Source organism: Cupressus sempervirens, chromosome 9, assembly GCF_028749045.1.
Source record: "Cupressus sempervirens isolate cs-2001-9-10 chromosome 9, ASM2874904v1, whole genome shotgun sequence".
NCBI classification, from domain to species: domain Eukaryota; kingdom Viridiplantae; phylum Streptophyta; class Pinopsida; order Cupressales; family Cupressaceae; genus Cupressus; species Cupressus sempervirens.
The window spans coordinates 393767339-393833989 of record NC_143126.1 but is presented as its reverse complement, the minus strand read 5'-3'; the positions used below and the strand labels follow the sequence as shown (position 1 = coordinate 393833989).

Sequence of the window (66651 nt, the reverse complement as noted above, 5' to 3'; positions counted from 1 at the left end):
TAAGTCTGGATTCTCTTTGCAGGAAGTGTCCACTTCATTGCCATTTAATTTATTGATGGAAGAAAACACTTATGCAAATTCTTGAATCATTGATTTATTTTACTTTGTTTCTGAATACTAAGATATGATTGTTATTTTTAGTAATTAGCATTGAACCAAATTAAGCCACCATTCATGCTTCAAAGTTCTAATAATTCTGCAAGCTATTCGCCACCTCTGAAAAAGTGCAGATTTCTTACATTGTCTGGTGAGAGGCTGATTGTTTTATTACTTGGTAACATTCTCTCTCGTTCCTCAGGAGAGGAGAAATCTGCCCTCCTTTTGCAGCCAGAACTGAACAGAGAAATCTATTCATGAGCAAGATTTTCTTTATGCGCCGATATATTAAATGCTTCATAACAGATGGTCAAGTTAATCCTATTAGTCATTCAACAGAGTTTTCATGGGATTAGTTTTACCTATTTATTTGGTTCTGTAGGGACTGAAAGTCAACCACTTGCCCAGGTGCTTCTATAACACAATGCATGACTTCCAACAGAGAAAATGACTGCAAACCTTCACTTTTTTTAACTCTGAAACGAATGCCACATGCAAAGAAAACATTTAGCCTGATAGCCATAATCATGAATGTTAGACCAAAATCATTATTGATGTGTATGAGGTCTATTAATCATTGGGTACTGATTACATTTAGTGTCAATCATTGGGATGTGTGTGCAAGTTACTCCTGTGACACTAGAGCCAAACTCAGAAACTGAAGAGATAAAGTGTTGCCGTAGTTTCAATGAATAGTTAAGGTTAGAAAATGAAATCGTTGAATGCATAGGAGGGTAAGAGAGTGAGTAACAAATTATCAAGAAAGCTTAATTATAAAGCTAATAAATGATATCTTTTCTATTACTAGTTTCTAGACTAAAATAAAATGTCTTAATATCACCCATTGATTTCTCTGTCATTGTACTTTTACAATATGAGTACACATGAATCAAAATTATTGCTACTTTAGTAAATATTGTATCAACTTAAATGATCATACATGGAATCATTAAAAATTTATTTCTCAAGTTGATGAAAGTCTCAACACACAGAGTTTTTGTTAATTTAATTATTTTTTGCTCCTGAAACATATCCTATGTTGGCTCAATGATACTTTGTTTGATGAACAACTCTGTAAATTTTGTTTTATTTTATAGCTTTATACTCAAATGTCATTGTTGCTGCCCACTTTGGTTTTCCTTGAGGCTTCTTTATAAGAGGGATCAGTCACTCTACTAGTAATAAAAGTAGGGCTGTCACAAGCATAGAATGCGAGTCTTTGACTTATTGATACTTTTCTACAGTTCAAAACATTGTTGAAAATGCATAAAAACACCATACGCTGGTATTTTTGTTAGTGCAATCTGCTTGGCAAGTCCTTTGTACATATTCCGAAAAGATTTGATCGAATTCTAAATCCGTTTCATTGCCAATTTGCCCAGGAGGTGAATGAGCATTTGAATCTTGATCAAGTCTATACCCTACTAGTGACAAACCCTTTAGCTACAAGCCCTAGCTATATATTTTACTGAAAAACCATAGGTCTGAACTTTGTTGTATAAACCATTTGCAGCCACTTTCCTTTTTACTGCAATCAAATCAACAAGTAATAATTTTGTTTAAGGCATTATAATAAATTGTCATGGGGACTGCCTCCTCTGGTTTTCCTTGAGGCTTCTTTATAAGAAGGATCAGTCTCTTAACTAGTAATAAACTGAAGCCTGTCACTTGCATAGAATGTGAGTTTTTGCGTAATTATTACTTTTCTACAGTTTAAAACATTCTTTAAAATGTATAAACTACCATACAGAGGTGATTGAACATTTGAATGTTGATATTAATCCATATTAGGTAAACATTTGGGGAAAAATCAGAAAAGCAAAAGTGTAAGTCTGTTTTTGGGAAAAATGGGGGAAAAACTAGATTTGAAAATAAAATGTAAAAAGTTAATAGAAAAATAGGCTAAAACTACTCTCTCTTTTAAAAATTCAAGGGCATTTCCATATCATAGAAAATAAATTAGAGAGTTTAACCCATGAATTGTTGAAAATAGATTCTTGTTGTTCATATTCATATTGCCAATCTCATTGCATTTCGTAATTTCTACTTCATAGTGTATATATAATAACTAGATTATGACAATGTACAGAGTATATTTCATTGTGCTGATCATATTCATATTCATATTTTCCTTTTTGAATTCCCTACATGGTTGTCTTCGTAGCCTATAAATGGTTGTGAAAGATGGAAGTACTGCTTTGGACTTTTAGATTTTGCTTCATATTATTCTTTTGATGATTGCATAAGGAATCATACTTTGGCAAAATTACCTTAAACAGAATTTTGTTGGCAGCAGTGAAATTTTGTTGTTTGACATTTTTGATCTGAACATGAACTTTTGGAGGTATGATTTCATTTTACTAATATTTTGTAAGAATGCCAAATCATTATTTTCTTATCTTTTCTACTCATCAAATTAAAAGATGAATAGTTATATAAAATACGAAAAGTTACAATTATATTCAATTTTTTTTTCCTATGACATGATCAACTTCGACATGCTATGTTTATATATCAAACTTCATTGCTATTTTTTACTCAACAAAGCATAGCTTTTGCAGTCCAGTAGAAAGTGAAGAATAAATAAATAAATGTCATGCCCCAGATAGAGTTATAATGCAAATTGCAGGAATATAATGCAGTAATAAGGGACAATGATTAATATTAAACAGATGATTAGTGGTTTAAGGAGGAGCATTGATGAACAAAATCAATGACTTAAATCAAGATGATATGGTCGACCTCATTGGTAAGCAAAATATATTAAATTTAATAACGATACATCAATTCGATGAGGCTGGCATGAAAAGTTAATGGCTCTTTGTATAGTTACCTCTCTTGAGCATGATATAAGATGAAACAAGATGTGGAATGAGAATGTTGCGTTGTACTAGGATGAAGTATTCTATGATATAATAGCAGATAAGCAGAGAGAAAAATTAAAAGCAGTTAAATCATTCTAGACTCTTAATTTATCGCTTATTCTCCCAAGGCAATGATCATGAGTGGGTGAAGAATGGGGTCTCATTGGGACCTTTTCACACATCGTTCCTTAGCAAATGGGGACCCCCTACATTTCTGCTCACTTGGTTGTTTTCTTTTGTGTCCCTGGTAGTTTTGGCTCATTTCCTCGAAGTTCGTTGTGTCTTGAATGAGCATTTAACAATTCATGTTAAGTCTAGAATGGAATATCATCAGCCTTTGGTATTGCAAAGAGTAGTTTTGCGAGAAACAATGAATTTGGGCAAGCATGAAAAAGGATATGACAACTAAAGTATTGAAGCAAACTCGACAACTTTGGTAATATATGGCGGGAGCAATGTTGCTGTTATCCTTGGAAGTTTGGTGTTCGGGTTCAGTGCAGAGGTGGGAACACTTGCCATACTAATTGGTAGATTTGTTCGAAAAAAATGTTTACAGACAAGGGATATTGGAAAAAAGGCAAGAGCTGTTTGTCGTGGAGAAGAGGTGCAACGCACCAAATCATTGATTTTCAGGTATATGAAGTATAAATAGTCTCAAGAAAATTATAAAGAGATTATACAATGTTTTGAATTTATGGAGAGAAAGGAAAAATAGAGTTGCCCTAGGAATTAATATTCAGAAGATTGTGATGCCAGTGAAAATATACGACAATCTGTCAAGAAAGAATGTCAAGAAAGAATGTCTTTCTGGAAGTTACGGGGTTCAGGTAGAGGTGGGAATACTTGCCATACTAATTGGTAGATTTGTTCAAAAAAAAGTTTACAGACAAGGAATGTTGGAAAAAGGCAAGAGCTGTTTGTCGTGGAGAAGAGGCACAACGCACCAAATCATTGAATTTCAGGTATACAAAGTATTAATAGTCTCAAGAAAATTATAAAGAGATGATACAATGTTTTGAATTGATGGAGAGAAAGGAAAAATAGAGTTGTCCTAGGAATTAAATATTAAAAAAATTATCGTGCCAGTGAAAATATATGTAATTGACCATTCAATTCTTATTGGGCCATATTAAATTAGTTGCAAAGTTTGAATTCAAGTGTGAAATCTTCAGCTACAATGCACATGGTGTCTCGAATGCATGGAGACATTGGAGAGCCGTTAGAAGGAATTGATGTTAAGTCTTCAATCCTAGGAGAGAATTGGATGTAGTTCTTTGAATTTTGGAATTAACCAAGGAGGCACATCAAACTCCCTTTCCTAAATAGAGTATTCACAACAGCAGAAATATTGTTTTTCTTTTTAAGGATCGCTGGTAATGAATGCAGAATTAAACTTCCATAGAATGTGTCTAGTAAATGTATTAAACGGGGGAATCTAATTTGCAACGTGTTATGTAAGCATTCCACTAGGCTATACGCTTTTAATTGTGATTGCTCAATGTGAAGCCAAATCGTGTATTAAGTAATTTTATAGAGGTTTGTCGCAAGTGTTTCATCCTCTTGTTAATATTGCCATGGATGTTAGAAGGGTCAGGATTCAAATTATTGTCTTACGAAAATTGTGGCTGGGCATTTATTCTCGGATTGACTTCATCAACATATTTAGCTGTACAAATTGAATTGGCAACGAATAACAGTTTCGCTAAAGTGCTTTATGAAACAGGTAGCAAGTTGGAGTTCGAATCACAAACAAGGGAAAATACTCTCATCATTTTGATTAAATTGGAAGGGTGTTTAAGTATGGTCGAATAGTCACCCTTTGATTTGCTACAAATCGCTCTTGTTCCTATAGTAACAACATTGAATCAACACAAGTGGCTGAAACATTCAAATGGTGAGGTTAAACTATTGGTCACTTCTTGTTTGATGGAGGTTACAAGAATTTTAGCACTTTGAGAACCTTAGAAAGAAGATATAATGAAGGAGGTACTTAAATTAACTGTGGATAGTTTTCAAAATCTTGGGGACTTCAGCTGTTGACATTTCTCAATATGAGTTGTCATACTAATAACATTTGCAGAAATCAGATTGTGTAATCTTATTCTTGATATGATTGAATGGCTTAATACACACCACGTTTCAATATTTTTTGGTCACAATCATGGAAGGACACGATGAAGATGTTATTGCAGCCATGATGACCATTATGGTTATGTCAATTAATGAGAGCGATGTTCATTTTCAGCTTCTTGTGCACAAGGTGGCAATTTCAAGAAAAGAACAAGATTCTTCTAAAGCTGCTTATAAGCTGGTCACCAAAGTGCTCAAACATTGAGAACAGAAAATTGAGGAGTTCGAGAAACAATGGGCTGAAAAAGAAATAATTTCATAAAAAATACAGGTTACAAAGTCTCCGTTAAAGAGTAAGAATCAAATGAGGAAAGAGCAGAGTTGTTTTCTGTTAAAGGAGGCTTGAACACCTAGCCATCATTACAGAGTCTATAAGGAGGAAAATCTATTGCGGCCAAACAATGATAATGAGAAAACTATAGATGTAAATGTAGCCTTGATTCATGAGGAACCTGAAACAAACACATCTGATTTTGAGTATGCTGCAATCAAACAAACTGACAATTTTCAGCCAACCAAGGGCAATAGGATGGAGGAAGAATCAGTTGCTACAGATGAAAGATATAGTAAACTCTTTCTTAGTAATTTAGAGATTACTATTGGCAAATCTAGCAAAGAGGAGAACTCCTTTGTTGGATCCATAAATGATCAATGATGATAGTTCATCAGTATTCCATGAAGAGTGTGTGAAATCCTCTATAGGAACAATTAAGTGTGATAGTGATCTAAGTCACAAGGTTCGAGTTCGAGTTCGGCAACTATGAAATTCGGATGAAGTTTGATAAGGATAAAAATTTGATATTAAATTTGCCTGATATAAAAAAATAAAAAATATAATAGTATATCCAATACTTTATTTTCATTTTCTTCTATTGACTCTTACAAATTAAAATAATACTATATTTTATTTATAAAACATTAAACTTTAAAAACAAAATAAAATCACCAATTATATTAACTAAAACATAAAATAGAAATACATTAGTATTTTATTTTAACTTTACAAAACAAACTGAAGAATATTAAAAATAGTAAAGTTTTAAATTTGTTGACACATCAATATAATAAATACTAACTATTAATATCATCATCAAAATTAATAAAGATAAATGGTATAATAATAAATAAACTTAAGCCTTTTAATATTAAATGTATCTTAAAAATCTAAAAATGAAATGAAAACCTAATATTCTTCGCATGGTGACAGAAAAGCTCGATTAGGCGAGAGAAAACTGTGTTTGCGGCCAGATGAAAGTGATCACGCAGCTGCCCCATGCACTATAGTCTTTCCCCATTGTATAGATGACAACGATGGCAACAGAAGTCTAGGCAGAGAAGAGACGGAAACAAGCGACAACAGCTCGGGCAGAGAATAAACGACAACAATGGCAATGGAGCCCAAGCGGAGAAGCAAAATGGATCTGTATTCCTATGAACTGAGGCCAAGCCAGAAGTTTTTTTTTCCTGCTGGACGAACTCAACCTGAATTTAAACCATTTTAAAATTTTTTTTCTAGGTTCGCCGAATTTCGAAATTGAAGCTGAAAATTCGGCGAACCTTGTGACTTAGATAGTGATAATGCTCTCACAATTGAGAACGAATTAGTAAACTTAATGTGTGACAGCCCATATACTCTAGATGAATTTTGGTAAAGACCCTTAGCATTGCAAGATTTAATGGACATATTATTGGTGCAAAGGAGATGGTTGTACAAGTATTAACAAGGGCAAATGAGTCTCACAAGTACATTGAAGACCTTGTGTGGAAAACTCAAACTAATGAGAGACAAAAGGGAAAAATTCATGTGGAATCAGTAGTACTCAATTGTACATAAACAAAACAAAGAAGCCTTGGAAAGGGTGAAATCAGATTATTTGTAGCTGTTTTGGGATAAGGATATTGCTACCAAGTTTGCAGAAGATAAGGAAAAGGAGGTAGATGAGCTTTGCCTTTGATTGAGTATGACACACTAGTCCTTGTATCATGCTGAAAATCAGATCTCTATAACAGCTGCTCCCATAGAAAATGGACTTGATTCTAAAGCTAAGGAAGTCATACAAGTTGCAGGAGGGATTCATACACATGAAAATGAAGGTGAAAATAGTATTGTCACTTCACCTTATCCATATGAAACACATTATGCCAAAGAAGACCTTAAGGACCGACAAGAAGTCAACTAGGAGAATTCTGATTTTTATATCTGCACATATACACCTTCACAGTATCATGTGGACAAAGACAAACAAAGTGATACTACTACCGAAACTACGCGTGATGGAAATCACTTCATTGATGGAAATTTAGATTTGATGGATAATACTTGTGGTGAATTAGAAGTAGAGTTGTCTTCATTGCATATCGATGGTTCCGACAGTCCAACTAGAGATTTGACATCGAGTCCTTATGACATGGTGCCTATCTATTTGGTGATTGGTGATACTATTGTTATGCATACCCCAGTTAATAGTGGCTTCCTTGCTTGGTCTACTATTATATTTTCAATTTTGCCTCAATCTTTAGGAGATAGTGAGTTGCAGATTGATCTCATCTTGAGGTACATACCTTATGAAATGATTTTCCCTCTGGTACAAGGGCACAATGACAACACAATTATCATTCTTATTCCTGATTCAGATTATAGCTGTAGCTGGTGGTGGTCTTATGAGTTGGACTTCATACATATTGGAGATGTTTTTGGTTTTGGTGGGGTCTTTTTGTTCAGTTGGCTGATTCAAGATGATGATAGGTTGATATACACCTATTCTACACCCATGATTGTGCTAATAGGTTGATTTGGGATTTAGGAGTTGACAAGATAGCCTTTTTGCATTATGTGGACTATGATGAGCTGCTTCACTATTTGAGACTTGAGATAATTGTGTTCAGAGCAACACACCAGGCATGTGCAGCAGTATTTCTTAGGTTGACTTGGTATCCGAGATTGATAGAAGAGTTGCATTTGGACACCTTGCTTCACATTATGGCAAAACATGTTTTTAGATTGGGCTATGGAGCTACATGTAGATTGATATGGGATCTTGGTATTTACAGATTCATGATTGCTTGAGGGAAAGCAATCTCAAGGAGGGAGGACTATAATGTCCTCTTTTTTGGGACATTTGAGAATTGATAGGCTAACCTACAAATATATTAATATTGATTTATGGAGGACTCAATCTAGAATTATTAAAGTCAATTTAATATTATAAAAGGGGTTAATAGGAAACAAATTGACAAAAGGACAAGGACGGGAATAGGGAAGCTGAAGAGTCATAGGGTGGGTCCTTAAGAGGAGGAGTTCATTTTGGTTATGCTTGTATTTGGATACTGTTTTCAGATTTCGCATTGAGAAAGGGGAAGCTTTGGCTTTCAGTTTTCAGAACTTGAGGAGGCAAATCCTTCAGGCTTCCTAGGTTGATTGGATGTAGCTCCTGATTCATCAGCTGTGGTAATTTCATATCAGAATTCACATCTAGAATTGCAGGTGCATTTTATAGTTCTTTCATTCTGATTGCTGTATTAAGATTGGGTAATTGATGCTTGTTATTGCATTGCTAATGCATAATACAATAACGTATTGTGAAGTATTTATATGAGCTCTTTTGCTGGTTAATATTGCTGGTCATTATTGCATAATTTTTCTGTTATATGTCTGAAAATTATTTGTGAATAAATTGGGAAAAATATCCAGTACGATATTACACAATATGATTAAATAAACGCCTAGTTATTGTTCAGAATTTGATTTAAAATCATAGAATGCACAAAATGGTCATATGAAGGTTTTGACTTTCAATGTTAATTTGAAAGGAACCAAGGTTTATGGCAACTTCGAGAATAATTTATTGATTGAATAATGTCTGAATATGAATACAAATTAAATTATAAGTATAAAAGAATAAAATTAAAAATAATATAACTAAAATTAAGTTAAGCTTATTGAATGGTCAAAAAGCATGCAATGAAAAGTTGTGACTCCCTCAAATAGGAGATTGGAAAGGGGGAGGGGAAGGAAGAGAAAAAGGAAGGTGTGAATCAAGGAAGAATTCATAGAGAAGAAAGAAAGGTTGTGACTCTTTCATAGGGTTGTAATTCTCAAAGGTTTTGACTCCCTTAAAAGGCAGGATTGATGAAGGTTAGTGACTTTATTGAAGGGTGGTAATTGTGAAAGGTTGTGACTCTTTCCAAGGGGTAGACATGATGAAGAGGTGTGGCTCTTCCCTCACATTGGAAGATATAATGGGGAGAAGTTTACATTTGTTGAGGATGGAAAGGAGATCAATTTTGGGGAATCATATATTATTCTCAAAGGCAACAATGAAAATTGGTGACTAAATTATCATGAAAGGTGGTGACCTTTTACAAATAAAGTACAATGGCTGTATCATTCCAATCTTTCAAGGGACATATCTATCATCATTCACGAATACATCAAGGCAGTACCTGCTCTGTCATCATTCAACACTCTGAAATCCCAGTTATTCAATCATCATTCGATAATATATCAAATTAGATGAAATCTTTCAATCATTCATCAAACATCAATTGGGAATCAAGCAGACAGTCCAACTCAATTCTTCTGTCAATTCAATCAGTCTATTTTAATCATTTAAACATGGAAGAAGAGAATCAACATCAATCTAACATAAATTACAGCCTTAGAAAATTTAAATTTTAATCAGTAGCTTATGTGTATCTAATATTTTGATATGAAATATAATACATAATGTTTTAGCTGAATTCATTGTCTTTCATTTGTTAGGAAGTAGGATGTCACACATTGCCACTATATATATTCTACTTATGCATAATAGATTAGAAATAACAATTCCCTTAAGATTCTCCTCTAGTTGGCCTTCCCATTTTGGAGGGGAGGTAATGTATATGAGGAATGCAACTAGCTAGGAAACTATTTCAGTAAATACATCCCAAGTGGGGCTAGGAGGCTAAGGAAAGCTGTCTTTTCATGTTCATGGGCTGGATGGAATGGTTCGAGGTGTCTTTTATAATTTTCCAATTGGTGTTCCATAATGATGATGGATTATTTGGTAGAACTTTAATGGAAACCCTTATGTACACTCTTTAACATTATAATAGCAAATTACAATTCTATTTGTAGCATTGATTGGACTATTTTTATTTATTTATCTTTTGAATCTAACCTGGTTGTTGCTTTAATGAGGGAAATAAGTGGACAATACATTTTCCAACATCATCCATACCTCAGATAGGAATTCTAGGACAAATTGAGCTAAAGTGCCTGTAGGGGACATTATGTGTTGGGAAGGCAAGAGGTAGGATTACAGATGTTAAATGCCTAGTTAATAATGAGACATAGCATGATAATAACCTCTAGATATGACTCCTTGGATTAAGGAAAACGAACATAACACCTAAGTAAAACTTAACATAAGAAAAGGTTCATACTAATAACTATATAGGTAATAAGCTCATTCATAGTAACATGATTCAACCAAACTATAATAGGGATATGCCCCACGATTGCTTCTTCACACAAAAGGATTGAATATTTAGATAACTTAGTTTGGAGAGGGAGGAATGGAAAGTTTTGAGCAGAAGGATTTCAAAATCTGTCAGCACAAATACTTTGCAGATCTCTATTGCTACAAAACCAATTCTTTAAATGCAATCACCAATCAATAAGATCACATAATAAAAATGTTCATCTGATTCTCACCGCCTGAATTGGGTCCTGAATCAGGTACAAACTACATCTGATCTGACAGATTACAGACTAGACCTGATCTGACAGATTGATCATATTTTTGATTTGAGCTTTGATGTCTGCATCTGACTTTGTAAGACATCTATAAGACTGTATTGTGAAAGTGTATGTGGTTATCATACAAAAGTACTTTCTTTATGCAATAGTAATCTGGTTTATTTGTGTTCTGTGAAAGTGTATTCTTGTTGGATGTCTATATCTTGATTTGGAAAATTATCTTTGAAGCTGTAATTAAGGTGCGGTCAGCTATTGACATACAATGTACTGCGTCTTTTTAGGTTGCACCATTGCAGCAAGAAGTTAACAAAAAATGCGAGTCAATCAGTTTGAATAGTATATCACAACACTATAGAATTTGGATTGAACCACAACATTTATTTGTAGCCAGTAGTTGTAATTTCCTCTTTTTGGGAGGATGCTGAATCTTGCTTTAGACTCACAAGTGCGATAAAGAATGTTATATTTTTAAAATCACGTCTTATCAAAAAAACTTTTTTCTGAAAATAGCATGGTTGAGATAACACAATCATGTTAGATAATTCTTGAATTATAAATCATAAGATCAAAGTATTCCCATTAGGATTAACAGCATATGGGTACAAATATGTATAATCATCATAATTCATTAGATAAGTCATGTCACATTGATATTCATCATGATTGTTTTCCAAGGATGGAGCACAATAGGTCAGCCCAATGCAATCCTCACACTAAGCCCAAGAGCTGACACTCACCATCTTGGCCCCTAGTTGCAAGCACATTAGACATCATTGGGTGGTCTACTTAGATGGTAATCTTAATTAGTCTCCCCTTTCTTGCATTCCCTTGTCTTCTCCCCATGATTGTGTTCTAGTTATAGAGTAAACAGGCCTTGAGGTTGAGTTCCAACAACAATAAATCTTGAATGAAGTTTGACAAGGGTAAAATGTTAAAAAAAAATTGACATTAAATTTGCTTTATACAAATTGAATTTTTCAATATATAATAATAAATTGATTAAATTATCAAAATAATTTAACATTGTTAGATGAAAGTGAAATAAAATAATTAATTTTATTAATAATTAAAAATAGTACTTTAAATTTGAAACTTAATATATATTTCTCAATTGATAAGGTAAAATTATAGAAAACATATCAATATTACGTTAAGTTTTGACTTTATAATAATTTTAAAAATTGTTATATTGTAAATATATTTTAAATTTTAATTGTTTATTTAATTAATATATATATTAGAAAAATGCTATTTATTGTATATGAAATAATAATAAATATTATAAGCTTGCTATGGAAGCGAAATTATTTCTGTTGCTAGCTTATGATATGTTTATTATTATTTAATATACATTTGTGCATTAATTTGCCGGTCTTAAAAATTCCTTTGTTGGCTATGTTATCAAGTTGTCGATATTTTTGACTACTTCCCATGTTCAAGGACTCTGCTTTTTCGCTCGTGTGTTCATACTAGAAAAGGATTTGCATTGCGGGGAACAATCCGATTCCCAGTAGACACAATCTCTCCCATGCCACGTGGCAAAAGAAATACCCTTTTCTTTTTGACACGCTTTCCTTGGCTTGCAACATGGGTGTTTCTTGCATCGATAGGGTTTGCTCTTTTCTATTGTAGATTATTTCATTGTTAGGTGACTTTATTCCACTCAAGAATGTGTTTCAGACAACCGGATCTATTTCACCTACAATAGCCCTAACCTTGTTCTATACAAATTTTGGGGTAGACTACAATCAAAGTAACGAGAATTGGAATTGGGAAGGCTAAATCGAATCGTGAATCGGTCTTGAATTGGAATCGAATCAGCTATGAATTGGCAAATTAAAAAAAACCCTTGAAATTTAGAGATTTTAACAATTTAAAACTTATTTGATGCACCCTTTATTGAATATAACTCCAACACACTTAACATCATCAAATACAATCTGACATACATAAACAAGGAACATAAATGATAAATCTATCACATATGTAAAATATAAATTTTAGCTTATGTAAATAGAAATCATAGGACCATAATGAGTCACGACATAGATATATAGAACTATAAATGTTGTCAAATCATAAATACATGTGAGATGAAGATCCATAAAGCCAATGACATCAAATCATAAATGTATGTAAGATGAAAATCCATGAGACATGTGTCTATCTGTAAACAATATGAAAAGACAAGTCTATCTGCTCTAGCTCTAGCTCAAGTCTATCTCTCAGGTTTCCTCTCTTTTTGTCATACTCAACAAATAGAAGTTCTTTTAGAGTTATAGGAAAGAGAAATGTGAAAAAAAAATCATTAAAAAAGTTGTATTTTTTGATGTTTTTAAGTTACTGCCTGATTTTTCCACCCGAGGGATGGTGATTCATGCCAATAAATCGTCAATTCAATTCACCGATTCACAAAAATCGCTGCGATTCTCGTTACTATGACTAGAACGGATTCTATAGGTTTTATTGGAATTTGCTGAATTTTGAATTTCACACAAGAAATGTGGCAAACCCTATGACACAGCTTATAGATAGCTTAATGATTTAGAATATGGATTTCACTTTATCCCACAACAATTATCATTCCACCACTATACTGATAGAATATAATAATATCACAGATTATGCATTTTCAGTCTGCTGTTATAATTTGGACAGTTTCAATTTATTGCTGTTATCCTCTTTGAATGCTGAACACTGCTCTCTTGGATGAGTGCATTTTCTGAATGGTTTGATCTGATTTGATTGTTGAAGATTCTTTGCTCCCCTCTGAGCATTGATGGTAATTGTATTAATTTCCTTGATGGATTGATATCTTTAAACTTCTCTGCTCTTTATGAGCAACCCTGATAATTGAATTGCCTTCCCTGATTTTCAAAGAAAAGATACCACTATATACTTGCTGTTCTATTCTGCTGTAAGTCTGCTTTTGACCTATTTTTATTTATACTGCCCCCTTCAATGCTCGGAATGAATTCTCTTTTATACCCTATTGGTGAAGGGTCACCATCTTTCATAATAATTGAGTCACCACTTTTCATTCTTTTGTTTGAGGATAATTTATTATTCTCCAAATTGATCTTGCTTTTTTAAATTCCTCCACCTTCTCCCCTTTATATCTTCAAATGCAAGGGGCATTCACACATCTTCATAATGGTCACAACCTTTCTCAATGACCACCCTTTGCAGAGGTCATGAGCCTTTGTCATTGCTGCCCCTTTGAAAGAGTCCCTTCCTTGTCTTCTTCCCATTCCTTTTGTCTTCCATTAATGCTTCCTATATTTCCTTCTCCATTCTTCCTTCCTTTGTATAGTCCCTTTTGAATGAAGTTCCCTTCTCTTCCTTCCATGTCTCATGTTTGAGGAGTCACAAATTTTCATTTCATTCCTTTTGATAATTCATTAACTTAACTAAATGTTAATTATGTTATATTCTAATTTTATTTGTTTATTTCTTTAACTTAAGTTTTATTTTTTTTCTTTTATATTTTAATCATATTCATATTGTTTATTATTAAGTACTTTTTCAAAAAGTGGTCATTACAGTTAAATTAAATTAGTTATAAATACATTGGAGATAATTTGAATTGAATTGGAATTTGAGGGAGCTCAAATTCTTTAGCACTTACCTGCTCGAGTAATCTTGTCATCAATGATTGGAAGAACAATTATTGATTTCATAATATGTTTCATGGAAGGGGATCTAATCACATGGTTAAATGTAAGAATGTACTCCGCTATTATAGAACTAAGATGATGAGTTCCTCATCAATTCTTTTGCATTCTGAGTATATAAATCCATTCTTGTACTTAACTCACTTGTTTATTGCAGGATTTGGCATTTGACTTATCTCTTGCTGCTCTGCTTGGGGATAATATATACAACTTTGGAGAATTATTGGCCCATCCAATTGTAAGATATAACATTTCTTTCAACTGTTACATTCTATTTCCTATATTTGTGTTTATGTTTGGAGTTTTACTAATTAAGCTCTCTAGCACACTTAGTACAATGTTGTTGCATAGATAAAACTAGGGCACTTTGATTAGTCTTTTAGTGCTAGGACAGATTACATTAGGCTGCTTACCTAAATATTTCTTACAATGTAAAAATGTGTTTGAATTTTCTTATATGAAAATGTTGTCATAGCTTCAGATACGTTTTGCTGTAGCCAACCTTGTACTTATCGTTTTTTGTACTCCTTTCACTAACGATCAACTTGTTTTATTCTTGTTAAGAGTCCATTAGAGACATTAGGAAGTACTTGTAGCAGATCCCATGCTTTGATAACTTTGATTGGTATAGCAACTTTGAGTTTCATTATGAGAGGTCAGCTAGTGTAGGATGTTGTGCTCTACTCAGCAGTGTGTACCGTGTAAACAATGCTTTTAATAGATCTTTATACCATGAAAACAGTGTCTCTTCAAGGGACTCATCCTTTTATGAGAAATCCAGTATACATTTGATTTATTAGTAATTTGATTGAAATTGTGGATACTATCTGCTGCCAGTCGACCACGAAACATGCAAAATGAAAGAGAAGTGCTGCTTGAAGATTTTGTCAGTAGTTTATATCAGTAAAGTTATGTTTCAGTTTTTTTTTGCAACTAACATCTTTTATTAATTACCATTTTTCTAATGTGGTAGTTTTAAAATTTTTTCTCCATTGATAATATGTATTTTTGTTTTCTGCAATAGTGGTATTTGATTATGTATTCATTTATATGGAAATTGATAGGTGAAAAGTCTTCTGGGAACAAGTGTTGAATGGCTTTATTACATTTTGCAAGCTTTCAATGCTGGCGATCTTCTCCGATATCAAGAACTTTGCCATACTCATATGGCAGCGCTTAATGCACAACCAGGTCTTGTTGAGAACGAGAAAAAAATGCTGGAAAAGATTAATATCTTGTGTTTGATGGAGATCATATTCAGGTAAAATAATATGCTTTCTTAAAATTGGGATTTTAACTAAATTGGAAATACATTGCAATAATCTATTAATAAAATGCCACAAGTTTTTTTTCTACTTCCTGCAACATTATGTCTTTTGCCATATGTTGAGTCAGCAATCTTTTTTTTCTTTGGCAGTCGACCTTCTGAAGATCGAACAATCCCTTTGAGGGTCATTGCCGATCGTACCAAATTATCAGTAGAAGATGTTGAATATCTTCTTATGAAAAGTCTATCTGTAAGTTGTGACCTTTTGGGCCTTGATGCTGGTTGTGTTAGCTGGACTGATTTGTTTAGTTTTGTCATGGTTTTGATTGGATGCTAGTGGTGATATTATGTATGGTTGTGTGATTTTAACTAAAAATTCAGATAACTGCCCTTATCTTCTAATTCGGGAAATATGTTTTATGCATGTGACCAAGCTAGTGTATCATGTTGTATGTATGGCTTAATGATGAAATTAATATCCTATTGATTTGAAACATAGATATGGTGGTGTATTTTTCTATGTTGCTTTACTATTAGCATAGTGGTGTATGAACTTGCTGCTGCATACACACACTCACATCCACACACACACAAGCACCCACACACATGTGTGCACCACACAAATTAAAAAATATGTTTTTGTACGGACAAACCCAAAGCAAACTTGAGCCCTTCCCAAAAAATTCTTGAACAAATTTCGAATCCAAACTTCGAACCCAACTCTGAACTTGAATCCAAACAAGCAGCTTTGAGTTAGATTATAGGCTGAAAGATTTGCCCAATAACTTTGTGCAGAACTCTTGTGAAAACATGCAACATTTTTTCCTCGTAATTCCCTAAAATATTGACAAAATGTTGCAATTTCCTATCCCGCTCAAATGAATTGAACCTTGCTTTTACCCTAAAATAAAAACTTAATTTGATTTTTATCTTTGCATTTCATGGAAGAAACACTTTGGCGAGTATCGGATTGTTGATTGGTAGATCTGTAGTTGGAAACCTCAGACTCATAAAAAACTTGCATGACCACAAAAAAAAAAAAGATCCTCATAGATTCGTGACAGTTGATAGCGATAGACAATAGATTAGTAAACGCAACATTTTACATATCCTTTTCTCTGATTTGAAAAAACTAGGGAAGTGGTAGAATTAGAGGGTTTAGTCTTTGAATTCTGATTTGGCTCCTTCCTCAGCATGAAAGGCAGTGGCTTGACCTCCATCCTGGTAGTAGATGTCCATAGCCATGACTCAGCATTATCAATGCCACTCAATCCTAGATCTCTTGTTTCAACCGTGTCCTCCCATTCTTGCCTCACAAATTTTAAAGTCTCGTCTTTAATAATTATGAAGGCTTACTCTTCTAATTCTGTCCAATGATTGTAAGAATATATCATTTCCAAGGTAATGGGATTATTTGATTTGTCCTATGCCTTTGTGCGCTATTGAAGGTTGTATTGCACAAAGACAAGGTCATTAGGGCATTTTAAAGCTAATTTGTTCCTTTTCTTTTGTGTGGATGATCTCAAACAAGCTATAATTATGCTCTCACTTGGATGTGTTACTAGATTTTCACAAAATGTAGAGGGTAAAATTTTGGAGTTTTGTGGTATTTGTATGCTAGTTTGTCCACCAAGACTACAAAATAAAATATTGAACAGTTAGAAAGCAAAACCAAAACAATTTTATCAAATTATCAATCATCATAACATTGAAATTTGTTACTTGTATGATACATATGAAAGACCACAAATTTTATACCTGGGGTTTGAATGGTTCTTCTTTGGTCGGCTAGCTCCGAAGAAGAGCTAACCATTCCTTTCCTGCAACTGCAATTCTTGGACAATGAGATCTTTCACCTCAACTTGGGGTGTCATTCTCTAAGTTAATGTTGTGAGGCCTTCCATATCCTCTCCATGAGGAGTTGAGAAGTTTATTGTTAAAGTCGTAGCTTTAGTCAAATTAATTCTATCTGAGATACATTGTTGTTATTGGTAAATCATCAATTTCTATGTATACTAATTCATGTTATATAAATATATGTTATTACATAGATATATATAATATTATTTATATAATACATACATATATATATATATATATATATATATATATATATTATACAAATTATTATTTTTAATATATTAATTAAATGGTGATTGAACCTTAGGGACATGTCTCTTCATGCGACATGTCTCCTCTCATATTTATATCAGATCCAAATCTGCATTTGAAACACATCAATTACAATGGCCATGTTAGTACATTTGCAGAAATCGATCCATGTTACTTAACATGGTATCAGAGTCAAACTGTGAATGTATCAGATAATATAATTCATTCAATAATTGTCATAAAATTCTGTGTAATAACCAGTATCAATCATTCATAAATTAAGTTATAATTGGGAACACTACACAAACTCAAGAAACGATACTCAATTATTGACTGATTGAACAACGATTCTGCAATCTCTTTAAACAAATAGAACCCTTGGCAAATCCTTTTACCGTCAGCAATTCAATATTACTACTGATTACATATCCATGTATATCTACTGACATATTATGGAGTTTCGGGATTTGTACGGGCCCAGATTATGTATTTCCTTAGAGTGCTGAAAAATGTCATCATTGCAACTTGTGATCGAGTTGAACCAGTTGGATATTCTTTCATGTTAAAAATATAATTTGTCCACTTCTCACTCCTTAAGTGTTAGTGACATATTTAACACCCATTTCCATATATCTAATTTCCAACTAGAAAGAGATAAATATTGAAAGATTGAAAGTCACAATTGGAGTATGAATGAGAAGGAAGAGGATAGTATCAACAGTCAACAACGAGGATCATAAAAAAAAGGCATCATAAAGAAAAAGCTCAAGTTTTGTGATTGTGAAAATGTCGCTTGTAATCAGGGTGTTAATGGTAGTGTATGTATATAAGTATATAATTTATTAATTTGAGTATTGCCAGTAATATCTAAAGAGACAGAATTGGTATTATAGGAGGAATCATTTAAAACATGGAGGGCATACAAAGAAAAATAATCCATCGGACAACAGAAAGGACATTGGGAGAGGTATCTACGCAAGCTGGAATATATCCTTAGCATTGAACATAAAGAAGACAGAGACATGTATTATTTATATTAAAGATCATACGATACTTAAGAATTGCAGTCGATGCCTTATCGGTTAAGCATGAATTCCTAGGGAAGATTATTAATGATGAAAATGAGATGATCAGGAGATTTGAGAAGAAAATAGAATAAAAAGAAAAAGATTTTTCAGCTATCCAAACTACCCTATGGGAGTAATATAGTTATAATGATATAAACAATGTTTATAAATAAAATTTGGTCATTGGTATAGTGGAAGGAGGAATTACACAATTAACAGATGATGACAGATAAATATTTAGACCCATACAAGTATGGCTAAAGTGTTTGCTACAATTATCAATTAAGGGAAAAATATTATCCAAACAACTAATTACTATTTGAAGAGGCACGATATGAAGCTAGTGAATAGAGGACAACACCAATCACATATGAACGGGTGTGATTAGCATTTGAAAGAATTCAACTATTAATAAACACGACTTTCCATTCTTATCCACAATTCATATGAAGGCGTTTGAGAACATTTCAGTTCAGAGGAGATTGGTGGATTGATACTCAAAGCAATATTAGTACTGTCTTGGAAATCCACGAGCCACACTAAGCATCATATAACAATTATCTTGCATCATAATGTCAAACATATTTCTAGATATCTTTTACCACTGATAAAAAATAAATGATGTTTGGATGGACAGGTGTTAAATCCCTTACTGCAATATATTCATACCAAAGGTGACGTGGAGTGGAAGATATTCAATTCATCCGTCCACTACATGAGAGAGAGATAACGAAGGCGCTCAACATATATTATATTGTCAAATCAGTTACACTCTGATCCATACACACTGTTGCGGGCCACGATACTAAAACATAAATATATATATATATTCATTTTGGGATAAATCAGTTGAAGTTAGGAAGGCATGAGATATTGAAGAATCAGCAATAGGAAGCTCCATAAACATCCAAACCAACGAACACACATTTCCTCACATCTTCGAAGGAAATAGGGGAAGTCTTTAAAGAGAGGCTATCATAACCCTGAACATGATGATTTCATTCCAGTGGAATACGTTGCAAAGCCTTCCAAAGATTTGAAAGTTTGTGAAAGAGGACACATCATTGTAATCGACCAATCGTTATAAGGGTCTCCATAAGAATAAAACATATCAACATTTATGGCAGATTAACAGTGGAAGTCTATCATTGATGTCATTGATAACTGTGATTAAGTTGTTAAGAGACTGTTTGCATTGGTCAGATGGATTATTAGCAGTCCTGATTAGTAGCAGTCTAAGTGGAATGTTAATATTGAAGGAAAATCAATTATGAAAATAAATAAGGAGACTGTCATTTCATAACCACAGAGGCTGTGAATTTCAAGAAACAATGAGAGACAATCTACATTAAAATGAGAATTAACTTTATTGAAAATATTTCAGCGAGTTTGAAGATGTTGGATTTAGGGATGACAATATTTTTGATAATTATGAAAACATTAATATAATGGGAGTGCCTATAGTTTTCAAGGATTGGAGATGGAAGGATATACCATTGCGCATTTGATGGTCAAAGTACTATATTCGATGCTCTTATATTAATCAGTCCAATACTCTAATGTTGGGAAAATTTACAGTTTTGGCTGGTACAATAGATCCTTGAAGACATTAAGGTGTTATATGTGAGATACCCATTAACAAAGTTTGGTACATAGGCATATGTTGTAGTAAGAGAACCCTATAAGAAATTTGAAGGTTCGTTACTTGGAGAAGTTGTAGATCACAAAAGCACAATGAAAGTGATAATAGTGGTCTTATTGCATAGAGAAGCTATGTCATGCACCAGTAAAGTAATAAACCAAATTTGTCAGTTTTCCAAGTAATAATGGTTATGTTTCAAAATATCTATTATCATATGAGATAGATCATCTGATGAAGTTGCTCCTATCGCAAATAGACTAAGGTTCTGAGATCTATTAAGTAGAAAGAAGGTTGATACAAAATTGTTCAACAATATAAGAATGAGTGGGAATTTTACATTGTGTGGGGAATAATAGTCAATGCTTCATTCCCACTTGAACCATCTTTAGAGGGGAGATGTTCCATTCACAAAGAATATTATTTATTTATTTGATGGACCTTCTTTGAAGAAACTTGCATCAAGGATACACAAATAAGTATTCATTATCTTTGAGTATTACATTTATCTATTCACTATAATCTCTCAAGCTCTCTTATATGCATTTCTATATGTACTATAAAGAACTGTATGCCTTAATCTATTCATTTGTGTCTGTGGATGTTTTTGTAGGAAAAAGGTACGTGAACATGCTACCAAATATTATGTAGACTCAATCTTATGACAGTAGCTTAAAAGAAGTTGTGATCTATTGGAAATATAAGAGGAGTAATTGAGAGGGGAGGGGTGGATCAGTTACTGCAAAAATAAATCCCAGATCCCTTAGATGTCAGTACAAAATAAAACTCTGAAAACTGAATTTTGCTGAAGTTCGGTAAACACACTGAAAATGTTGTAACTCGGTAAATATTGAATATGCTCAGCATGTTGGTTATCAAAACCGTTGATTAGAATCCTACGAGCCTTGCTTGCTCGATGCTGGGATATCTAATCGGTTTTGGCCAACTTGACAGAATCAATCAATTTGATTTGGATCCTCTGCGCTTTTGGCTCCGCAAAATCAAGGCCTGTACACCTGATCTTGGACAACAAAACTTGGATCTAAGATGTTTTATAGCGAATAGATATAATACGAAGACAATTTCCTTAAATGGCAAGATTCTAAGGAAAACTTCTGGATTGCGAATGGTGAATATTAATCTTCGAATTTTAATTACTTTAGTAGAGTTGTAAATTGCTGGAAGAAATTTTTAAAATGAATCACTAAAACAAATAAATATCAAACCCTTCAGAGAAAAAGATTAGAAAATTGCCAGCATATAGATTGAGAAGTATGAACGGTTTTAATGATCAGTGTCGAAATTTAAATGGGCAATAGAGTCAAAAGTATATGTTTTCACATACAACTTTATGATATTAGGTATATTGTATCTATAAACAATTTAGTTATCACGATGCATCAAATTGTTTCTTTTTATGCATATTTAAACCAGTCTATGATGTTTTTAACCCTTATACGGACAAAATCGATACAGATAAGGAGAACAATAATATTTCAAGATATTTGTATTTGTCAGATTTAAATAGTAGCGAATAATTTAATCTACTTATCGTGATAATGAATTGTAAATAAATAAAGAATAAAATGACCACAAAGGACGAACTATACAATATTTAACTCTAGAGCAAATGAAATCCTTACTGATTGTATTGCAAAAAAGTCATGCTGAAGACATCCAAGTATTGATGCTCCACTCAGCACAATTTCTTACAGTATTTGAAATGCATGTCCAACAATCTTAATATCCATGAGCTTAATTCAACTTCAATCCTTTTCAGAAAAGAAATTTAATAATGCATGCTTTAGGAATGGCAAGAGCCTTTTGAAATTATATTGAATAGTGTCTTGTTTGATTTTCTCATCATATATTTATAGACAACCTAAGGGTGTTGGTTACTTTGTCCATACATTGCAACCCTTCATAAAAAACTAACTAATGTTTATATAATTTTAATCAAAACCAAAAACAACCGCCAGTTTAATCATTCTTGCTTTATATATCTTCAGCGACAGATGCTTATATCTTTTGTGTTTGTTGTGCTTGCACGTAACTCCACCTTTTCTCACATATGCATCCACAATTCGACACCCGCAAATGAAAACCCGTCCATATCTCAACATTCTAGTAGCTCCAAGAAAATTCGATTCCATTTCAGGACCTTTGCTAATCTCTCGCTTCCGCATATCTCCTGCTCAAGCTCGACATGGCTTCTCTGTTTCGTCGTGTATGAAGAAGTATTGCTTATCCTCCTTGGGTAATTTAAAACTTGCAATAGATACAAAACGTCGTTAGATATGATCAAAATCAAAGAATAATATATTCTGCCTGCTTCATATAATATTGTAAAACATAACAGATTCAACCGTCGAATATACTGATCTCGCGTTCATTCGCTGGATATTACTTTGAAGACGCTACTACTAGATACGCTTTCTCTTTGATCACACTTAGTTGAAAATAATAGATGGTATTCGCAGTTTCGCACTAGTATCTTAATGCCTTTTATTTACCGCAATTCTCATCGTATTTTACAACCTTTTGGTTTACCGAATTATCCTCTGCAAGCAAAACTTTCAGCCCTTTAAAAAGAGATTCATTATCAAAACTGGGCATCTTAGAAACCATTTAATCTTCATGTTTCCTTCTTGCATATGGAACACCATTTCCTAATGAATCCACATTATATTTTGACATGACACGGTTCTCCATGTCTTTGGCCTTGGCAATCTCACATCCAACTCTACCAAGTATAGATGGAGCTTTGCTTGAAAGCTCTCTATTTGATTCTAAGCTTTGGATGGCACCATTGGAATTTGAAGAATGGGCAATTGTTAAGGGCTTATTGGATATTGTCAATTGATTTCCAACATACATCTTTTCCATGCCATCGAAATTTTTTTGAGTCACACTCCCCGTGGTGGCAAATTGCATCTGCTTCTTTTTTTTGTCATGCAAAATCTGCTTCTACAATCAAGCTCACTGCTTGATATTTCTACCCCTCTATCAAATCGAGCTATGAAAGAGAAGGTGCTTCCATTGCCAGGTTCACTTTCCAGTCAGATATGACCACTCATCATTCCCACTAATCTTTCTACTATACTCAATCCCAAACTAGTTTCCCAATAGAGCCTTATTGTTGAACCTGTTGGTTCTCAAAACTGCAGATTGGAAATCCAAGAGCTTGCCACTTCTCCAATAGGACTTCTCAATCAGTTCTAGCCAATGAACGGGAATACTTTTTGATTCCCCTACACTTCGGGCTCCACTACGCCCAGGTGGGTAAACATTCACTTTAACACTGACTGTCTGGTTCAAGGCTTTTCTAGAGCGAATTTAAGCTTTTGGAGTTCTTCGGCTGGCAAGGTCCTTGAACTCAATGAAAGCTTTCAATGAACTCAATTTAAGCTTTTGTATATATTTTGTTAATAATGAATTTGATGCTTGTAGAAAGAATATCTAGATTTCCTGACTTCAATAATAAAAAGACACAGTGCCTTTGCTCATCCGGGCAATAGAGTCAACTTCAGTGAATTATTACGTACAACTTTAATGCTTTACACAATTTAACTGCCAACAATTAAATAATCAAGATGCGACTGATCAAATATATATGCAATCTTAAATTAATCCAGATTGAACTTTAACTCCTGTGGGAGACAAACTGGACACAGATGCGGAAATAATTATTTATTTCACAATATCTATAAGATCAAATTTAAAATGCTAAATGACCATGTCCACTTATCCGATATTTAAATTGTATACAAAATTCTAGGAAAATAATTACAAAGGACGATCTGCTTGCAGTTTAAATCTCCACGCCTTTAATAATAAACAAAGAACATTTATTTTATTATACAAATAAAATAATAGAATTTATATTACAAAGTCATAATGTAGCCCTTTATTAAAAATATGAAATACTTTTTCCTGAGAGAATATAAAATGTTCGGATATCTCTTGTCTTTTATCATAACTCAACCCATATTTATATCTTAAATATTATAAGATATGACTTATCATAAAAAATGTCTCTTCATAACAAGCGACTGACCCGTAAATACTAATCTTAATCCTTAATATAAATCGCTAATTGCTAATGATTTGTGATAAAGATATTTGGTGTAGAATATTTTATTTTGTCTTTGAATAGAAAATGGGTGGACAAAGAAATGTTCTGAGGGATTATTGATGCCACTTCCATCCTCTTGCTCGAATCCAAGTGAAACTGGTGTGTTTAGACTTTCTTCGTTAACAGGCTCTGGAATATTTGCGGCCGAGCAAAGAGAGGGACATCAATTCCTGAATCTCTCAACATTATCGACAATTTCAAGATGTTGCCTTTCATTGTGCCGTGCGCTATTTAATATGCACTATAGATTGCTTTCGCCCGAAGCCAAACTCCCCATTCCTCCAATCACGATAATTGATTTTTACTCCTCACTATAGTTTTGAGCGCTTTTACTTACATGCTAACCATGTTATTAAATAAATATTTGCCTTGTTTTTATTGTCCATAAAAGGGTATTGTGGTGTATTCAGAAGAAAATACATTTGACTCCATACTGTATTTATATGTTGCGTTGTTTCCAAACTTATTTCACTGGCACATGGATGATGGTATGTCAAAATTCAATCGCATCCTTCCTCGTGGCTGTAATTATTTTCTTTGAAAGTGCAGAGAAGGATGTATGTCTAGAACTCACTACCCTCAAATTTGCCATACACGACATCTATCCTTTTATCGGGCTTTCAAGAATGTTATTGATGGCTTCAAAACATTTTTAGTAATCATCTTAATTTTGCAAAACTTTGTTGTTAGGCTGCTTGTATTGTAGAAAGCATTGGTGCTTCATGAAAGTTTTGAAGATGAGATTTTACATGGTTACACATGGAGACTCTCCCTCTCGCCCGAGATTTGAGACTCTAATTTTTTCCCAAATTTTGTGTTCCATTAGTGGCTCTTGTCGGGGACATATGCCCCTGGTGGGCATAATGAAATTCCAGCTATCTCTAGAGGAGCAGACTGAGCATTCATGCTTAACATGATGCATGGTGAAATTGGGTGGCCCCTGGCCCCCTAAAAATGAACATAGATCCTTCCCTCTATCAAACACATAGTTCTGATCATGTAACACTTTGAAGTTGCTGATTATGGTAAGCTTTCCCTTCTTTATTTCAGTTTTTGAGAGATCATGAGGTGCAATGTGGTCTTTGCTAAATAGAAGATCCCCATAGTCATGTATTTGATCAACTATACAAACATGTAGATCAGGGTTTTGAATATATCCTTGCATCCAATCTGCTACACACTCCGGATGTTTACTCTCACAAGAAGCTTTTGAAGGTAACTGTATTTCAGGATCTTCTTTCTGATTAGATAAGATACTAGGACAATTTTCAGAACTGCTCTTCAATATATCATCCTCATCACGCCTTGCTGATTTTATTTCATCTTCACATGTTTGATACAATTGCTGCTCATAGGATGAACTAGTGCATGGCTCATTTGCTAAATACGCTTCCTCGTTCATATCTTGAGTTTCATCATCTTCAAAGCTGTCATCAGGCCTTCTATCTTCATGATGGTGCTGATGGATTTGGCTGCATGGAAAATCTTCCTCAAATAAAGGATTCAAGAACACAGAAAATTCAGACCTATCTTCTATTACTTCTTCTTTGAACAATGGGTTCAAGAATATAGAGAATCCAGCCATACTATCATGAGAGCTTTCGTTTGGATCAGCAATTGTGTCATCAACAAGACTAATTTAAGAAACTCTTACCAATTGGAGAACTCTTAGCAAGGGTTTGATGCCTGTCTTTTACAAATACAAAAAGGATTTAAATTACAAATTCATAATGAAATATTTAAATTAAAAAAAATCATTCAATTTGAATTTAATTTCAAAGTTTTGAAGCTACTTTGATCTCGATAGCTCTGTCCAAAAAGGTTGTCGAACACTATGCTTGCTCCCCTCTCTTGTAATGCCCTCAATATGGAGTTTCACATAAACATAAAGAACAATTCCAATAATAAATTCTAATCTTTTTTTTAACCATCCGTAATACGAGAAAATAATGTGCATATACATTACCAAGAGCATAAGGAGTTTAAGATAAGTAGTATGATTACTCCATAACTAATCACAAAATCATCTTGGTAGGAACTTTGAGAAAGGCCAATACATTGCCCGACCTAACTAAGCATGAGAGTGCATCATGTTTACACAATTAAAGCTTGCGCACATTCTACAGGTGGCTAGAACTATCAACTAATACTTGTCTTGGGGTATCCCACAAGTGATAGGAATGCCCAATGGTGACCAATGCTACCTCTTGCAGAAATCAACTTGCCTTTTGGCCCACAAGATGCAAGAATGTCTATGACCAATTCCATCCCTTGAGGTGGTGTACTAAGTCCAACTTTGCTTGAGAGCACATATCATTCACATTGTGGCAACTTGCCCTTATCCCACAAGTGGCAAGATTGTCCAACTATGACAAATTCCCCCCTTGGGGTAATCAAATTGCTTTTCGGCCCACAAGAGGCAAGAATGTCCAACTATGACCAATTCCATCTCTTGAGGTGGCTTATTTAGTTCAAGGGAGTCGGAAAACCACATCTCCTATCTTATTTCCTTGAACCCTCCATTATGTGAACATATCCTCTATGATCAAGGACTCCTTTTGGTTCCCTTCAACAATCAATTAATAAGGGGATAGTCGGGGAGCTGCAATAGGGTGCTCTTGACCTCTGATCCTAGGTCCTATGTCATGACTTTATCCTCCTACGCCATATGTGATTGTTAACTTATGGTCCTTAACCATCATAATGAGGTGGTCTCTTGTTCCTTAACCATCTTTACAAGGCACCGTACTTAATGAGGAATCTTTCATTGTCACCCCCTTCTTACACTCCCTCAACATGATCGCAAAATGTATGGATATTCAGATTCAAGCATATTGCATATATCTGACACACACACACACACAGACACAAACTCTGCTGTCTGTCTATAATTATTCTATGTGTGTGTGTCTATATCTATATTTTCTGCTGTTGGTTTGATTGTTTCTCTTGTATGATTGCTTCTGCTATAGGTTTGACTGTCTCTGTTGTATGATTGCATCTTCTGTAGGTACATACACTCACACATACTCTTCAGTGGTCTTCTTGAAATAAGTCCCTCCAGATATTTTCTTAAATCTGCCTTGAATCTGATATAAATCTAATCTTTTGGATTGCTTTCAATTTAGTATATAGATTCGCTACAATTCACTGTTTAGATCTGCTCATACCGTTCCTTAAGATTTTCTCACAAGCCTTCTTAGTTCACAAAGTCTAAATTTTCATAATATCAGATCTGCTTTATAAGTATGCTTTTAAATAGAAATAAATTGCATGATTGGATGCCCAAATGGGTCTCAACATACCCCTCTTTATACCTTACGGGAGGCATCTCTTCACGAAACAGTACAAATAATCAAATCAGGTTGGCCAGTACAAATATACATTAAAGTAAGCCACCACTTTACACTGTTGCTTCTGAGAATAATATATTATTCCCCAAATTAATTTCCCTTTGATGTCTTCCTCAATTGAAACCTTCTACCCTTTAAATCTTCTAATGTAGGGGAGAGCCACACCTCTTCATCATGGCTACTCTTTGCAAGCGTCACAACCTTCCACAATTACCACCCTTTGGAAGAGTCACAACCTTTCATCCTGGCTAACTTCAAGTAATTCACCACCTTAAATAATGGCCATTCTTTGGAAGAGTCACAACCCTTCACCATTTCTTCCCTCTGAGAGAATTGCGACCTTTCATAATTACCACCCTTTGGAAGAGTTACAACCTTTCACCATTGTTGTGCTTTGAAAGACCCACTTCTTTTTGTTCTTCTAATTTGTTTCTTCTTCCATTAATCCTCCTTAAATTTTTGTGTTCCCCTCCCTTCCTCAACATCTCCTTTCAAATGAACTCGTCCCTTTTATATCTTATGTTGAGGGAGTCGCAACTCTTCATTGCATCTCATGACCTTTAATTAAACTTAATTAACTTGTAATTATATTATTATATATTATTAGTTATTTAGTTTTATATTTAAATTTATTATTATTTATTATCTAGCCTTATTTTAGAAAGGGGACATCACATCTCTTTTAGGCTTCCTTTGAATAAGTTTAGTCTAACCATGCTTGACACACAAACATTTGTTTTAATTAAGTTAATGAAATGCTAATGCTTTGCTACATTTGGAAAACCATTGGAAACCTTGTGACACTAAATTTTGTCTACTCTAATCCTGGGTGTGATCTCACATCAATTTAAGAACCCAAGGGTGATTGACATAAAATTTGTGATGCTTTTGCATCATCTACAACTAGTGTCAGCCAATCAAGTTTGCTTACGTTTGTGTGTGTTTGAATATATGTTTTCTGTCCTACAAGTACAATCACTTTAATGTATCATTATAAAAATTGGTTAGTGAAATCAAAATCAATTGAGAAGCATGGAGAACCAATGGAAATTGACATATTGCTTCCTATTTGGAAAGAGTTTGATCTTAATTCAATTGTCCTCTTAGATCAGGAGCTATGATTAGTGACTAGACACATAAAATGGAAGATTCAAATGAAATATGCAATTACAATGCATTCTAAGAGGAAATTCATGATAAACTATGCAATTAACATGTAATTAAGCTAAGAAATGCAATAGTCAAACACTAAATTATGATGAAATTGAGATCTATATGCTTGAATCTAAGCTAAGCTAAGTTGATATTAAATAACTCAAATGCTAACGAACTCTCAAAAATTCCTTTTAAATGACCTAGAACAATTTTGGCATACTAATTTTATGTGAATTGTAGATATGAAATAAGCTTGATAGGTTGCTTTTATAGAATTTCCTAGGAATTCAGTGGCTAGGATTCACTCTAAAAGAGTGGTTGAGATTCAACCTTGTTTGATCCATGTGATTGAAGTTGAACATTGTTGGTCAATAACTTAAATTGGCCCATTTGTCCTTTAGTGATAAGTGGGAAAATAGAACCAATTAGCCAATTCATTTAGTTAATATGTTTAGCAATGAGGTTTTTAATCTTTAATGTCTGATTAAAGAGTAATTATGCAACTAGGTGGATCAACCCAATTACATAATTTGGCCTAGGGTTTAATTGTTTTGATGATTTTGATTGGGCCCTGATTGTCTGAATAGGATTTAGGGCAAGTGAATTGAGATTAGGGGCTATTGGTAATACTAGGCCATTTTAGGGTGATTACAATGTCCTCCAAAGTAATGTCAAGGCAATGTGTTACTCAAAGTGACCAAAAAAGTGGCCTATGTTTGTCCTCGAGCAATCTCCAAACTGTCCTATGTTTGTCCTGAAGCAACCTCCAAGCAGCCACATATATTGCTGCTGTAAAGACTAGGAATTAGAGGGGTAACACAAATCATAAAATGCAACCACTAAAGTTAAGTTTCATGCAAATCCTAATTTAATCAGTGGAGAATGAAAGAAATCAAATGTGAAAACACAGTGAATTCAAACTAACACAATTGCATTCGTTCCAGGCATAGGCTCCATTGTACTTCTCTTCTTTGTGATGTATGAAATGGCTCTCAAATTTGTAGCACTATATTTGCCTTATGATCCATATAAAGTGATCTCACAAGGATTTGAAGACTGGTTAGCCAAGATACAAGATCAGGGTTGCTTTTACAGATTTCAGGGATTTTGATCAATTGTTGAGATTAAGAGGTCAGCAGAATGAATGAATGACTAAGATCTATTGAGACAACTCGGCTGAGATAATCACTAGGTAACACTTGTTGCACGAATCAAATAGTTCGAAGAATTAAACTGATTTTATTCAGAAGTGATTGCTTGATGAGGATTAACAAAATTGATTGATCAACTAAACTGAGAGGGAGTGGTAGTTAGAGAGGTGGAACCCAAGACTTAATTAGCATTAAATAATTAGATAATAATTATTTAATTGAGCTTGCGAGAAATAAGAAATGAAATAAATAATCTTATTAATACATAAGAGTGATTGTATGTTATTTAGTTTTGAAAAATGTGGCCTGCTCTTCCTGATTGAAACATGCTAATCGATTATGCAAATTGTCAAAATTTTATGGCAGAGACATAACTGTTTCCAAACAGGGTTTCCTTCCTAGATTTTTCCTGCCAGAATTTGTAAAAGTGGTAAATCGTATCCCTTTAGGAGAGAATGCTGAAACACCAAGCAGCTAGCCAAAAGGAGATTCGATGTCAAAGAAAACCTAAAATTCCTGCGTCAGAAGTTAGGCAAATTTAGATTGAAATAAACATTGTAGAAATTGCAGTTGCAAAAACACAATTTCTAGCGAAACACACATAGCAAATATTATTGGTGACAACATTTAGAAGCATGATAATAAATTGGGTGGATCAAATTTGGGGGATAAATGCCTATATTAGTTTTTTGCCAAAGCACTCCTTTGCAGTAAACCTATAGTTGGAAAATTGCAGAGACAAAATTTAGAAAACGGTACTATGGCGGTTTGAGGATAAATGGTTTATGTATGGAAATGGGAGAGAAGTTTACACTCTCAATGGCACCTACAGAAAGGGTATTTTGGATTAGGCTAAACAACCACCTATTCGAATATAGGACAGAAGATTGATTTCTTGTCTAATAGAATCCAACTCAGAATTGTACCGAGCTTAGAGATGGAAAGGGATAATTCAACATTATGTGCTCGCGTAAAATTAATTGCAATAAGAACAATACCGAGTGAAATTCAGTTGACCCCAAGTTCAGGATTATGGACAAAAAGTAGTGAGATTGAGGAACAAGTTTTTTTTTGGTCTAAACTGCAATGCATGAAACCATCCCAACATCAGACACTCTAGAACCAAACTAGCTGCCGAAGTGCCCAAATCCCAGAAGGCAGTATGGAAGAAAAGAATCGAGAGTCAGGTGGAGCCACAACTGTGAAAAATTGTTTACAGTGGAGCTTTACAGAAAGAAAACACTAATCTTTTGTTGGATGAGGCAATGGACGAAACTCAAGCACTGGATACAAAGGAAAAGCAAATTAGGGAAGCAAAAATGAATACCCCACCACTGCCAGACAGGGAAAATGAGCAGTATTAGTTGAAGATGCACCTGTTAAGAAAACTTTTGATGATGGCACAAATAAGGCATTGGAAAAAAAGGATCAGATCCCAAAGCAGAAATAATGATTTTCAAAGCAAAATAGGGTAACATGAATCACCAAGACGAAACTATTGAGGAAGCGGATATCCAAGAGAATACACCCTCATGAGAATTGGTAAACACTATAATGGAAGCGAGTATTCAGGTTTGGATCTCACAAAAGAAGTATAATGGAAGCGAGTATTCAGGTTTGGATCTCACAAAAGAAGAATTGAAACTGAAACCAATGGAGGAACCCCCTCTTACATGGAATGTCAGGGGCCTAAATGCTGCTGACAAAAGACACTTGGTAATCCATCATAGAGAGGCAAATCCTATTGATATAGTCCTAATTCAAGAAACCAAGCTAACAAGCACATAAGCAAACCAATTTGTCAAGCATTGCAAATGTTGGTAAGCCCACTTTGTAGAAGCTATCGGAGCCTCAGGAGGCATCGGAATTCCTTGGCAGCCCAATCAGCCACGCATTGAGATTGTTAATTTTTCTAATAATTGATAATTAGCAATGGTTAGAAGTTTGAATAATTCCTTTTGTTTTCCAGTATTCAATGTATATTGTCTGATAAAAACTTACGAGAAAAACAAACCTTGGAATGAACTCACCCCTAGCAATGCATTGATCCAAGGCTATATCATATTATGCGGTGACTTCAATGTTAATTTAGAGTGTAGACCCTTCAGGAAAATCAGGAGGAATTGGGCACATTACGTCCAAAATAATTTCCAAACCTTTGTCCAAATCAAAAAGCTAATTGACTGCCAACCTACAAACATACATTACACATGGAGCAATAGGAGAGTCGGTTTCACAAATATAACAGATGGATTAGATTGGTTTTTGCTAGTCGAGAATTGGTTTGAAAATCCTAGCCTTTTGGCATCTCTTATCCACTGTACTCCCATTTCAGACCATTACCCAGTCGAATTAGCCTACATGGGTGCCTTTAATGGTCCAAAATTCTGATTTTGATCTGAGAGAATGTGATTTAGACACCTGAGCTTCTATTAAATTTAAAAACAGATGGGAAGAGCCCATTAACAAGTAAAGAACACAAATGCTTATCATTGACCAAAAACTAAAAGACTCAAAAGGAGAAATTAAAATGTGGAATAAAACAGTCTTCTGAAATATCTTTGATAAGAAATAAGAATAGAAAAATAAATTAGGTGAACTGAGTAATATAGTTATACAAAACATTAATGGAAGAAGGTAAGAAACATTGGCAAGGGAAGAAAGTTACTGAAGCTCTAAATCTAGAGAAATTTGGTCAAGTGAAGGGGATCTCAATACTAGAGTTTTCTATAATACTTCAAAAAGACAACAAAACCACAATATAATAACTTAGATCAAGTGCAGTGATCGCCGCATGATCACTGATCCCCGTGAAATACAGAAGGCAAGAGTTGAATTCTTTCGAAGTTTATTAGTAGGCTATAGGGAATCTGATTTAATACAAAAAAAATTCATTCAAAACATAAGGGAAATTATCAATGAGGAAGACAATAAATTTTCAGTGAGCCACTACATCCAAGAAATTAAGAAAGCTACCTTTGAGTTACATCCCGACAAAGCACACAGGCCAAATGGATTCACAGCTATGGTGTTTCAGGAATGCTGGTATTTTATGGGGAAATATGTATGTGTGATGGTTGAAGAGTTTAGAAAAAAGAATACCATTCTAAAAGATTTAAGTACTCCAAATGTATAATTAATACCAAAACAACTAGATGGAAAATCATTCACATATTAGAAATCCATATCATTATGTTACAAAATCTGCAAAATAATCTAAAAGTTAATGGCAAATGGACAAAAGACAATCCTCCCAAAACTGATATCTGAGGACAACGTGTCATGTTCTCAAGAACAACTGAAATATCTAGGTATATCATAATTTAACAGAACCAACAGAGGACAACTGTGGAGCATGAAGCTAGGAAAATGTAAGAAAAAAAGGAAAGACAAATGTTTGTCCCTAGCAGGATGTATGACAATGGTAAAATCAGTTTTAGCAGCAATACCAATTTAGGCTCTCCTTTTTAGGACTTCCCAAGAGTATACAACATAAACTAATAGCCATAGAGAGAAAATTCATATGGCAAGGATCAAATGATCAAAAGAAAACTCCAATCTTGTGGAACAAAATTGCACAAGATACAAACAACACAGGGAGGTGCCATCATCAAATATCTCAACAACAAAATGCTGCCTTATGGAGCAAACTACTATGATGCAAATATTTGGATTCTCATGAATCTGACAGAATCTTACCATAGACAATCCCCCTTGTGGATCAACAATCTGGAATCTCATAATGAACAGTCAATGTTCTAATCACAAATAATTTGCGTTGGAAAATTGGAAATGAGCATCGACCTCTATTTTGGGAGTCTCGTGAAACATGCGCTGCCCATTGGACTCTATACTATAACTTGCACAAATTAAACCTATACAGGAATGTTTCTATGGGAGAACAGTAAGTTATTACCTAAACACTACCAATAATGATGAAAGTTATTGCCTCCACTAGAAAAACTTGGATATGGTAGATCCAAATATATGGATAATACTTCTTAATGAATTAGAGAATGGATAGATTATTTTAATAGATAAGGACAACAAATTAATATGATTTGCAGCAAAATCAGGAAATTACGTAGTCAGTTAAAGTATGCTGTAGACAAAAATTATTAATCAAATAAAGATTGGCCAAACAAGCTATATGCTTGGGAACAAGTGTATTGCCTAAACTAGAGGTTTTCACATGGACAAGATTACATAGAAAATATTGATAGAGATAGGCTAAAAAATATTTGAACAATGGGACCCCATAAATGTCCATTCTGTAAAGAACATGAAGAAACTGTAGACCATCTCCTTGTCAATTGCAAGATAGCACTTTAATATTGGACATATTGCTGCAGAAACTAGGATGGCAAGGACCGTTACAAGATGACTTAATTGGATTTTTCAAAGAATGGTCCATATTCACAAAGGATGTCAAGGGAAAGGTCTCTGGCAACAAACAACAGATTATCTGCCAGCTTTGGAAGGGATGAAACCAAAGGATATTAAAACAAAAGGTTCCTCCTTTGACAACATCATTCACAAAATAGAAATAGATACAAGTGAGCATATAACCATCAAGTAACAGACAAAAGATTCAAACATTATAAGCAATGGTATGATCAAATGTCAAATAAATGGCCACATTTTATTATTACTTAAGGTAATTTTATTCGAGATAAATTGAAAAGGAGCGAAGCTTAGTAGAAACCATCAACTACTTGTTAGATTAAAAATTAACTTCAACGGTTCCTCATGAGGTAACTTGAGCCGACCAGGAGCAGGATACACAGTTAGAGACCAAAATGGTGATATAAGATGGACAAGATTGATGAAACATTTAGAAGGCTTAAACAATGAGGCTTAATATGAATCCCTGCTTCTTGGGTTACAAACGTGTATAGACAAATCAATCTCCAATTTGGACATTGAAGGAGATTCTGAAATAGTTTTAAAAGCTATTTCCAAACAATATGTGCTGAGCCTGAGAGTGACAAAACAGATTGAAAGAATCAATTATTATATTGCAAAAAATCCCAAACTTCACAGTAACTTGTATTTCGTGAAGGTAATAGAGCAACTGATTTTTTAGCAAATAGTGCAACAGATGAAAACCAAATATCTGTCATCTCAAGTAATGTTGTGGACTGGCAGTAATTTGATCATATAGTAAGTAAAATTCTTCTCTGATGGATTCACTGTTCTCAAACCTCAATATGTCAAAACTTCTCACAGACATTACAAACACTCATTTTCATTGATAAAGCATGAAAAAATCTGCAATAATCCCGCGATGACGGCTTCATCTAGTAAACAAATAGATAGAAACATAGCTTAAAATCTCCGGACTATTCATAATTCCACTTACGAGTGGCATGTTCCCAAAATTCACAATTCGAGAGTATATTTCACCGACAGTTAATACTGTAATGTTGATAACTTATTTTAAAGTCATGCTAGGTCTGGAAAATGAGCACAAGCTTGTCAAATCCACTTTGATTTACAACTCACAGGATTGCTGCTAAATCCCTATAGAATCCCCATAGAATCCTGACTAACAATGAGCTCATAAAATTATAACCTCTTCTCTACAAGACATTCACCCAACTCTTTGAAGGCTTATTTCAAATTATTTGTAGCGCTAACACAGTATGGCAAGAATGTTTGGAATGCGGTCTTGGTGCAAGGATGGGGATAGGCAAGTGTGCTTTGCCAGATTCTTCTCCTGCACCAACGGGCCACCAGCCAAAGTTACAATCATCAAAGTGATAGGAGACAATGCATGGACTCAAGAGAATGGTCATAGCCATTGTTCAGTTTGCTGGCACCAGTACGAAAGGGATAGATGTTATTAGAGGGACACTGCAAAAGAATACTATGTTGCTAATATGACAAATATCTATGAGGTGCAAGTAAAGCTTCACACGGGTGAACTTGCTACTATCCAACCTGGACCCTGAAGGCAAAAAAGGGAAAAGGAAGAAAGCATGCACCCTTTTCAAGAAATGAACCATAAAGCAAAATATGAAAGTTTTGAACAACTATCTGGTTGAAAAAGAAAATTTGCTCACTACTGCTGAGGTGGAAAGGGTCTTTGAGCTGAGTGGAGGAATAATATTTCTTTTCCAGCAGCTATATTTTTAGTATAGTATAGGGAGCTACCCCCTTGAGTAACAGTTCGAGGTAGTTTGATTGATTCATGAATGGAACATATTACGTATATAATAGACGACTCCCCCGATCCTCTTCTGCTCCGCTTGCTAATTATTTGCTTTCAAAAGCAAAGCCCTTTTTTCTATAATTCTCAAATAATGCTATGCTGCTGATTGAACGGTTGGGAACGGCCATATCGGCTAGAGGGGCGGCGATTAGGCCAGATTGGCACTAGCCCTACTAGTATAGTTGTGCCAGGGTGTGCATTCTGGTGCAGAAGCATGTGACGTATAGAATCTATCTCGCCTTACCTCCCTCCCGGCTGCTGATGTGAATAATCTAAAAGGGGGCCCATGGCGAATAGTAGGGCCCTTTAGAATAGTAGGGATCTGTTTAGGGCCTATCATTTTATGGCCTATCATTTTATGGGGCCCGGCCTAGCCTATTATTATAGTTTAGTTACCCCCTTGAGTAACAGTTTGCCTCAAAAAAGAAAGAAAAAATTAAATTAATAAATGTTTTAAAAAAAATCTGTGCATGAAATAAATAAATAAAATAAAGATTTTATTTATTTTAGAAGGGGTTTTTGAAAGTGAATAATAAAATAAAATAATAATTTGCTTAGTTACAGTCTTATAGAAAACATAGTTAACTTATTGAGTCAATTATTTATAATGGGAGAGAAATGAAAAATAATCTTAATTAAACAATAAATATTATTTAATCAAAGTCGTGAAAGGGATTTGTTAAATAAGTTTTATTACTTAATTAAATATATAATTAAGTAAAAAAAATTAATTACGAGGGAGGGAAATGTTTTATTTTTGAATTTGAAATAGAAGATTGACGTCAAATTAATTAAATAATTAAGATTATTTAATTAATTAAGAAGAAAACTAGTAAAAGTGTTTCTTTCAGGTGCTGGGACAATTTTACGTGTCTATAAGTGCACAACTGGTAATGATTTGCACCGCATTTCGACGCCTTTGTCATGGCAACTTCCTCCAACATTAGAGACAATATTTCTGCATTTTTGACTCTTGGAGGCATACTGATTTAAAAAAAAAATAACCCCGCTTTTTGAAGCTATTAGAAGATTAATAATTGTACATTTTACCCATCCATCCACCAATGAAAGGATAGGACAGCCATATTTTTTCCATTCCTTCTTTTGTTTTGCCACTACTAGCTTTGTCCTTTCAGTTGCATTCATGACCAACGTAAAAAGTACAAAGTGAAATTAAGTACCCAATTTTGATTTTCAAAATAAGCATAGCCTAAATCCAACAAAAAATACTTCTCATTAAAATAACATAAATTTAGCTAAAGTTCAACATAAATTACTAGAGTATAAATGAGCATAAAATTAAAATTTGTCAAACACCCACTGAAGTATTTGCAAGATGGCACTTCGTAGTCTTCTGCAACTATCAATGCAGTTATCAGTTTTTCGCCCAATAAGAACTGCTGGCCACATTGAGAGGAATGTTGTTGAAGTACCAAAAATAGCACATGCTATATCTGCATGTTCATGCAACTCCCTGTTCTAGCCAGTACCTTCCAATGATGCTTGTTCTCCAAGTGTTTTTGGGCACAAAAAACTATTTGGCATGTATGTTATGTAGGCACTACTGTTGGCACTCTACTTGAAGTAGATGTAGTGGAGTTGAATTTTCCTTGCTTGCATGGATTGCAAAGAAAGCCCACAACGCCTTTGACATGCTGTATCTTTATCCAATTTTTTTTGACTTGAGTGGCATGATCACTGGCTATGGATGTTGCTATGGCTGTCCTTGCCCTCTCCTTTTGCAATTTTCTCTCTTCCATTGTTGAAGGGAAGGCATTCATCTATTTTCATCTCTTTAGTGGTGTTGTGAGAAGACTTGGCATCACGATGAGTAATGCCTGCATGATGGTATTTGAGGTTATTTATGCCTCTATGATATAATCCTGTCCATATAGTGTGAAATTATCACAGAATCCAGCCTTTGATAGACATATTTCCAAGTAGGGATTCAAGCTCTTGTAGGACAAGTGCTCATAAACTGTGGTGGCACGCTGATGGGTTAGAGCCTGAGGCTGAACGTGATGTCGAAGGCTCTCCATTTCCCATGATATGATTTATTTAACCTACACATGGTCATTGAAAGCATAACATGTATTTTTCTGATTTAAAAACAATGACTTCAATTATACATAAATCACTAATAGTAAAAATTCAATCTAATCCAAAAATTATAAACATGTTTTTTTCCTTTAAATAAAAGATTAAAAAAGAAAAGGAAACAAGTTGGGTGTGAAAAACAGTGAAAGAAGGAAAAAGTTAGCAATTTTGGAAATTAAATGCAGTGATACTAATTTTTAGCATAGAATGATATTTTTACAAAAACACAAATGCAACTTTTTGCAGCCAAAATTAGGTAAATTGTAAAAAAATAACCAAGAAATGAGGAATAAAGAACCTACACGTGCTTCAAATCTGCCGTTGGAACTCACAAAAAAATTCTTCTCGATCTGCTTGGTTCAATGGAAAAACATTGTAGATACTAGATAGTGTGTTTGCTATTGGGAAGGTTTTTTTTCCACTCGCAGAGCAAAAAACATCACTGTTTGATTGTTTTGAGGGCCGTTTTAGGTGTGCTCAGCCTTTATTACTGATGTGGGTGGGTGAGTTTTCAATTGAAACTTGTCTATTATCTGGCAGAAATTCACCATAAGCTCGATGAGTTTTTTGTCAGATACTGGATGAGTAATTCAAGCAAGTAAATGGTTGGAAAAGTTGCAAGCTAGTCTTCTAAGTTTAGTTTGCAAGTACTTGCTGACTTCATGAGTTTTTGGTGAGTTCTCCCTCTATGGGCAAAGCGATATTTTTCCTTTTGTTTCTGTGATTCTGGCTTTCATTTAAATCACTCCCATGCTTGTAAACTGATTGAGGGGTGCCCTTGCCTGTAAATTTTTTTAAATATAACTATTGAGCATTACTAATACACAATATAAAAATGAGAATTTTGCACGCTTGAAATTTTACAGGTTACACTAAATGTAGCTTTGAAGCTAAATGTACAACCAAGTGACCATAATTGATAAATGCTTTCTATGCTGAAACTGTTGATACATTGATACATGCTGGAAGTTTAAACAATCTACAGGCTGCAATTTTCATAGTTTAAATATTTTTAAAATAATCACCCAAGAAAAAGATCATATTGGATAAACACTTTCTATCCTGAAAGTTTTGATACATTGATGGATGCTGAAAGTTTAAACAACCTGCAGACTGTAATTTTCACATTTTAATATCCTTTATTTCCTTTCTAAGCTGAAGGCTGAAAGTGTTGGAGATCGACAAAATGTTGGATGTAGAAATTAAATAAAGCTTTGAAATTTTATTCATAATACATATTATATAATAAGTTTAAATGATCTGCAAGTTTTAGTTTTCATAGCTATAATTGGAAAAAGTTCAAGCCTGAAGCTTATTTAAACTTGCAAAATGAACAAAACTTCATCAAGAAAATAACCAACAGAGTTAAACTTTCTAGTTGTAAGCAAGTCGTTTAAACTTCAAACTTGCAATATGAACAAAATTAATATAATTACACATTTCACATTATACTGATCTTTAAACAACCACTCCCAGCATAGAAGTTAATATGTATTTAGAAGTTGAACTACTTGTTTTGGTCAATGATACATATTCAACTATAATTTTGATTTATATATGATGGAAAGCAATAATTTGTTCTACAAATTCAGTCAGTAGAGTTTTTCAAAAAATATATAAAATTTATTTTATGTTAAATAATTGAAAAACTTGCTGAGTTATAACTGAGTTTTTGCCTGAGTTTGCCAATTCCAAGTCTTAAATTGTTTTGGGCTTGTCAAGTTATTGCCGAGTCCAAGTTTTTTAACATCCTTTGGCTAATTATGTTAGTTATTGAACATGTTGGAGTATTTTTTTAATCTCAGCATGTAAGTCCTGGTCAAATGTCACGTTGCTGTTATCACTTTCCGCAACCACTTTATGTTGAGCGGCTTGAATTTCCCACATCTAGTATTGTAGGTTTTGAAGCTGCCAAAGGATCCACTTGAGGGTTTTGTTTTGTAAGTTGAATCATTCCTCTTTGGCTTGCAACCTGAATTTAGATTAGTACAGTTATAAACTATAGTAGTTTAGATTATCACTAGGATTTTGAGCATTATGCTCTCGTTGAAGGGGAGCTGTTTGGATCAGGATAACAGTAGGAAGAGGACCACTCCACAATATTTTGACTTTGTCCTGTTTTGGACCAGTATAATCAGCAATAGGGGTTTCAGAGGGCCGTAGGAGCATGGGAGGATCATTGTATTGATAATCTTGTCTCTATCCTCGGGTTCTTTTGGATCTATTGGATTGTTGTCTTTGCACCTGTAATTTGTTTTTCTTTGCCACTTTTCTTGGCCTGGCAAGAAACCACACATGAATTTTGTTTTCTGAACCATTCAGTTGAAACGAAAGCTTCAATTGATATTGCTATTAGAATTTTTATTTAGTTTGCCAACAATGCTACTGGCTTACAGGGTACCAAAACTAGTTTACAAATCAACAGTTTTCTAATTTATTCACCAATGGGAGGAATTGTGTCTTCATGGGTTTTCGTTGATGCTAGTACCACGGTCCAAGTTTTCTACTTTTGGATTGAGAATTCAGACTGGCATTCATGGTTCATTTTCTCTCTTTTTCTTTTGTATATTTCCTGCAAGTTATGTATTATCTTTTTCATTGTAGAAAAATGAGTTATATTTTTTGTATTAATACTGTTCATTTGATAAGTAATTAAAAATCACCTCTTGAGTTTATATGAAGACAGTTTCTCAATTGACGTCATAATCATAACCAGGTGTCCCTATTTTCTTAAATGTAGTTTCTCATTTGCAGTGAGAGGTAAGAGTTACATTTGGTACCGCAATATTATTAATGGCATAAACCTTGTAAATATGGTTGCAGGTACATTTGATTGAAGGGGTAATTGATCAAGTTGAAGGGACTGTGCATGTATCTTGGGTGCAGCCCAGAGTGCTGGGAATCCCACAAATCAAATCATTACGGGACAGGCTTGACAATTGGTTGCATAAAGTCCATACAACCGTTTTGGCTGTTGAGGCTGAGACACCAGATTTAGTGGCAACATGAGGGAAGGGTAATAGTTTCTGTGGAGTACTTATTTTATTCTCTATGTAAATTTGGTAACTTCATTATTACCTGTTGAGTAGTAGGTCATCTGAATCTTGTTCCGTTCAAGTGATTGTTTTTCAGGTTTCTTGGTTTTGACGGGCAAGATTTTAGACATGTGAGTTCAGCTTTGAAATTCACCCTCAACTTTGTAGACTCACTTGAGTATCCATAAACTTTTTTAGGAGTAAGAATTCATATACTATATTATTGGTTTTGTAATTTCCCATAAGGGCCATAAGGGGGTCTCAAAATGTCCTAATTAAAAACATCATAGAAAGGCATTCAGATTAAGTACAATATGAATTCAGACGAATGAATTCACACGTCTTTAATTATGATACACTTTTGAAAAGCTTGCCAAGTTTTAGCTTCTCTATTAGTTGTTTTAAATTTTAATACACTTACAAGCTTTCCAAAATTTAGCTTCTCTATTATTTGTTTTATTTTACAACGGAGCAGAATTCTAATGACACCAATTGTCAAAATAATTAAAATCTGCAGCTGAACATGGTGGTTGAGTGAAGTGTCTCTCTGTTAGAGAAATAAAGATGCTACATCATTTCGGAAGCAGGCTGCTTGCATCAAATAGTTTGATGGACGTGGCTTAGTACAGACTGCCTTGGATTAAAGAACTAGTTACATACAGATCTTTTTCTTTAAATATAAGTTATAACAATACAAAATTATCTATCTGTTGTTATTGCAATCATAGTTACATGATGTGGACTGGTTACCCAGCTTGGGACTGGGCAAGAATCGACAAAGTGAAAAAAACCCAAGAATTTTAGGGACTTTTAAGGATGTAAAACCTGTTTCATGCCCCCTTTATTAAGTAAATCTTGAAGACAACTTCATTAAATAGAAGCTATTTTGATCACATACACATGTCAATAATATATTGATCACGTAAGTATAACCACAAAATTGTAAAAGTAAATGGCAAATGTAGATATATAAATTTATAAATATTATCAAATGTATTCAAAATCATGGAATATGAAATCTATAATATCAAATGTTCCAAACATTTACCAAAACAAAAGAAATCTATGGCTAAGAGGAACTTGCATCTCTCCTATGTAGGTGTTTAAAGTAGACCTTGGATGAATCAATAGCCATAGTCTTTGTATGTGACATGTCATGCTCGCCAACCGCTGCGCCTATGCCAGGTTGTACTTCCTTTCTATTTGTGTGGTCAATCTACTAAAGGTCCTCATCACTAAAGATTAAATTTGTAGCCTAAGTGACCCACTTAGATTTTGGATTGACCACCTCTAGCATGTCACTATTTAGAGTCTTTCTTTGTCTAAGATGAAGTCTTCAATGAACAAATACTAGATCACTCAACCTCTCTACAAGTAGTTTATTTTGTCTCTTGGATTGTATGTGTGCAAATACACACTCATTGTGTTCACAACTCGAAAGGCTATTTGGCTAGCTTAATAAGTGGACGACAATCCATTGAAGGTTTGGTATTTTAGCACCGAACATTAGCCACTATCTATCTGAGTTAAGAACTTGGGAAAAAAGTAGAAAACAATCTCATTGCCAACATCAGGACTAAGTTATAAGATCAAATTACCTCTTGAAAATTGGGCAAAAATGGAATGATAAATTGAGGTAATAAGTGATTGCATAGATGGGCTTGCAAAGTTGGAGGTGCCATGATAGGGAGGTTGGATAAATCAATCATTGATTCATGCTCTTAATCTTCTTGTAAGACTTTTAGGGTGTCTTCCCCATACCACTTGCCACCTATAGGATCTTAATTGTCTAAGGATCCCTTGGCCTCTCTAGCCAACCCAACTACCAAGAAAGTTTCATCAATCAAGTCAAAACTTGATGCATTCTTGCTTCACTCACCAGAGCCCATAAAACACCATAAAACACCATAAAGGCCCTTAACCTCCAAATCTTGAACTAAGCCTTGCAGAGGTGTGGAGGTATTACCAAATACTTCAACTCAACCATCTAGGGGCGTTAGAAGTCTCACTTGATTCATCTTCTCATTCGATTTCATCAATTCTTCACAAATAGGCCTAAAAGGCTACTAGCCTCAATTAGGTCTCCTATAGTGAGAAAAGAGGGATTTTCTTCCAATCCTTCCCAAGAAACCTTACAACTTTTCTTAGGATTCTTGGATCATGTGCCAACCTCAAGGATTTTTGGGGTCTTGGGGTCATCGCCTTCCGTGCAGTTCCCTAACTCAAATTGAGTGACTTTAGGGGTTTTAGGGCTCTAAGTGGCTGTTCTGCAAATTGGAAAGTGTGAGGCTATCAATTGGATTGGTATGACCACACCCTTTTCACCATAGATTGGCAAGACTTCTATCTTCAATCTCCAAATGGAATCATGGCTCTAGCTATCCACCTTTGCAAGTTATGCTGATTGCACCCTGGTCTTCCCTAGCTAGGCTCACCACAAGCTTGCCTAGGGCAAGACTTTAAAATAGCTTTCTTGCATTTGAGGGTCCAAGCTTTTGTACATTGAAAATACATGGAGTCTACTCACTATTCCCAAGAGGTCGTACAGAATGAAAGGTGGGAAAGTGAGTTAGAGCCCCATCCTTGCCAACCAACAATAGTGAAAGAACAAAAAGATTTACAAAAGGAAAGTAAATGAACACCAAATGTTTATCGAATGCCAAACAAAATTAGGAAAACATCTAAGCTAATCACACCAGGTGTCACAACAACAAGTTCAATCCTACTGTCATGAAAATGCACAAAATTTGCTTAGTAAGCACTTCAAAACTTCAATGTTCGGAACTTGTGTCTGTACAATGGGTGTCCAACCTTGCATCCTGGTCAGGGCATCCCTTTTATAGGGTGACTGTGTGGTTATTTTCCCCTTACGACTCTTTTCCATCGAGTTGCAACTTTTTGACAATGTTGTCCAAGCAACTTTTCAAAGTTGCAAAGTTGCATAAATGCAACTTTTACATCTTTTTGGCAAGTTTTTCTCCCAACTTAGCCAAATGAACTCCAGTGCTTCCCAAACTTAACCAAAGACCTCAAACAACGTAGAAACATCATCCTAACCCATCCTAGACCCTATTGACCTCATGATGACATCATCATCCTTCTTGTGCAATCGAGGGCTTCTACATCTTCTTGATCCCTAATTGCACTTACAAGTGTCCTAGGACTCATTCACACCCTATTGTACTTTTACCATGGTCTACATGACCTTATGCAAAACACAATGAAAATGCCCTAAGGGCACACACAAAATAAAACTTGGATTGGTCAAGCAATCCTTGTGTGCTCGTGCACCATGCCATCTCTAATCAATTATCCTTTAAATGGGATGATATTTACTCCTATGTCCTACATAGACGAAACTGTTATCCTTGGCTCTATCTATGATCTCATATATGTAATTTATTGCAGGCTTCTCCCCATCACCATCTTTTAAGAGAACTGCAAGGGGCTTAATGAATTGCAAATCTTGTAAGACATTAATAATTAACTATGAATGAAAATATGCAAAATTGAGAATAGAAAAAAAAGAATAAAAAAATAAAAATAAAAATAAAACATAATGTATAATTATAAAAAAAATGTTGCATGATCTTGTATAGGGCACCAAAAGTGTAGTTGATTGAAAACACAATCATGGGCCTCAAAGGGTGCCTATAACCAAATCAAGCAATGCAATATAATAAAATTTGTGGCAGATTTTGTGATTCCAAGATGATCCAACTCTTTCTACCCTAAATATTGTCCCATTTATGCCGAGGACCCATGCGTAATGATCATAAATTTGCAAATGTTTTTGGCCTTATTTGCACATGCATTGATCCATGGAGGCTTGCCAATATCCTCCAACATGAGGATATTGAATGAGCATCACATGGAGACCAAAATATGCCTAGGTGTCTCTCCATCAAAAGTTTAACCAACACAATAAATTTGTTGCATCGTCAGTCATCACTTGAACCGTGTTTTCTTCACCCACATCACCCACGACTTTCTCTATGGCCTCATGTAGGCATGTGACATTTTTTATTTATTTGGGGGACCATCAAGGGACTTCATCAATAGACTTGAGGAGCATGGTGGAATACATAAATAAAAAAAAATCAATGATCAATCAAGAAATTATAAATTACAATATTGATCACTAAATCACCATTTCAAACTATTCAACATATTATGGGAAGTAGAATGATTGACCTTCCACAGGAAACAAGACAATTAGCAGTGTCCTATTCCTCCTATTTGGTCCCCCCATTGCTCCTGATGGTGCAACCCTTTTTTACTTCAAAATAGATGCTAGTCCTATGATTTGACTTGTACATCATCAACCGTTTTAAACAAAAAGTGGGTCACTTAATTCTATATTTTTCATAGGGGGTAAAATTGTCACAATCTCCACTATCCACATTAGATCCAACGAAAAGAAAATTTATGTTAATGAAAATTTTAACTCCTATTAAAGATAGATAACAATAAACAATTGAAATGCATTACATAAAGATCAATAAAATCACAATGCAAATTAAATAATCAACTCTCCCATGGCTTTCTCCTAGTTAGTGACAATTAGGGGAGGTGGAAGGGAGAATAAATAACATTAAATAAATTTTAAATATCATTTAATTGTACTTGTGACAAATAAACTAGTATACATATTTTAAATAAATCTATCTAAAGAAATGCCGATAGATATCCATTCTTAAAAAAATGATTGAAGTTTAATTTACTACATCTATAAATATTTTTATTTCCATTCTTTTTTGCATTTTCATAAGTTTTTAAAAGATTTTGACATGTAGATGGTTGTCAAATTTAATCTAGAAAGTAAGTGTTAACATTAACACAGACCTTTCCACTCCACCCATTTGCCATTATAGAATGCCTACAGACATTGATAAATAAATAAATATTTATTTGGAAGACTTAGCTTGTATTGGAGAAATAAAAAATTAAATATATTAACCATTTGTTTAATTCTAGATGCATAATTATAATTATCACTTAAATATGGTGCTAATAACTATTTAACTCATTTTTAGAAGAATAATTAAGGAACTAAGGAATATTAAATTAGAAACAAATTAATCAAATTACCATTATTCAATTATGGTATTGGAGGGAAATGATGGATTTGAAAATTTAATTTAGCACAATGACAAAACTTAGTTAATATAAACTATTTTACTTATTAAGATGAAAGATAGTATACTTGTTACTTGTAGATAATGGGACGATTTTAGATATCTACATTTCAGCTCCCTTTGAGAGAATGTATTTTTATGCGTTGTTTCATAAAATAATAATAATCCCACCCCAACGGGACAACATGATGGCAAGTCAATATATGCCCCCTCAAGAGATTGTTTGTGCAAGAAAGACATGAATGATCACTTGTAAGAAGAAGAATGTTGGATGAAGTGAGTAAAGAGAATAGTAGCTAGTGTTAATTTTTGAACCAAAATAATACAAGTGCAATATATAAAATATCAGAAAAGCATATGAAAAGATGCTATGATTATTTATCCTGGGAAAACCCTCCTACTCAAGGGAAAAACCTAATTCTTCAACAAACTACAATAAACATTTTGCTTATGATTGAGCTTTATGATCAATTAATGAATAAGCTTTTTAATCTCTTGAGTACATAATAATCATGTAGGAAAATATATGTCTTTTAGATACAAATGCAACAAAAAGACTTATAATATTAATCTTATGGAGATCAAAATATATACAATATTCAAAATTTCCTTAGAAAAGAATAATCATAGACCTTAAACTCATTGATCAGACTTTAACATGTCAAACTTAGAATTCCAAGAAAATGTTGATACTAGAAGACTACCACAATTACAAAATCACAACTTCAACATTGGATCCGATCATTATGTTGATTTCCAAAATCGCAGATTGGAATCCTATAAGCCTTGCCTGCTCGATGTTGGGATATCCAACTGGTAATAGCCAACTTGACAAGACTGATCGATGCGATCCAAATCCCTTGCATTTCTGGCTCTGCAAGGCTAAGGCGGGTGTACCTAATCCTGGAGTTAATGCTTAAATCCAAGATCCTTATAGCAGATCAATTAGAATGTGAATTCGATGAAACTAATGGCAAGAATTACAAAAAACTTTAAACTTGAAAATTATTAATTAATAACAAAAGTAAATGATTGTATAAATATAATGATGTTTTAAATAAAAGTAATTATAGATGATTGCAACGAATGAATATATTATAGTGGATTCCCGCTCGCTACTCCCGCTTGCTGCTCTTGCTCGCTTCTCTCTTCCTAGTCCACAGATGGCTATTGGGGTTATTTCTTAGCTTGTCTCCAGTGGCCGGTTGTGGGACAGGGATCCTGCCTCAGCTATAGGCAGTTGTGCTACTTCCTTTATAGATGTGGCCACTTTTGAAGCCAAGGTCCATGGTTTAGGGGTTTTGGTGGTGGATCGTCCGGTTTTCTCATTTGGTGTGACTCCTATTACGATCTACAATCTAATCCGGTTGGAGTTGGAGGATAAAGTTGCAGAAAAAATTACTCAAAAGATTGAGGACTTCTTTGAAAAGGCCGTTATTTTTAGATTTAGAGGCTTCTGGCCTTCCCTTTCAGCTCTTCATGCTTGGATTTCAATGCACTCAGACCTGTTGATTTCCGAATCTATCCAAATTTACCTTGTGGCCAGGGATTTTTTTGTTGGCCAAACCATGTCATGAGGATTTTGACCCTTCTTTTGATCTTTTTCTCATATGCCTCTTTGGGTCAGGCTCCCGAATCTCCCCCTTCACCTATGGCTGAATTCAGTTCTTGAAATTGTGGGAGATGCCATTGGAGTCTTCCAAATGATAGATTCTAAATCCTTGGATATTTTTCATACTACTTACACTCTCATTCTTGTGGTGGTTGATATTTCGAAGGGCCTCCTTGAGAAGATCAAACTTGAGGTCCCTAATGGTTCCTGGATTCAAACTCTAGACTATGAAGGTATTCCTTTCCATTATAGGGTCTGCTCTGGAACTGGATTGAGGAAATCAAAGAAAAGACCTTCTTGGTGGGCTGGGGCTTTGGATCAACATTACTTTGTCCTTAAAGCCCCTCCTCCTTTGGTTTTCCTTGCGCCTATGGTTGCTTTGGGTGCTTGTGTTTGTTCCTTGTTTAACCAGGCTTCTGGTCCGTTGTTGTATAAGGATGTTGTGGTTTCCCCTCCCTTTGTGGGTCGGGAACATGTGGGTAATCTTTCTACTACGGTATTGCTTGTTTCTCCAAATGGGCTTGATGTCAATGCTTTGGTTTGGGAGAAGGAGGCTTCTTTGGTGGAAGAAGGTTGGACAAAGGTTAAAGAAAAAAAATACAAACGTTCCCAACAGTCCTTTGATTGGCTTCTTCTATCTCACTCTTTTGGGACTAAAGGGTCCTAAATGGTTTTATGAAGTTGTAATTTGGTGGCAGATGTAAACTATGTTATCTGTGAGGCCACCTTGGTCACTTTTTCTGGTCAGTGACCTATTTCTCCTCTGGTCAGTTGTATTTTTTGTTCGGGCTCCATTGAATTTTTTTTGAGGTGTAAAGGGTTTCAGGCTCCCTTCAAAACCTGTTTTACTTAATAAAAAACAAATAAATATATTAATTCTTCTAAGGAAAGATATGAAACAATTGCTAGCGTATAGATTGCGAATTATAAAAAATATTAAGACTAGTGCAGAAGGGCGATAGAGTCAGTATTATAAGTTTAAAAAACACAACTTTATAAAATTCTATGCACATTAATTATAAACAATTTAGTAATCAAGATGTGACAGATCATATATTTGGACACAATTTTAAAATAGTCTATCTAAAATGTATTTGAACTCTTGTGGTTTAGAGACAAACTAGACATAGATTTAGAAGCAATTAAATATTTCTCAATATTTATGATGTTCATTTTTAAAATGCTATATATGATCTTGTCGACTTATCTATCATATAAATTATTTATAAAATTAAAATAATAATTATAAAGGATGAAAATATATAATATTTAAACTCTAAAGCTTCATGCAAATAATTTTTTTTTTTTTTTCTTACTGATCATGCCAGAAATAAAACTGCACTAGAGACATTCTTATGGATGGTCCATCCACTGTAATTTGATTCCAAAATTGCATAATAATTTATTGAATAACCCACAATCCATGGACTTAGTTAAAAAATCATTTCTTTACCAATGAAAAAACAAAATATATTAAAGTGCAAATATATATATATATATATATATATATATATATATATATATATATATATATATATATATAACTAACTTGGGTATGTAAAAATTTGTAAGAATATGAATTGTCTCTTGTTTGATTTTACATTTCCTACTTAAAGAGAATAGTGGGTCATATGGTTATCTCCAAATGACACATTGCTTCAATATAAATAATTAAATATTGTCTATAGTTAAGTATTATTTTAAGGGATTTAAAGCTAGCACTTCGTGACAATGCTCATACATTTTGACCGGAAAATAAAAATCATAGACATGATTCTTAATGATATAGGTGGCCCCTCGTAGAACCTTCATGCCGACATCCTTGATAATTTTGAAAATGCCTTCAGATGTCTCATCGAGAGTGCATCTGTCTGTACTATGTTCACGTCTGTCCTCCCCGACACATCACAGACCTTGACGACATTCAAGAATTACTAAATTCAAACCAACATGCACAACCGAGAATTATCTTTATGCCATATCGATTCCCCCTTGAGCGTATTCTCTCTGCCTTCGTATCTACCTGTTGGGGTGTGTATCAAGCGGTCTATGTGGCTCAAGTTTCTACTTCCATGGTATTCGCAAATAACTGGGTGCACTTCCTCTACATCACTGCATGTCTCTAGGCCTGCAAAATAATAGATTACCATTAGATATTTGCTTCTAAAATTAATTAGTATGCCATTACGGTTAGTCTTAGACGGATATGCTTATTTCGTACATTCGCAAGATACTGCTCGTATGTTTCTGCAAATTGTTTTCATGCATTTTTTGGTCTTGTCTCTACTCAAACCCATGAGGAATTATCATTCAATGAACATTGATTACATACCACTTCGTCTCCATATCCAAAGTTCCTGTCACAGATTTTGATTACTTCGTCAATGGCCTCACACTTACATGGCATTGGTTTTATAACTGGAGGTGTCATCGGGTACTACTTTAGATCATTATTGTTCTAAAGAAATATACAATGTATATTGCTCTCATTGTACATACATACACTGCTACTTCTATAATGGTCAATCTCTATTCACTCTTATTACACCTGTATTATCACTTCGTTTAATTTAATCATGGACTCCAAAATATATATATATACTTTGGTCATAACTTTTTGAACAATCCAAACCTGCAACCCTGATATTAATTTCTCAATGGGTAAAAGTGAATGATATATATATTTACATTGCTATCTTGTTATGATCAAAACACTTCCTTGTTCCTAAATATTATCCAGTCATAATCAATTGATGTCCTGAATATGTTTCCAGGTTCAACAAATTTTCTAAACAATAGTTCCAATATGCACAATACAACTAAAACTGAATAATTGTAAGTATGGCAAGAGCACATTTGAAGATGAGGATTACACCTAGGGAATATGAAGATTCTCCCCTTGGCATGGCATTTGGAGCTCTAAATTTTGCAAAAATTTAGAGTTCCATCACATTATATTGCAACTCTCGGACATAGTTTCTAAAGACAAAAAAATACTATATCTAGATCAACACATATCAATAGAGTTCAATTGTTTCTTCATTGAAATGTTGTTACAAAGTCATTGAAGAGAGACACATGGTAGGTAAAAATGCAATGGTTAGATATCATCACTCATGATAAATGCAAGCTGATAAATGAAACTCGTTATGACCTTTACAAAAGAATTGATGAAGGATAGCTAGGGAGTTATGATGCCAAGTCATCAATAACATAACTGTTACAAAACCACCTGAAGGAGAGAGTAGATATGAATTGACGTTGGTCTAACAACCTCTTTTAATAAATGTAACTGAAACTATCTCAAGTACAAACAATCACATGTGATTGATCTATCTTGTAGGTACATGAATTTAACACACCCTCTTAGTAAGAGAGGTCATAGTGTGTCTCAACTTGACAAGAACAAAGAAGCTGCAACAAAAATGCCAATAACAAAATCTCATCACAAATTTTCTCAATATAAATTTTTATTTCAGCTTAACAATATTCACCATAGCTACTCCTAGAGGGTGAAATAGAAAATTAAGTCATAAAGTTGCATACGACTTACACCATGGCTACTCCTAAAGGGTGGATCCACCACAACTACTTCTAGAGGGTGGAACAAGGAATTTCACCTCGATATTCTCATAGAGAAAAACTTATTAACAAGGGATTTCACCTCAAGCTTCTCTCGTTGAGGTCTCTTCTCTCGTTGAGGTCTCACTAATCAAGGGATTACAGCTCAAACTTATCTCACAAAGAACTCATTAAAATATATTAAGATCATCTGGATGCAGAGACTAAACTCCCTCCCAAGAGGGGGCAACAAACTCACAATAACTTGACCAATGTTTGACCCAACAAGGAGATTTTTAATTCTCCCTATGCCACAAAAGCTCCATTTGAATATCATATTTTCCTTTTCAAAAAACTAATAATAATGACCATTTGTATATAATCTTCCTCTTTAATGAAGTTATTGTTATGCCTTGCATACTTGTCCCTACATTTTGCCCAAAAACAATCTTGGCTCCTCTTTGTTTTTTTTCCCTTCTCCCTTGTTGGGGCAAGTTTCCTTTCTTTTTGTATCCCTCAGGGTCTCAATCCCTAGGGTTTGTCATCTCTTGTTCAAGACTTATCTTTCTTTTTGTTCTACATCCTTGATTTGTTGTTCAGACTCCTAGAGGGTTATTCTAGCACAACTACTCCTAGAGGGTGGAACAAAAGATTTGACCTCAAGCTTCTCTCGTAGAGAAAAACTCACTAACAAGGGATCTGACCTCAAACTTCTCTTCTTGAAAACTAATTAACAAAGGATTACACCTCAAACTTCTCTTGCAAGGAAGAGCTCATTAACAAGAGATTTCACCTTGAACTTTTCTTGTCAAGGAGTAATTAATCAAGGGATTGCACCTCAAACTTATCTCATAGAGAACTCATTGAAGCACATAAATATTATTTAAATGCAAATACTCCCTCTCGACTCAGACTCACTTTGAAGAGGGACAACAAACTCATAGTTTGAATATCACAATAAATTGATTAACTACATGTATAGGCATTTCTTCTTTAATGAAGTTATTATTATGCCCTTTATATTCGCTCCTACATTTTTCTTGACAAAATGTTGGGACCACTTTTGATTTCCCTTGTTCCTTGTTGGGGCAAAGTTTTCTTTCTTCTTGTGTCCCTCATGGTTCATGACGCTAGGGTCCGTTGTCCCTTGTTTAAGACTTATCTTTCTTTTTGTTCTATGTCCTTTCTTGGTTGTTAATACTCTTAGAGGGTGGACAAGGTATTGTCACCTCAAACTTCTCTTGCAAAGAACACATTAACAAGGGATTGCACATCAAACTTCTCTCACAAAGAAGAAATCATTAAAAAAGGATTTCACCTTGTACTTCTCTCATTGATGACTCTGTAATCAAGGGATTGCACCTCAAACTTATCTCACAGAGAAGAAATCTTGATAGAACATAAAGATACTATGAATGTAGAGAGTCCCTCTCAATTGAGACACCCTCTCATGACGAATGATAAATCACAATTTGCAAATTAGAATAAATTGATTGACTCCAATGTTTGACCCATTAAGGAGATTTTGCATTCTCTATGCCAGACAAGCTCCCTTTGAATATCGCTTCTTCCTCTTCAAGAAAACTGATCATACTGACCACTTGTTTATGGTGTTCCTCTTTGATGGAGTTATTATTAAGCCCTACATACATGTCCTTACATTTTTCTTGGAAAATTGTTGGCCCCCCTTTGTTTTTTTTCCTTGTCCCCTGTTGGGGCAAGTTTCCTTTCTTTTTGTGTTCCTTGAGTTCCATGATTCTGAGGTTCATTGTCCCTTTTTCAAGACTTATCTTTCCTTTTTTTCTACACCCTTGCTTTGTTGTTCATACTCTTAGAGGGTGGATCCACCACAACTACTCCCAGAGGGTGGAACAAAGGATTTGACCTTGAACTTTTCTCGCAGAGAAGATCTCATCAACAAGGGATTTCACCTCAAAGTTCTTTTGAAAAGAACTCATTAACAAGGGATTGCACCTCAAACTTCTCTCACAAGGAAGGATTGATTAAAAAGGTATTTTACCTTGAATGTGGAGACTCTCTCTCAGCCAAGACTCCCTCTTAGGAGGAGCAACAAAATCATACTTTGAATATCAGAATAATTGATTGATTCCAATTATTGAGCCATCAAGTTGTTTTGCATTCTCCTTGTGCCACACAAGACCCCTCTGAATATAATTTCACCCCCTTCAGAAAAAGTAATCATAATTACCACTTGTGTAAGATCTTCCTTTTTAACAAAGTTATTGTTATACCTTGCATACCCATCCCTATATTTTTTTCTAGAAAAATGTTGGGTCTCACTTTGTTTTTCCCCTTGTCCCTTGTTGGGCCAAGTTTCCTTTATTTTTGTGTCCCTCAGGGTCCATGAACTTGAGGTAATTCACCCCTTGTTGAAGACTTATCTTTCCTTTTGTTCTGCATCCTTTCTTTGTTGCTTATTAGCTATACTTTGGGATCCAAGATGGGACCTTCGTTTAACTACCAAATCTTTAGGCTTTGAGCATTTGTGGGAGCTTCCTTTCTTTTGTGTCTTTGGACATGGAGGAGATGAGTTGCCCAAAGCCTAAAGCCTAGAGCATTTAAGAAGCCCTAAAATGAGTTCCTCATTTAATGCCTAATTTAGTTGACATTATCTAAAGGGGTTTGGGGTCTTATACTTTACCTTGCAATTAATTGAGTTGAGATTTATGCAATTTATTTTTAGGTTCTATTTCAAAGAATATTAATAATCATGCCCCAATATGTCCCAATGAGAACAATGTGATGACAAGGCAATCAATGCCCCTCAAGAGATTGTTTATGCAAGAAAGACATGAATGATCACATGAAAGAAGACAAATGTTAGATGAAGTGATTAAAGACAAGAGTAGTTAGTATTAATGTTTTCAAACAAAGTAATATAAATGCAATATCAAAAAAAAAAAAAAAAAAAAGCATATGAATAGATGACATGATTATTTATCATGGGAAAACCCTCTTACTCAAGGGAAAAACCCAAAAGATCCTTTATTGAGTTCTTCAATGAACTATAATAAACATTTTACTTATGATTGAGCTCTTTGATCAATCAATGAATAAGATTTTAATCCCTTGAGTACATAATAATCATGTAGTAAAATATATGGCCTTGTTAAGTAAAAATGCAACAACAGACAAGTTAAGATAAGATAAGATAAAATTATTAATGACCACGAAAAATCAAAACGGTTTATGGGACTGAGCATACAAATAGAAGAGCCAGCCAAGCAAAGGCACCAAACGGTGACTGAAAAGGAAACAAAGCAACAAGAAGAAAGAAAGACAAGGTAAGGACTAAGGGTCCTTCATTGTCACAAAGAAATCCGTAATAGAGAGGTACATCCATGGACAATCCATAGTCTTCAGATGCTGTGAAGAACCCCTATAGGACTGATGCTGCTTGTAGAGACTGGTACAATGTCTAACAAATCTGGAACATGAAGTAGTGGAAAGCCTTTTCAAACCCCGCGAAGGAGACAAGGGAGAGAAAAAGGTGGTAATGAGCTGATCAGAAGTTTGTCTCTGATGAAAGGACTGTAGGGTATTCTCTCGAAGATGGGTGGCCTCCTAAAGATAAAGTGCTAAACACCGCTGATCAATATAACTGAAGAACATCGAGAGAGAAGAAAAATATCTGAAAAGGCAATAGAATCTCCCTCTAATCTCATAGTAATGAGGACAAAAAAATATGAAGTGAGTCTCGGTCTCAACCTCCATCAGAGTGCATACTTGGCATAATCGATCAGCCTGATCCATATGGTGATCAGTCCGAGTCCTGAGACGATGAGAACCAACCCTAAAAGAGCCCAAAGAGAATCGTAATGCATGATTCCAATGTCGATAAAGATAGGCAGGGTGAACAACAATACCATCTTGAATAACGAGAAAATGCTCAGCATAGAAGGCCATCTTAGGTCGCAAACCACCCAGGGGATGACACCAAGTAGTGGTAATATATTGCCTATAGATATCCTGTCTGACATGCTCATTCAACTCCTGACGAGAGGGAAGAAGATGAGCCGGGGCATCCAACAAAAATTGATAGGGAGGAAGATGATCAATCTCAATCCTGATCGAACTCAACAAAGAGGTGGCCTAAGCGTACCAACATCTTGATCTAGTAGAAGTGTCAGATCTCATAATCTCCACCGAAGAACAATATGCCAAAAAAGAGTATCTACGTTGATTAGCACTTGTCTCCATAAAACCATGAAGTTGATGAAGAAACAAAATCAAGCCAAAAATAATGACAAGTTTGAGAGGATGAGCACCAAACTTCACTAAAACAATGCTGTGAGGGGTGAATCTGTGACACCTAATGATATGATGCAACAACAATGTCTAGACTTGCTCAATAGAAGCCCAATTAGAAGCAATAAGAGAAGGTCCCCAAAACACAGAACCATAGAGGACCGTTAGACGGACCAAGGAGTCAAAAAGGGACAACTTGGATGAAATATCTTGAAAATGATGCATGAAGCATTGTCTCTCCAACAAAGCTAGGGAGCCCATACCCTTACTGACTCTGGACTGAATAGGAGGTCTCAAACTGAAATGTGGTCCTAAGAACTTCACACCAAGATACATGTAAGAGGGAGTAATCTCAACCTCCTTCCCTTGGAAGAAGAAATGAAGATGAGAGGTCTTTAAATAGTTAAAGACCATAACCCGTGTCTTAGATAAATTGACCAAAAGCTATTGCCGAGTACAGAAAGAAGCAAGACTATCAAGGAGTCTCTGTAAGCTATCGGGAGAAGAGGCCAAGAGAACGACATCATCAACAAAGAAGAGAAAAGAGATCAAAAAATGATGTAAATAACACCCATCTCTTGGTTGAGAGGATTTCATAAGGAAATCCTCCAACTCATCAATATACAAGCCAAACAGTGTAGGGGAAAGAGGACAACCCTGCTTCATGCCAAAGGTGCTTTGAATCGGATCAGAAAAGCCCTTCGAAGTTCTGAGCCTACCAGTAACCTTCTCATAAAGTCTCAAAATAGCAGTCTGTAACATATTTGAAATCCCAATCTCTTGAAGCCGCTGAAATAAAGCCAACCTAGGAACATAATCAAAAGCCTTACGGAAGTCCACAAAACAACAATAGACCTTCTGAGAGTAGTGTCTAGCCTCCTCAATGATAGCCCGCAGTGTAAAAACATGATCCATATTCTGGTAGTTTGCCTAAAAGCCAGCCTGACCTCTCGCTCTACATCCCCGTCTATCAAGCTCACTGGATAACATGGTGTTCATAGTAGTGGCATAAATTTTGGCAAAAGTATGACCAACAAGACTTTTAATATCATCTTATTGAGATCAAAATATATACAATATAAAAAATTTCCTTAGAAAATAAAAATCATAGATCTTAAACTCATTAATCAAAATGTAATATGACAAACTCATAATTATAAAAAAGTGCTAGTGCCCGAAGACTTCCACAATCTACAATCACAACTTCAACATAGGACCTGATAATTAAATTAAAACTCTTGAGCATCATCTCTAGAGACAAAAAATACTAACTATACATAGATCAACACATATCAGTAAAATTTAATTGTTTCTTCATTGAAACATTATTCCAAAGTCATTGAAGAGATACAAACGACAGGCGAAAAGGAAATTGTTAGATATCATCGCTAATGATAAATGTAAACTAATTAATGAATCTCGTAATAAATTTTACAAAATAATTAATAAAGGATATTGAGGGAGCTATGATGCTGTCATCAATAACACAAATATTACAAAACTACTTGATGGAGAGAGTAGATATGAATTGACGTTGGTCAGACAACCTCTTTCAATAGATGCAAGTGGAACTATATCAAGTGCAAACATATCACAAATGATTGATCTATTTATAGGTACATAAATCTAAGACACCCTCTTAGCAAGAGAGAGGTCATAGTGTGTATCAATTTGAAAAGAACAATGAAGGTGCGACAAAAAATGTCAATAATAAATTCTCATCACCGTTTTGCTCAATATAAAATTGTTATCTCAACATAACAATATTCCCCATAGCTACTCCTAGAGGGTGAAATAAAAGTTAAGTTATGAAGTTGCACATGACTTACACCATGACTATTCCTAGAGGGCGGATCCAAGAAAACTAATCCTAAAGGGTTGAATAGGGGATTTCACCTTGAACTTCTCTCTTAGAGAAGAACTTATTAAGAAGGGATTTCACCTCAAACTACTCTCCTATAGAACTCATTAACAAGGGATTGCACCTCAAACTTCTCTTGCAAAAAAGAAATCATATCAAGAGATTTCACCTTGAACTTCTCTTATTGAGGACTCATTAGGAAAGATATTGCACGTAAAAGTTATCTCATAGAGAAGAACTCTTTAAACCACATAAAGATCATCTAAACTGAAGAATTCCTCTCAAGAGGGGGAAAAAACCTCACAATTTGAATATCACAATAAATTGATTGACTCTAATGTTTGAACCAACAAGGAACTTTTATATTCTCCTTGTGCCACACAAGCTCTCTCTGAATATCATTTTCTTCTTCTTCAATAAAAGTAATCATAATGATCACTTGTATAGGTTCTTCCTCTTTATTAAAGTTATTTTTATACCCTTCACACCTTTTCCTACATTTTTGCCTACAAAATATTTGGTCCTCTTTGTTTTTTTCCTTTGTCCCTTGTTACAGAAACTTTCCTTTCTTTTTGTGTCCCTCACAGTTCCAGATCCTAGGATATGTCAACCCTTGTTAGAGATTTATCTTTCCTTTTCTTCTACGCTCTTGATTTGTTGTTCATACTCTTAGAGGGTTGATCTAGCAAACTAATTCCAGAGGGTGGACCAAGGGATTTTACCTCAAATTTCTCTCACAGGGAACTCATTAACAAGGGACACCTTAAAGTTCTCTCACAGAGAACTGATTAACAAGGGATTGCACCTTGAACTTCTCTTGCAAGGAAGAACTCATTAACATGGGGTTTCACCTTGAAATTTTCTTGTTGAGGAATCAATAATCAAGGTATTTCGCCTCAAATTTATCTCATAGAGAAGAAGTCATAAATATGAATACAGAGACTCCCTCCAGTCTGAGCTCACTCTCAAGAAGGGCCAAAAACTTATAATTTTGAGATCACAATAAATTGATCGAATCCAACGTTTAACCCAGAAAGGAGATTTTACATTCTAGTTATGCCATACAAGCTCCCTCTGAACATCATTTCTTCATCTGCCAAAAAAATGATCATAATGACCATTTGCATAGGATCTTCCTCTTTAATGAAGTTATTATTATGCTTTGCATACTTTTCCTTGTATTTTTCTTGACAAAATGTTTGGGCCTCTTTGTTTTTTTTATTTTGTCCCTTGTTGGGGAAAGTTTCCTTTCTTTTTGTGTCCCTTGAGGTCCACAACCCTAGGGTTCACCATCCTCTTTTCAACACTTATCTTTCCTTTTTGTTGTGCATCCTTTCTTTGTTGTTCATACTCCTAGAGGGTGGATCTAATACAACTCACCACTACATTTGGACACATTTTGTGATGGTAGGCCATTACAATTGTGACATCTACCTGTCACCCTAGTGACAAAATCATGAATTGGCTCCCGTCAAATGATTGTTAGACTTTTGCTATCGCAAAGTGTGACGGAGAGGGAAAATTTCATAATGGTGATGACTGACACTATCCTAATTTGGAAGAAGGGAGGAACAAGAGTGCATGTTCATGACATCATAATTGTGACAGTACACCATCGCAATGATGATAGTTTAAACTTCCAGTCAATCATCACAATTGCGATGTGTATGCGACAATGACACTATATAAGAAATGGTTATCCATCAGATCTTGTTGTTGTAGTTACAACATTGTTGCAACAATTGTGTTGTGCAAGGAACGACTAGCTGTTAGAATGGACTGTGGCAATTGTGACGACTTGTTGAATTATTAAAAAATAATAATGCTTTTAGATCATAGTTGCTGCATGGGAAAGAAATTGTTTCATTTAATGCTATTTATGGCTTATTTCCATTTTTGGGCCAGCATATGAAGCCTTTATATCCAACCATTCATTATAAGTTGGGGAATGTGTTTTATGCTTTGCATGCAAGTGATGCATCTGCATATGCAATTTTATTACCTTGGAAAGCTGTATTTGATCCTACTAGTTGGGAGCGATTGATTGTTTTTTTATCGTACCTAATCTAATGATAGTTCTACAAGAATTTTTAATCAACCCAACTAATCAATAACTAGACCAATTTAATGGGGTTATGGCTTGGGCATGTGTTATTCCCATTTATCATATGGTTGCAATGTTGGAGGCAACATTTTTCCCGAAGTGGCAGTAGGTTTTGTATCATAGGATTTGTTTAATTCTTGATTTTAATGAAGTAAGACAATGGTTTTTAGGGTGAAAATGACTTTTTCCTCAAGCTTCTTGCTAATAAAAGGATAAGAAGTCAGCTAAATGTAGCCCCTACAATGATGAATCAAGCTATAGAGGGTATGACTATGGAATAACTAGGGGCTAGAGAGAATGTAATCTATCTTAGGGTGATAGAGTAGAGCTAATTTGAGGCACTTCAGAAGTAAAAAGCAACAGCATCATATGCTCAAAAAAAACCTCAGCTTCCATGGGCAATGTGATTCACATGAATAATTCCATAGGTGCACCTCAATTGATTTTGAAGGAAGTGATTGAAACATATGCATAAGAACAACAAGTGCTTGCACAATCTAGAGATAGATGGGTGATTGCATCATTGAAGCAACTAGCTGAGATGCACCATAATCGGATTGGAGGAAATCATTGATAAAGCAAACATATAATGAAGAGGAAACTTGAAAAATTGAATGATAAAATGAAGGCTATCGAGGATCAAACACCTATGCCAGAGTTACAACACAATGTTAAGTTAATTTTAGATATGGTAGAGGAAGATATTCAAAAGTTTGATCAAAATTTAAGGCACGGGAGAGAGTCAAATTATTAAAAAAAAAAATACTTTTGTGCCATTGCAAGACCAATGGATAGCTAGCCATGGTAGAGGAAGATTTTCAAAAGTTTGATCCGAGTACCCAAAGCTATGATTTAATGGATCCTAAAATGTGTTAAGGGAGTGATTGGTGAGGTAGTTTATGTGTTTGAACTTCCAGCTAGCAACATAATTCATAATATTCTATATGTTTCCTATTTGAAGAAAGCCCTTAGATAGAAAAACACCCCTTCATAAGTGCTTCCTTTTGTGGATGATAAAGGAAAATTGATCCTATAACTTGGAATGGTGTTGTGTGTGAGGGAAAAGAGGTTGAGGAAAAAGATTCTTTTGGAGTATCTTGTGAAATGGAAGAGTCTTTCACTTGAGGATGCAATGTGGGAAGGAGTGGAGATTTTTGAGCATCTTAGTTTGAAATTCCTCGAGGTCAAGCAATTTAGCTAAGTTTTCAATTCATATTTAGGTATTGATTCGGGTTCAAGATTCACTCAAATTTCTCTGGGTTGGGTTTGGATTCATTTTGGGCTTTCCTTACATACAACGCTATATTAAAAAAAAAATAAAAAAATAAAAATGTACATGGATGCAATAGTACACAAGTTCATACACCACTATGCTAATATTATTGCAACATAGAAAAATACATCACCATGTCAATGTTTCAATTAAAAAACAATATTATCAATATTGATAATATACAGGCATTAAGATGCTATGTTTCCATCCAACTATGTTTCTACTTTGTCTACAAAGGCAATGATTTTGATCTAGTCCATTGTAAGGGAAATCAAAATGTCTCCCCACTTAAATTCCCGAATTGAGAAATCTCTCAGATATCAAAATAGCAACATAGAAAAATACACCACCATGTCAATGTTTCAGTTTAAAAAATAATAATTTCAACATTGATAATTGTTGTTGATTAGGATTGTGCCTATAGCGAGATGCAGAATCTAGCTATCCTATTGAAACATGAAAACTCTCTTGGGTGGTGGGTTGTCCTAAAATGAGAGATGAATCTCCAGAAGTGAGGTTGGTTCCTAAATAGTGATCAACTAAAACCTAAATTGTATGTGGGAAAAGAGATGATAAGTGAATGAAAATAATGGATACTAAAGCTGAATGAGGTGATACATCAATGAATTGTATGCAACTTCAATTTAATTAACACCAATTACCCAAGATAAAAATGACTCACAACACCTAGACAAGCATGCAATTCAAAAGTGATTTTATGCAAGGAACCAAAATCTTTTTCTTTGAAAGATGAAGGTTTTACCAATTTTCTGCAAAAAGAATAAGGGCACAAACAAAGACCTATAGTTACAAGTATCAAGATTCTAACATGCAATAAGGAATATAACTTTAATGAAGGACGAACACAACATAAAAGCAAAGAACTCGCAATATAACAAAAAGAATCAATGAGAAGGAACTGCTAAATCTATATAATCAATGCTGAAAAAATTCTGCTACAAAGTGCTCTTACAATCAACACAAAATTTGCAATGTGCAAAAAATATGAGCTAGAAAGAATATTTTTCATAATGAGATGAATGTACAATAAATAGAGCTCAAAACCCTAACTTGGATGTCAGAAATATGCATGGAAAAAAATGAGTCAAAACTGATCCAAACTGTGAAGAAACCCCTGAAAACTGTCCTCAACCACCTGTCCAACTGATAGCCAATTGAAGAACTACCTCTATCTCCTCCAAATCATGCACAAAAACATAGGTTAGATTTCAATGTCAAGCTAAAAATATAGCATGTCAATCTCATCAATAACCATGCTAGAATGCATAAAAAAGGCTTCCAAAATAAACTACAACTGAAATTGCTTATAACTACTAAAAAAATGCCACATGTACTCCAAGTTGTGCCTTGACCAAACATGCATGTAAAAAAGTCCAAGAAGACTCTAAAAATGCTAAAAATGGCTCCATAATTGACTCCAAAGTCCTAAGTCTAAACTATGAGTCCAAAAATAGCCACTGAATGTCTACCCTTGAACTTAGGCATTTAAAAAATGCAACTCCCTCTTGACAACACTTAGCCAACAACATAAACATATTATTCCCCATTTCCCTTATAATTTTAATTTTAATTCTATTCCCCTTTGCATTTTGATATGTATTATTAATTAGTTGACTTATAATTTATCAACTAAATCAATAATAATTAGAACTTGTTATAAAAATGCAAAGGTTTATAGTAATAATAAAATAGACTTCAAAATAAGTCATATATTATTAAAATACATCTCCATAACAAATGCAAAATTCTAGACCAAAAATCTTCTCCATTTTAACATATTTGGGCATACATAACAAAGAAATATTAGACATTTCTTTTATTTTTGCACTTGTTGATTCATGGAAAGAGAAGAAATAGGGTTTGCAGAAACCTAAACTGAATTGCAGGACATTTTGGATTTTTCTCTTGCTATTTCATGGCTCTACTTCACTCTAGTTGGATGGCTATTTGCTGATGTTGTGAGTTTCTTGGAGAGTTTTGGGTTGATGCTATCAACTTGACCTCCATATTGCTACTGATGTGTGAGCCATATGTGTTCATGGGTTCTTTCCTCCATGACGTGAGTTTCTTTCTTTCTATTTTGTGAGTTGTAGATGGATGTTTGTGCAGTTGTTGTTTCTCTTTCTATTACTTCATGTCTAGTTTAATAGCATGAGTTCTGGGACATACATGCCGTGAGCTCTATTGTAGCCACCATTCGTGATGATTTTGGGGCATTTGATCTTAAATTTTGTCTGCTTACAGCCACGACTTGTTTAGATATGGGCTATTATTGTATCTAGCTATGACTGTTATTCCATGCTGTGAATGCTTTCTTTTCATCAACATTTACTTTGCTATTATGCATGAATGTCTATAGATGTGAGTGCTCTGCTATTGCTAAAGGATATGGGTTTCTCCATTTTTTTGCTATATTCATTATTGTATCATAGGTTGATACGCTATTGTGTTCATTAGCATTGTATTTACATGGTTGACTATTTTCATTGTACTAGCATTGGAATGTTACTACCTTTACAATCAATGTTCTATCTAGTTGTGAATGTCTGAGACTCTTTTGAATTGAAGTTGAAACATTCTCAATGTTATAATCAATGCAAATAGCAATAATATCCTGATCAATAATTAGAGTAGGGAGGTCTTTCATAATTTGAGCTAGATTACTTACAAAATGTAAGTTGCATGAACATTAATACTTCATATATATATATATATATATTTCTTAGTGATATAACTAACAATCTCCTTCATTCATTGCAAACACTTACATAAATATGCTTACTAGGTGATTATTTCAGTTTTAGTCCTAATATTGTCCCCTACTCAATTTGCATTCATACTAGCACATTGAAGTAAAAGGTTTCAAAAATTATGAATTCTTGTCCCTTTATATTTGATGAAATAAACTTTACTTGCAGTTATGAAACCTTTCAAAATTTGGATAGTTTTTCCTTTTTCTAGAGAAAAACCAGTAGTATGGTTGTATCAAAAATTTGTGTTTTCTGAATGGTCCATAATAAGTATTTGCATTTTTGCATTTTGAAATGATTATTTCTTGTTTTTCTGTTTGTACACAAGGATTTTATTTTGAAAATGTTAAACAAAGACTCCTTGTTCACATAACTCTTAGCCTAAAATTGATGTGAATCTCTGCTGATAAATATTTTGTATTTGTTTATATGAACAACCCTACAATATTATCCATGTACATATATATTGATATGCTTGTTACTTCTAGCTACATGCTAAAAAAATTATCTCTTATGTTGTGAATATGCTTTCTTTCCAATTTTTCATGCATAGCTATGAATGTTGAATGGACCTTGTATTTGGTGTACATACTATATCAATGCTTTCTTGCTGATGGAAAAAATACCTCTTTATGATGGTTTATCTATTCCTTTGTAGCTTTCAGTTTTTAGCATGTTTGTTGATTCATTACTGCAACCTGATGTTTTCAGCACTATTATTACTTGCTATAGCATTCACTAGTCTATCATTAAATCTTTCTGTAGCTTTATAACCATCCTTTTTGATGTAAAACTGAAACTTAAATTGCTGCATTAGAATCTGAGAAAAAGGTTTCAAATCAACCATCAAATTTAATTCAATTTGTTATAATCCACTTTTCCCTTTTAATTGAAAAAAATTATTTTTGATTGTGCACTTGTAGAATTCCAATCCCTCCATGATTCAATTGAAGTGTTTCATACCTATAATTTATGTATGTCCCTATGAAAATCTCCTCGTGTCTTCAATCTTCTACTACAGTTCAACTAGAATATTTCGTACCTATAATTTATGTATGCCCCCTCAATAGTCTCCCCGTGTCTTCATTTTTCACCTCTACATGATTTAAGCAGAAGGTTTCACACTTGTAATTTATGTGTGTCCCTTCAATAGTCTCCTCAGTATTTCAATCTTTGCCTCTACATGATTGAGTTGAAAGGCTTCATGCATGTAACTTATGCATGATCCTTCAACAACCTCATACTTCATACCTATATTTTCATACGGAAAAAACTTATTAGCATAAAACCTACTTTGTTTTTAGATATTTCTCTTGCATTTGCATCTTTTAATTCAATTATCTAAATAATCATGTTGTAAAAAAACTAAGTAGTGCAGAGATATTTGGAATGGTTCCTATTGTCACGAAAGCCTGTACCCTTGTCCAAAGTTTTTACCTAAGGATAACCTTGTGAAACATGGAAACAACCTCCAAGCCATGGGACTTAAATTATGAGGTTGAGTCTTTGGAGAAGGATGGCTTCCTCTACTATTAGGATGCACTTAAACTATTCTTGAAGAGAAAAGGGAGAAGGAATACATTAAAGGAACTACCTAATCTATTCTAAGAGGTGATGCACCAAAATAGGGTGTTAAGACCAATCTCTGCCCATACATGTAATGATAGTCCAAAGATATATAGATTCACACTTGGTTTAATATATTAGCTACATATAGATTAGACAACCACATGAGTGACAGAAGGAAAAAATGCTTCACTTCTTATCATTCATAGGTGAAAAAAGATATAGAAATGTAGATTATAGATATCCACAGTACATTGAAGAGAAGCAGACAAAGTTGGCACACTACATTAGTTCCTAAAGGAGATAAGACAGGATGTCATATAATTCAAAGGTAAAGAGGGAATTTATAGTAGCATGCCAAGGCAATACTAGAGAAACAAAGAAGATCTGACCCTAAGAAAGAATACAACATCTACTTTCATAGTGTAAGAATAACTCAGATAGCTTCCACCCTCAAATAGAATTCAACCACTACAATCAACTTTACAGAGAATAATTACTGCAAAACTGGAAAAGATCTGATCAGAGTGCAAATCCAGATGTGAGAAGTCACTTATCTACTAAACAATCTTTGAGAGGACAAGAATGATGACCATTAACCATTTGACTGAGTAGATGGATCAACTGGTAGTGATGGACTATTTTATTACATTTATCAGTCCTAGGGAACAATGAAAGTGGTTGTAGGAGATCCAAAAGATCGAATCTATCATCAAAGAGCTATTTCCCCTATTATCAACCTACCAAATTAGGTGGAAAGCATA

At 34.3% G+C, this 66651-nt stretch overlaps 1 protein-coding gene across 4 annotated transcripts; it reads left to right on the top strand.

The window, feature by feature from the left end:
• Positions 1-14661: 14661 nt before the first annotated feature.
• LOC149538921 (26S proteasome non-ATPase regulatory subunit 13 homolog B-like) lies at positions 14662-42625 on the top strand. Of its 4 annotated transcripts, none has more exons than XR_016356139.1 (6): positions 14662-14745; positions 15572-15768; positions 15925-16024; positions 41521-41713; positions 41816-41863; positions 42250-42440. XR_016356139.1 is itself a non-coding variant. In XM_089800307.1 (6 exons), exons 2-4 carry the CDS (start codon positions 15674-15676, stop codon positions 41704-41706), a joined length of 381 nt encoding a protein of 126 aa, XP_089656433.1. In that variant the 5' UTR covers positions 14662-14745; positions 15572-15673; the 3' UTR covers positions 41707-41713; positions 41830-41863; positions 42250-42625. The 4 variants fall into 4 exon arrangements, 3 of the variants coding, with proteins under 3 accessions (XP_089656433.1, XP_089656432.1, XP_089656434.1); XM_089800307.1 differs by having other exon boundaries at positions 41830-41863; positions 42250-42625; XM_089800306.1 differs by lacking the exon at positions 42250-42440 and having other exon boundaries at positions 41830-42109.
• The last annotated feature ends 24026 nt before the right edge of the window (positions 42626-66651 follow it).

What these genes read in the sequence shown, in the direction of transcription:
- LOC149538921 (XM_089800307.1), top strand. Translation starts at nt 15,674, where the DNA reads ATGGCAGCGCTTAATGCACAACCAGGTCTTGTTGAGAACGAGAAAAAA. An exon ending in TTGATGGAGATCATATTCAG is followed by an intron (nt 15,769 to 15,924) that starts GTAAAATAATAT and finishes TTTCTTTGGCAG; the next exon opens with TCGACCTTCTGAAGATCGAA. An exon ending in TTCTTATGAAAAGTCTATCT is followed by an intron (nt 16,025 to 41,520) that starts GTAAGTTGTGAC and finishes ATATGGTTGCAG; the next exon opens with GTACATTTGATTGAAGGGGT.